The sequence below is a fragment of the Suncus etruscus genome, chromosome X (assembly GCF_024139225.1).
Source record: "Suncus etruscus isolate mSunEtr1 chromosome X, mSunEtr1.pri.cur, whole genome shotgun sequence".
Classification (NCBI taxonomy): domain Eukaryota; kingdom Metazoa; phylum Chordata; class Mammalia; order Eulipotyphla; family Soricidae; genus Suncus; species Suncus etruscus.
The window spans coordinates 118,180,968-118,253,056 of NC_064868.1; the positions used below are offsets into that span (position 1 = coordinate 118,180,968).

The 72,089-nt window shown below is 38.8% G+C and overlaps 1 protein-coding gene across 1 annotated transcript; it reads left to right on the top strand.

Moving 5' to 3' along the window:
• The first annotated feature begins 9,249 nt into the window (after positions 1–9,249).
• On the top strand, positions 9,250–42,778 carry KIAA1210 (KIAA1210 ortholog). Its single transcript, XM_049767016.1, has 11 exons — positions 9,250–9,310; positions 16,407–16,584; positions 19,888–20,011; positions 20,271–20,399; positions 22,690–22,836; positions 27,263–27,529; positions 29,843–29,948; positions 32,224–36,516; positions 37,726–37,868; positions 40,776–40,881; positions 42,615–42,778. Exons 1-11 carry the CDS (start codon positions 9,250–9,252, stop codon positions 42,776–42,778), a joined length of 5,718 nt encoding a protein of 1,905 aa, XP_049622973.1.
• The last annotated feature ends 29,311 nt before the right edge of the window (positions 42,779–72,089 follow it).

Sequence of the window (72,089 nt, forward strand, 5' to 3'; positions counted from 1 at the left end):
ATCTTCCTAGTCTCCACATTGCCTACAGACCTTGCTTTCTAATAGAATAGACAAAGGGATTGACAGAAAGTTAGACTAGGTATGTTGGACTTCAATGACAGCTCATTTCTATTTCAACCAATACCTTCCACTTTTATCTAGTGATTTTTGTGAACTTTTTTTGTTAACTCAAAAAGACATCATATTTAAACAGTGGTTCAGTGTGTGTTCTTTGTCAGTTCTGCTAAGACCCTCACTTCCATTACCTTATGCAGGCACACATTTCATGAAGAAGGTGCCATTATTCTTATTTTCCAGATGAGAAAATGGGGCTGAGAAGGTAATGTTTATGTTATTTCTGATTCACAGTGAGTGTTCTTTCCTTTCTTTCCTCTCTCTCTTTCTTTCCTTTTCCTTTTTTCCTTTATTTCTTTCCTTCTTTTATTTTTCTTTCTTTCCTTTTTTCTCAGTAATGCTCAGAATTTATTCTTGGCTCTGCACTCATGGATCACTCCCATTGTGGTTTGGGAACATATGAGTTGTGTGGATGGAACTAGGTACTATTTATTTGATTCCAAGATATTCCATTTTAAGTCTTACAACAGGCCACTGTGACTTTATACATGGAATAAACAGAAAATGTTGTCTTTGGGGGCCAGAACGGTATTATAGAAGACAGGCCTTGCAAGTGGCCAAACCAGTTTCAATTGCAGGCACCCTTCAACCTCCTCCAGGAGTGATCTCTGAGCACAGAGAAGGAGTAATTGATGAATACTGCCAGGTATGGCCCCCAAACACAAAACAAAAGAAAAAAGAAAGAATGCTGTCCTTTCAAAATAAAATGTGTTCAGAAAAGTAAGTAAAAATTGCCATACTTTAGAAAGATAGAAACTAGAACTGGCTTGACAGTTTCAAGAAGAAAAGTACATGCTATCCAGCTCTGTCCTTGACAGTCAACAATAGTGCTCTTTGTCCACAGAATGATCAAGACCTAACTTGCAAAAGAGTGCAGAGCATAACAGTGGTGTAAAAGGAGCTGGATACATTATTTTGTAAGTGGGAAAGCTACTCAAACCAGGTGAAGATGCAGGAACATCTTGCATATATAATATTTTAGCATGATCAAACCTGTTTGCCTAACAATATGCTAGAGAGTATAGCTACTTATATTCATTTTAAATAAGTGTTTGTGCAGAACAAGGGGATTAATAAACTGTTTAGAATGATGACAGACCGTTGGATTTAGATTCCAAAACCAAGATTACCAGGGAGTGGGGGTTATAGGAGGAGGAAGTTTCATTAAGACTTGCATGAGGGTCTTTGGTGGTAGAACTTTGGACCTAAAAGCATTACCATCAACACAATCAATACCATACTATCCCCTGCTATAACAAAAAGAAACTAATTAAAACAAAGGAGTAGTCAGTACCAAAGAAGGACAAACTTTTGACCAAGGTTCACAAAACTGAAATGACCAAGCAGTGGGAGGATGGGCCAAGAAAGAAAAGTGGGACTAGGGACTAGGGACCTAGGGACACTGGTGGAGAGTCTTGTGCACTTTGGTGTGTACAGGAATGTTGTACAGAAAAAAAAAACCCATGAAAATTATCACTATTAGAAACTCAGGTTACTTCAATATAATAATCAAAAAATGTAAATACATAAAATAATTTGTTTTTTTAAAAGTGTGGTGAGGGGAGGAAGAAGGGAAGCACCTTATATGTTTCAGTTAATGGTGTAATATCCTGGCTTCCAGGACCCCAAACTCATTTTAGTTTGGACTATTTCTTCACTTAAGAAATAGAGCTGGTTGTGCAGATACTGAGATCTCAAGACACAGAGGTCTGTTTGTACCACCCAGAACAGAACGGAAGTCTCCCAAACACGACAAAAGACCACTGGGAGAGTAAATGATCCTGAACAGAGTCTATAGTTGATCCCATGACAATATATTCCAAGGGCGGAGAAACCCATAACTCTTAGGCCAAGTGAATTCCTTTTCGAATGACCCCAACATTTACTGTGCCAGGGCAGGAGGAAAAAAAAAGCACAAAGCATTGTTTCTTATTATATATTATTTTGTACCTTCATTTATTATTATTACTATTATTTTTACTTACATAAAAAAAAAGAAATAGAGCTGGACCCTGAAAAATTTGCATTGATTTTTCTATTGCTGGACAAGCAACAACCAAACATGACATGTCCTTACAATGTCATCAAATTACTGCCTCTCAGTATCTGTGAGCAAGAACTCCCAGCAAGGCCTAATGGGACCCTCTGCACATGGTCTCACAAAGCTATAGGGACTGTGTCTGGTTAGGTCCCAGTCTTTCCTAAATCTATCTTCCCTACCAAGAGATTATATGCCAACATCAGGTTTTTGAGACTGTAGATTGCAATCATGGCTGTTTCTGTTCCATGGAAATCTAGGCTTGCTTTCTGCTTTGAGAGGCCATCCTTGTTCCCTGCTCTCTGTTTTTCTCACCCACATGGCAATTTATTACTTCAAGATCAACAAATGAATATTGCTGGTCAGCAGCATCAAATTGAACTGGAAAATGTGATCCTTTGACTCTTCTAAAACAATCCACCTGGAGGCTGCAGAGAGAATATAGCAGATAAGCTACATGCCTTACGGCCGACCCAGGTTGAATCCCCAGCATCCCTTATGGTCCCTCATGCACTGCCAGGAGTAATTCCTGAGCATGCCAACTGTGGCCCTAAACTCAAGCTCCTTCCACTAACAAGAACAATTCACTTGGGTCCAGAGAGGTAGCTTCAGTGCATGCATGAGTACATGAGTGCAACACCTGTACCACATAGTGCCCCTGTGCGTTTCTGGGTGCACCTCTTTCTTCAGAATCAGTAGGAATTGACTCTATTAAAACAAAAACTACATAAATAAAAATCTCAATTTATTAGGCCAGGCCCATCCACATTCAAGAGCTCAAGAGAACAAACAATCTTGGGGGCCATCTTAAGTTTCTGCCTAACACAGATGCTGTGGAAAATATTCTGTCTTGATGGATAATTGTTTTCTTAGTGAGGCCAACTGCTTTCCATTAACATTCTTTATTTTAAGAAGGCAGCATTGCTACCAGGCAGTCAGCAGAATCCATGAATCTGACCTAGATTAGGGTTGAATAATTTCAGTAGGTGGGCCAGAGAAAGTAAGAGGGTAAGCCACTTGCTTCGCACATGGCCAGTCATGGGTTGCCAAGAGTGACCCTTGAGCACAGTCAGTAAGTAGTAAGCCCATAGCATGGGTAACCAAGAGTGGCCTGACACCCACCCCAACTCTAATTTCAGCTGCCTTAGAAGACAGGCCACCTATCCTTGTTTTTCTTTCTCCCGCCCCCACAAATAGCCCTGGTTCAGCCCTTCTGTTCCACAGTTTGGAAAGAAAAAGACAAGATTTTTTTTTTGATTGAGACATCTGGGGCTGGAGAAATTGGACTAGAGACTAAGCTAAAATTTAAATAATAATGGTTATTGAGGATTTATAGTTTTGCTGGCCAGAATTCTTGATTACCACAACCAAGTATCTTGATACTCCTTAAAAGTGGTTCTGAAGGCCTCTCACATTTAGTGGATTTTCAACTTATAATCTTTCTATTTTTTTCTATTTTGGAATTTGAACCACAGTCGGTGGTGCTCAGGGCTTACTACTGGATCTGTGCTCAGGAATCACTCCTGACAGAACTCAGGAAATCACATGGAGTGCTGGAAATCGAACCCTAGTCGGCTGAGTACAAGGCAAGTGCCCTACCTGTTGTACTCTCTCTGGCCCACTTACACTCTTTCTTCTTTCCTTACACAGATCACCAGCTCTTTCACTGAGCTTTACACTATTCATCTTTTTTCTAACAATTGCCTCTAAATGTCCATGTTTATACAAAAAGGGGATCATCTTTGCCACTGATTTTCCACACTGACACCACTCCTGCCTTTCCCCATATAGTAAAAATGTGTTGTGAGCATTCTTTGTGGGGTAACTTGGATAGCTCTGGAGATACTAATAGATGCAAATTATGGTGTTTGTTATCAAGATCTTAGCTCTGAGAGGAGCATGTACAAAAGGTCAAAGGCTAGGGTAGAGGGGGTGGTGAGCCTTTGAAGAGGGTTTTGAAGACTGTAGGATTTAAAAGCTTCAGAATTTAAGGACACCGTGTTCCAGGTCAACCATATACGCTGTGCAGAACATGGAATATTGAAATAAATGTGCTGTTCCCAGGGTATGACTTATGATGCTTAAGTACATGAACTTGTGGTTGGGGTGCATTGCTATTGGAAGGTAGGGGGGCTGAGAACACATGATTTTGGAGGACCTTGAGTATGAAGAACTTGGCATGCATCTCACGGGCAGCAGAATGATGTTCAATAGGTCTGATGGAACTTTTAGCAAAATTCTTGTGACATTGTTTGAGATACCAGTAAAGTGAGGTTGCAAAATATCTGAAATAAAAGTGCCCTAGGAGAAAGTCGCAAAGCCACAGACTGCATCGCGAGTTATAAAATTCTGTTTAAATTGTGCAAGCCATAAGGCAATCTGGGAAAGAAACAAGAGAATCTTTTGTGAGGAGGTACCTTTGAAGCAACGCTCTGGGACTTCACACCTTGGGTTCTTGGAAATAAATGCTTCAGACTGAAGACATGAGAGCCCCTGAAGTGCTTGTTTTTAATCTGGGGATCAACATTGGTGTGGGTGCTACCTTGTTGAGAGGGAAGAAAGTTCTGCTCAGTTAGCAAACAAGTCTCACAGAATGAGTCTTCCAACATCTTCCAGAGTAACCTCTGTCTCTAAAAACATTTTGACCTCTAGGATGGTTCCTACATTTTTTGTTTTTTAGTATTTTATTAAGTTTATTTTTATTTTTTTATTGAAACCATTGTGATTTACAAAGTCCTTGAGTTTCAGACATACAATGCATCAGGGCCAGTCCTAACAGTGTCCACCTCCCTCCACCAATGTTCCCAAACTACATCCCTTTCCACTCCTTTACCCCTCAGCCTGCCAGTATAACAGGCCCATTTTAAGTTTAGATTGTTAGAGTTTGGGTCTCTTGATTCCATTATTTGATATTTAGTTCTTTTTTAACACTACCAATGCACCTGAGACTGCTTGGCCCCTGGCCCCTATCCTTTCATATTTGTGTTTTTCCTCTTCCACTAAGTTTCTTTCCTTCTTGCTGTATTCTGGGGCCAAAGGAGTTTGAGACAACTCCATTTAGACCATTGCATTTCCTCATGCAGTTATTGTAAATACCACATATAAGTGATATCATTTTGTATTTATCCTTCTGGTTTACTTCCTTTAACATAATATCTTCCAGTTTCAGCCATGTTGCTGCAAATCGCACCTACATTTCTTTTAGTAACCACTTAGGAATTCAGTCATCAAACATGTATGGAGAGCTTGGTACATGCCAGGTACCTTTTTAGGTGCTGTAACATATAGTGATGGGTAAAATAGACAAAACCCCTGTTGTCATGGACTTTATATTCTATAGTTTTTATTTGGGATCCACACCAGAAAGTGCTCAGAGATTACTCCTGACAGGGTTTAGAGAGCATCTGGGCTGCCAGGTTGGTAGAATCAGGATTGACTTGGTTGACTTGCTTTCCTATCACTACAGCATGGCTTTGACATTCTAGTAAAGGATTTCAACAGGAAACAAGTCATTAACTTCATTTTAAGTGGTGGCGAATGCTACAATGATGTTTGTGAGGGAGAATGAAAAAGAGAGAAAGGGATAATGGAAGGGTTTTCAGTGTATGTTCATGGAGATTGCTGCTCATGGTGGGCACACTGGAACTGACTTAAATACAACCTCAAAGTCAGCAGTACAACGAGCCAGTGAAAGAACTTCCAAGATGAAGGAGTAGCTAATGCAAAGATACAGGTAAAAATGGCTAAATTGCATGTTGGGAGGAAGAGTTACAGGATTTGCCATTGGATTAGCTGTTGTTTATGACAGAGAAGAATCAAAGACTCCTTGATTTTAGCTGAGCAACTGCTTCATGGCATTGCCTGTGATGGGGAAAAGGGCCAGGAGAGTGACTGTGAGGAGAAGTAAGAGTCGCATATGCACTCCTAGGTAGATATGTTGATTAGGCAGCAGGTCATGGGAATATGGAATTAAGGAAAGAGATCTGGCAAAAAGATAATTTTTGGAGTCCAGGATGTATCTAAAATCTGAAGATCTCTAGGATGTGGAAATTGCTAGCCACAGTGATGACTGAACACTTAAAATGTAGTTGGTGCAAACTGAGATGTTGGCACCAAATTTTGAAGGCATAGAATGAAGATGAAATAAAGCAAGCTGTCTCATTAATATTATTTCAAGATAATTACCTGCTGAAGTGATAACATGTTATTTCTTTCGAGTTACATAAAATAAATTAAAAGATAAAGTTGAGTTTTGGTTTTAGTTTTTTCCACATTAATGGCTTATACATTATGGCTCCTGTTTATGTATTAATTTAGTGACTCAGGTCTGAGAAATTATTGTACCCAAAGAGACTGACCAAGGACAGAAACTTCGAGTGCTACAACATTTCAAATTTAGGGAGAAGAAGAAACTTAGCAAAGTACATTGAGAAGGACTAGCCAATGAGGTAAGAAGACAAAAAGGAGGAGAATAGGATGATAGGAAGGCAGTGATAAAATTGTGCCCAATGGAAGGCGTGGGCCACTGTGTCAGATGATGTTAGCAGGCCTAGTACAGCCCTGCTGATTTTAATAAAAGTAGTTTTGTTGGCATTTCAGTTTGGAAGCCATTTTGTGAAAGCTTCACGAGAAGCCAAGACCTAAAGGAAGTAAGTAGAGATCTCTCTTTGGAATTTTGCTTATTTTAAAGAGAAGCAAAGAAATGGGACTGGTAACAAGAAAAAGACTTCAAATATAAGGGTGGTTTGTGTGTTTTGTGATGGTTGTGGGCTTGTTTGTATAAATAGGGAGATTTCTTAGCCGAGGCACAGTGCTTTCCTCTAGGCCCTGTTTTATATTCAATTGGGGAAGGCATGCAAGAATGTCAGAAAGCATTCAACACAGTCTAAGTTCAGGAGACTGTTAAGTAAAATAATGCTATTGGTGTTTTAGAGGTGCATATGGCACCCTGTAACCTCTTTCTTTGTTCTAATCTGACATTTATATTGGTTCCTCATTGGTTGTTGTTTCGATTTCTTTCTTTGGGACCACTTTTGGGGCTGTTTGAGGGACCATATGGGTTCCATATGGGGTCCTCCCGTAGAACTAAATTAGCACTATTTCATTTACTTCTGCTTTAGACTTCAAAGGATGCTGTTACAAGGACAGGCTCTGTGCAGCAATTGTCCTATGTATGGCAATTTTAGATCCTTTCTTTACCTGTTACATGCAAACTTTCATCAGTTATGTCATGCTGTTTTTATCATGGTTTATTTATCATCTGATGTGTCCCCAAACATGGTATACCTAGCTTTTGATAGAAGGCTAGATGGAATGTGAAATTTAGAATCAACTCTCAATTGATTATCTGCTCTAATGGAACAAAGCATACAAGTAGATAAATTTCCTGTGACATAAAATCAGAGCTGTGGGAGAATTATGATAGTTACCATGGTTATTTCTTATTTGGAACAAGTTAAAACAATGTTGTGTGAAACATTCTCTTTATTTCTTTACTTATTTATTATTTAGGTTTTTTGGCCACACTTGGGAATGGTCAGAGTTAATTCCTGGCTCTACACGTAAGACTTTCTCCTGGCAGTACTTGGGGGCCATATGGGATGCTAGAGATCAAACCTTGGTTGGCCTCGTGTAAAACAAATGCCCTACCTGCTGTTCTATCACTTTAGCCCTTGTGCTAAACATTCTTGCATGTATATTTTTGTGTACATGTGTGAACATATCTGTGTGGCAAAGTCAAGAGGTGACCCTACTCTCTCAAAAGGAATTGCCACTTAAAATGTTTGATACTACAAAATTTCTCCCTTTTTTGGTTTGGTTTTGGTTTGGTGGGGGCCATATTGTGGTGCTTGGTGGGTCTTTGGAAGTGCTGGGGACTCATACTAGCTTTGGTCACATGCAAAGAAAACAAACTCATCCCTATACCATCTTTCTAGTCCTGCCAAATTGCTCTTGGGAGAGATATTTACACTGCATAGTGAATGATAGTCGCTTTTATCCCATCCTTGTTAGCAAGGTAGTCATAAAATTAATTTTTTTATGATCTGGTAATTAAAAATGGTAGCTTTGTAGTTTGACATACTCTCTTTATAAATGAGGCCAACCTTTTTATGTAACTATTATCTAATTGTACTTTTCTGAAAGCAGTTTATTTTGGCCTTAGCACCCCCTTTTTTTATAAAGTTGTTTCTTTTAAAAATTAATTTATGTATAATCTTGATAAGAAGAGAAAATTGCTCTCTCCATCTGTTTCAAGTATTTACTAGTTTTGTTTTACTCTGACTCTTTTTATGCTGCCAAGTTTTTTAAAATGAAGGAGTAAATTAACTCAATATTTTTCTGTTATGTATCTTGATGTTTATGAAGAAAAATTTAATTTCTAGTGTATACCAATCAATAGTAATAGGCCTCCAAAATGAATAGTTTCCAATACAAAGCAGAAGATCAGAGATTTTACATTTGTCTTTTTAAAACAGCTTTTTTGAGATATAATTCACACATTTAATCAAACAATTTATGCAATTAATTTATTTAAAGTATATAAAGAAAGAAATCAAGGGGGGAGATAAGATGAGACAGATGAGATGTGAGGAGGGGTCAGGAGCCTCATATACATCAGTGGTATAGGCATGTGGAATATGTATATATCTAAACAGCAGAGCCAAAAACACTGTAAGTATGATATCCAAACTACAACCATCCAATTTAAAAATACTCCTCACAAATCAGCAGGTTAAGAGATTAGAGGAATCTTGGGGACATTGTTGGAAGAAAGTTGACAGTGGTGGTGAAATTGGTGTTGGACCATTTTATGCCTGAAATTATGAATAACTATGTAAATTATGGGGTTTTAATAAAATGTATATGCAAATATATGTGCAACTGCTACCTAGCTGATTTAATACTAATAAATATGAATAACTCCATAAAATTATTAATATTAATAACAAAAATACTATACATACAGCAATAAAATCCCATATGCCCTGTTCTTGTAGAGGCATTTCTGTATAGGGTAAAATTATTGTATTATATGCTGACTATCAAATGGCAACCTTTTGAGTTTAATCTCAATATTTTATGTTAGTGATCCCAAGATGGCGGAATCACCGACTGAACTTCCGGTGAATATGGAAGCCCTAGAGCCCAGTGATGATGGTAAGTAATTGAATCAAATTTTAAATAACTAGAATTAGATTTGTTTACTGTGCCTAATTCTTAGGAAGTAGAATCTAGTCACGTGAAAATAAATTTATAATAAATTTCTAGTAATAGTAGACTTTGTCCACAATTATTTTTCAGTTTTTAACTTCTTATATTTCATCTTTGACTCTGCCAGTTTTTTCAAGATTTTAGCTGAGGTTCTGCAATCTTCTTTGAGGAAGATTATTACTATTATTATTTATTATTATTGTTTTATTACTTTTACAAAATAAAAAGTGGAGAGTCAAAGCAGAAGATGCCACCTAAAGGATTCACTTTACACAATTTTTCTTTTTGTAAAACTAACCTATGATGTACCCATTTCCTGAACTATGGTTTCACCTATACATATAAGTGACCAGCTTGTAGTAAAATAATAGAAAGGGATAAAAAATTCACTAAATAATGTTGAGTTTTATGAGAGAAGATGTAAGATATAAAATACATTGAATTTAATGGCAGAACTGAATTTACTAGAAGTGTTCTCCATTTATTTCTGAATTTTCTTAGTGGTTTATGGTGATCTGGAAGGACACAGAGGGAAATTTCTTGGGGCTTCCTGAAGGCCATCACTGATGAGTTGGAGCAGGGCTGTGTAACCTGGTCAATAGACCCTTGAAAGTTGTACTTAGGCCCTCACCTCTGTTTCACCATTCTTTAATATTGGATCTCAGAGAACATGATTAGACACTCAAAGATATTCATGATTAAGTCGATTAATAAGTAAATAAGATGACTAGCTGGCAGATGCCCTTACCAAGCCAATGGACTTATTTTTATGGATGTCCAAAACATAAGTTATATTTTTAGAACAGACATGAATAAAATCAGGGGAGTCTTTTGGAGATTGAAGGGAAGTTAGGGAAGAAAGGCTAGTTAGAAATGTTTTTCCCAGTGGCTGGAGGATAACTCAATAAGCAGAAATGTAGATTTTCCATTAGGGTGTCTGTCTGGGTTTACTTGGTAGTGTGTGGTCCACCAAGCACTGATAATAGAGAATTTGAGCAGCAGGAGTACATCACCTCTGGGGATGGCTCAAAATCAATTTATAAATAAAAAGTAGTGGGCCTGGAAAAAGCAATTTCCTTGCAAGCAGCTGTCCTGGGTTCAATCCCCAGTATCCCATATAGTTCCCTGTGCACTGCTAGGTAATCCCTAAGTATAAAGCCAGCCAGGAGCAACCCCTGAGCACTGCCCAGTGTGTCTCCCCAAAATAAACCACAACAAAAGAAAGAGGGAATGGATAGATAGTACAGCAGCTAGGGTGATTACTTTGCATGTGATCAGCTATGTTAGATACCTGGCATCGCCTATGATCCCTGGAGCCTCATCAGGAGTAATCTCTGAGCTAGGTTAAAGCCCTGTGTATTGCTAAGTGTAGCCTTTTCTCCATAAAAAGAAAGTGAAAGCAAAGAAAGAAAAGTATTATTTTTTTGTTTTGTTTTTGGGTCACACCCGGCAGCGGTCAGGGTTTACTGCTGGCTCTATGATCAGAAATCGCTCCTGGCAGGCTCGGGGACCACACGGGATGCCGGGATTCAAACCACCATCCTTCTGTGTCTAAGGCATCGCCTTACAGCTGTGCTATCTCTCCGGCCCTGAAAAGTATTCTTTATAATCAGTAGCGCAAGCGATCAAGGTCACCATTGTGAGTTTAAAAAAACTCTGTGTGTGTGTGGGGGGGGGGGGGATAGCACAGCAGTAGGGTGTTTGCTTTGCACGCAGTCGATCCAGGATGGTTCGAATACCAGAATTCTGTATAGGTGGTCCCCTGTGCCTGCCAGGAGCCATTTCTGAGCGCAGAGCCAGGAGTAACCCCCTGAGCACTGCTGGGTAAGACCCAAAAATCAAAAAAACAAAAACAAACCAAAAAGAAGAAAAACAAACAAAAAAACAACAACTGAGGTTCAACCTAGATAGACTTTCTGTGCCCATAATAGATGAACAAATATACATAATACAGAGCAACAATCTCTGCATTGAATTTAGAAGCCTTTTTATCTGAGGCTTGAGGAATAGAGTTTTTAACATATGGTACACTGCAGGCTCTTATCAGATGGTACTGTAAAAAGATACTGGCTATTTGGGAATACATAGTCCCTGGGCTTAGATAGGAATATTAATGATTTTTATTACTGGGGAAGTTCAGATTTCTTTCGATTCACTAGCACTACTGCTGTACCCTGTGGGACATCAATTACTCAGCATATCAATGATCACTATCAGTCACCTAAGAAAGCATTTCTGATAACAAATGTAGGCTTTGATCCAAACATGGAACAGCTTTTGAAAATCAAGCCTGTTAGGGCTTAACTGCTGAAAGTGAAAAGTACTTCTTTAACAAAAAAGAGAGAGAGAAAAATAAAGAAACAGAGGTCACTTTCTACACCTGGATATTTAACAACCTGAGATTCCATTAGGATTTCTGTTGTTTGTTTTATGTTTTGGGGTCACACCTGGTCGTGCTCAGAGTTTACTCCTGGTTCTAAACACCAGGGATTATGCCTGGTGGGCTCCAGGGAACCTGGCTGGTTTTGGAGTCAAAATTGGGTTGATGCATGGAAGGCAAGTACTCTACTCACTATACTGTGGTCCTGGACCCTCCATTAGGATCCCCAAAATAATATAGCTTGTGGAGCATTCCCATTTTGGAATCTCATCCCTAGTGCTCATGTCCATATATGGTGTTGATGTGCTTGGGCACAGGAAGGCATTCTCTGCCAAATAAGCTGACGACTGGAGTTTTGTAGTTGACATTGAATGCCTGGCAACTGATTGATTGGCATGATATTTCTGTTTCATGTCACTGCCTTAGATCAATGATCAGCCAATCTACCACTTGTTCCTTTGTGTGCTTCTCAATGTGTCTACCAACAGAGCTCTGCCACCACTATACTCAGATCTACCCCAACAGGGATTAATGAATGGGAGTGTTCTTTCTATTATGGTGTCTATGGTTGAAAGAGATATTGAATTATATATTTTGATCATCATGGGAAAACAAGTTCTTTCTGCCTAGCAAAAATAAAACAAGGGAAAATTGGAACATATGAAGGTCTAATTTTTAGACTCTGCTACAGTTGTAAAGTCATTTGTTAAGCTAGGAAGATAAAATGTGTTAATGTGTGATTTTCTGTGTTCGTGTAATGATTGTTATGTCTGTTATATGTGGAGGCTTTTTTAAAATAATATTTCCCTATAATATACTTATCTCTGCCTGTTGTTCCACCTACAAGCTTCCAGTTGGGGGCGCTGTTGAGAGCCTAATAAATAGTTTTTGATTGAGTTGTTCAAGGTCTTTTGGGACAACTAACTGGCAGGCTCTAGGGTTTTGGAACTGCTGGCAGTCTGACAAAGGATTCTGCATCCGACCCTCTTGCCTTTTTACCCTCCTGTCTGCGTGGATTCCCCTTTCTAGGGGAGAGGGGGAATGGGAATCAATTTCTTATTCTGGGAGCTCTTTGAGGATTCATTGATAACCAGTCAAGGAGCAAATCTAAGCCAACAATGTCATTGGTTGATTGTATATTGTATGTCACTGACTGATTGCATGTTACATACAGGTTGTTTCTTATGGTTATTATAACAGCTTGAAACTTTATTAGATGTATTTTTACACATCTTGTATGCTATAGGTCATTGATTGATTATATAATGTATGCCGTTGATTTATTATGTTATTTAATCATTGTTTCTTATGATTGATTTTTATTACAGCCTAAAACTTTATTATATGTATTTTTATTCTGTGAAGTATTTTAAGCTTGTGACACAGGTGGAGGTATCAGCTGTTGAATTTCTCCTCTCTGCCTTTTCTTCTTTGCTGGCTAATGAGAAACTGGTTGGCAACTCCAAATCTGCAGGTTTGGTTCACACTTCTGTTCTGAAATCTTGAAGCAAAAGGGGGCATCACTGTATTTCCCAAAACTCTAAATATTAAGATGTTTCTTTTCAGAAGTCCAGAAGGAGATCTACCTACCAAGAATCCATAAACATATTCACTCTGCTCAAAAAATTATATATGCAAAAGCTAAGATATATTCTGTTCTTTCCTACTTGACAGAGGATCTAACTGATCAAGATAGTTTCACTGGATAGGGATCATTTAGTAGTTGTTAGAACTGATCATGTGGGCTTAGGGGACTGACTTTGTACACCCTTTCCAAATATTATACTTGTAGTTTAAAATTGCCCATGAAGTAGTACTTACATTGTTGACATAAGCAAATGCTAAAAATAAAGATATTCATGCAAGAGATTCAGTGGGTAAATTTTTTCCAGAAAGATATTGATTGTACTAACTAGTATAGTAATCAGAATTTAACTTTAAAATCTTACTATTTTCTAGCTATTCAAGGTGATTTGGGAGTAAAGAGATTGAAAAGGACAGAGAACAAAATATAGATTAGCTTAGAAACTGCTTACTCTGTCCTGTATACATTCAAGCACTTTTGTTAGATTGCAAAATTGAACATCTTGCAGTAGTTATATGACACCAACCATTCTTTAAATATTTAATTCGTTAGCATATAAATTAATATTTTCTAGAAAATATAAATAAGATAACTTGGGAGAACATTCCATATTTATTTTCATGATTTAGTTTTGCTTTTTTTGGAGAGTGAGTGGATGGGGTAGAGCATGTCTACTTGAGCTTGAGGCTTACTTTGGCTCTGTACACAGGAATCAATCTAGGTTATGCTTAGGGAGTCCATATAGGGTAACAGGGATTGAATCCTGGTCAGCATTGTGCAAGACAAGCTCCTTATCACCTATACTATATTTTCAACCCCTTTCCACATTTTATAAAATGTTTTTTAAATGAGCAGGGTCAAAAGAGGCAAATTACAATTCTATTTTTAATTTTTAATTTAATTTTCTATTTATGGAATAAGATTGAATTACGCCATCTAAGTTTTAGGTGTGTGGCATTAAAATCAATAAGTGTATAGACTACATTAAGTGCCCATTTAAATTCCAATTCTAGTAATTTAATTTCTTCTTTACTGGGCCAGGATCTAAACCCAGAGCCTCATTTATACAAAGCAGGTGCTCTACCACTGAGCTACATGCAGATCTCCAAAATTCCAGTTTTATTCATACAATTTACTTATACTATTGTCCTCTTAGTCTTCCTTTCTCGTGAATAAAGCTGATAATCCAAAAACATGTTGGTTGCCTCTGCATACTACAAGTGAGTTAGACTCAAGGGTGAACCATATCTGAGCTCATCATTATTTCAGAGTTTCCTAAGTATGTCCAAAGTATGTTTTGTCAGACATTTTGCACACATGCAATTGGGAGACAGTAAGAAGTGCCTGTCGAGCTTTAGGATCTGGGAAAGCAGGTTTCTAATTCAGTATTTCCTAGATTGTACTATAGATCCTCTTTTCAGACAGGAGGCCTAGGAGCTTACTTCTAAACACATTTTGGGAGATGCTAATTTGTGTGATTCCTCTCTTCTTCCAGGTGCATCCCAAAGAATAAATTGCCAAAGGTCTTGGGGCTAAGAAATGCTCCACCCCATTGATAACAGAACTAGAGTTTTCTAATTGTGGTAGTTCTTTCCAATATCATTCAAAGACTCTAAATGGTAGCTCCTTTGTTCACATCCTTGACTTAGCCTTAAGCTCCAGTGCAGGATTTCTATGCAGATCAGAGGTCTTCTAGAGAAGACCTCTTTAGAAGTAGACTGGGAGGATGGTGTTGCTAAAGTATTGTATGCAAATGGAGTAGGAGCTTCTTTCCCTCCCAGAACACAAGAAAATTCTTTTGCTGAGTCATAGGAAAGCTTTATGTGTTACTTGGAAACTGAAAAATGCTCAAACAGTGCTGGAAGATAATTTAGAACTCACTTTGTCATGGCTGACCCAAGGGTTATTATACATAGATCTAGTTTTTAATTAGCTACATCTACAGAGCTCAGAATACCTGTAGCTAATTCTACAACAATCATTGATGAAAACACACTGTGCACTTATCTATGCACACATTCACAAAACCCTTTGGTACCTGATTTCTGTCATGTCCTTTTCATTAGAAGATTGTTTACCTGGAAACCTTTCTTTCTCAGTCCTCTCATTGTTTATAAATTAATTATTTTTATTTTTTAATATATTTATTTAAATACCTTGATTACAAATATGATTGTAGTTGGGTTTCAGTCAGATAAAGAACACCCACCTTCACCAGTGCAACCTTCCCATCACCAATGTTCCAAATCTCCCTCCTCCCCACCCCACCTGTGCCTGTACTCTAGACAGGCTTTCTACTTCCCTCATTCATTCCTATTGTCATGATAGTTGTCAATGTAATTATTTATCTAACTGTACTTATCACTCTTTGTGGTGAGCTTCATATCATAACCTGGGCCTTCCAGCCCTCATTTCTTTTGTCTCAGAATTATTGCAAAAATGTCTTTTATTTTTCTTAAAACCCATAGATGAGTGACACTATTCTGTGTCTATCTCCCTCTGACTTATTTTACTCAGCATAATAGATTCCATGTACTTCTTGAGCAAGTCCACAATGGCTGCATTACCCACCCACACTCATTCATTGTGCCCATTGCTTCTCAGCATATAGGTTGCCTCATATAAACCTTCAGGGGTCCTGAAGTAGTTTACACATGTAAAAGCTTAACTACTCAACTGGAATATAATTCCTAACACCAGAGTGAAGGTGGGGAGTCAGTGGATCAGCTGTTTCTATTGGCTCAATAATCATGGCACTAGAATGAACATATTTGGGTTAGGAGGGATATGTAGGTTAACAGTTGACTAGTGGATGCTTGGTAAGGGCGACCTGAATGGAGGTTACCCCCAAATCACATGCTATATTCTGCCTCTCTTTGTATCAATCATTTTGTATCAGATTCTGTCACTGGGCTATTGATGCTGTTAGAGTAGACCAAGCCAAATAGTCTTGTTGGCACTGGGAAGTGAAGGCTGAGATATGTAGGGTCCCTGGGCTCCTAGTACTTCTTTCTGTACCCAAGGTCTTTCCTATCCTCCTTCCCACCATGACACTTACTGTTTGTTCTCACATGCAGGAAGAAGAAAATTCAAGTTTAAATCTATCAGAAACCTCTTTGGCAAAAGGAAGAAGAAAGACTCTGAAGACACCCCCTCACCTCAACGAGGGAGGAGACTACAACCAAGCCTGTCCAGCAGCAATATTAGCATCTCTTGTCTGAAGGCAGCTAATGAAGGTTCACCAAATGAGTTTAGGTAAGTCAGGGTGGAAGACAACAGCAGACAGCTTTCCCCCAAAGGCTTCCTTTTGGCAACCCAATTATCAATGGTATTTGCTCCTATGCGATTCTTGAACTGTGGGGGCTGTGTCTGCAAAAGTAGACATTTTAAATGACAGCTAGTTTTTCTTTCTTTTTTTTTTTTTTTTGGTTTTTGGGCCACACCCGGTAACGCTCAGGAGTTGCTCCTGGCTATGTGCTCAGAAGTTGCTCCTGGCTTGGGGGACCATTATGGGACATCGAACCGCGGTCCGTCCAAGGCTAGCGCAAGCAAGGCAGGCACCTTACCTTTAGCACCACCGCCCGGCCCCGACAGCTAGTTTTTCAATGAGATTGTCATTAAGTATATGTACCAACTTGTGGAGCAGAATTATTTTCTTGATAAAAATTTTAAACCACAACATTTTATCTTTATTTTTATCTGTTCAGGAATCATATGTTCTTAGTAACAAGCAGAGGTCCTGTGCATATAAAACGTGCCCCTAATCTCTGTGCTATCCTCAGTTCTAGAATAAATTTGTTTGATCACTGCACTTGGTCATACTAAAATGCTACTCCAAAGTTGGTGCTCTAGGAACCAGGCAGTAAGTACCAGGAATCAGATATGAGATCTCTGTATATAAAGCATGTGCTCCAACTCTTTAAGTTATCTCTAAGCTTCATATAAGTAATTTTTTTTTAATTTTGGGGCTACAGAGACAATAGAGATGAGGGCTGGAAAGACCAGCTCATGATATGAAGCTCACCACAAAGAGTGGTGAATGCAGAGATAACTACACTAACAACTATTATGACAATGTTAATGAGTGAAGGAAATAGAATGACTGTCTGGAATACAGGCAGGGGGTGGGGGAGAAGGGAGCTGGGGTGTTATTGGTAGTGGGAATGTTACACTGGTAAAGGGGGTGTTCTTTTTATGACTGAACCCCAACTATAATCACGTTTGTAATCATGGTGCTTAAATAAAGATACTATTTAAAAAGGAAAAAATAAAATTTTGTGCTACACCCTGGTGTACTCAGGATACCTGAGTGATACTCAGTGATACCTGGCTTTATATGCTCAGGTATCACTCCTTAAAGTGTTTGGGGGACTCTTGATAGTGTAAGGGGTCAAATTTGGATTGGCCAGATGCCAAGTAAGTGCCTTAACACCTGTATTATCTCTATAATCCATAGAATTAGTTATGATATATTGATCATCAACCCTTAAATTTTGTGGTCTAGTTTTTAACTAATATTTTAAATAAATTTTAAATATTTTATGCATAAGATATGCAATTTGTAAGCAGAGATCAATTTGCTTTTTCTAATCTTCTATGGAATATTTTTACTTCATTTTCTTACCTAGTTTCCATGGCTATAATCCACAGGACAATTATTTAACAGCAGTAGTATAGCAGATATATTTGTATTATTCATTATCTGAAGGATAAAACTTTGTTATTAAATACTTTGTTATTAAAGTATGACATTAACTCTGGGTTTTTATATATCCTCAATGTCTAGTATAATCATGATGTAATCATCATGTAATCATAATGTAATCATAATGAAAGTGCTTTCAATTTTACATATTATTTCTGTATCTGTTGAAAAACCTATGTGGGTTTTGATTATATTTTATTAAAACAGTATATTACATTAATGAATTTTCATAGATACCAGCATTTTTTAAGCCTGGAAATCTAATGTGTCCCTAGTATATAATTATTTTCCTATGTAGCTTTAAATTGTTAATACCATATTGAAGCTTTTTATATCTATAATATTAGAAATGTTGACATATATTTTTGTGTCCTTATGATGTCTTTGATTATAATTTCTCACATCTTGAGAGAAATCATCTGTATGCCTTTATCCTTTTAGTTGTTTATAAAATTCCCCTTAAGACATCATTGTAAACAACCTAACTTCATTTCCAATTAGAAGCTATCAGCAATTAGGGGAAATTAGATGCACAGTTAGTTCCTGCATAAGAAATAGGCTAGAGATTAGAGATACACTAAAAAAAATTAAAAAAAGATGTGTATGTGTCAGTTGCTGTTTGCTTAGACACAGCAAAATATGGAAGAAATTGGAAAGAAAGACCTTTGGCCTAAAAAACAGGAGATCTTATCCCCAAATTATTTTGGCATAAGACCAACTCCAGGCATATGCAGATTGTCCAACCCACTAGTCATTCTCAGTGGTCAGCTCTTCAACCTCACAGTTATTGCTGTCAGGTTTCTGTAGTTATAGATCCTGGTTTCTGTACAGGTCCTATGTCAAAGACCAGGTGTTGTGTATTGTCTTCTCGTTCTGTCTCACCATTAGTTTAGCATTGCAGAGAATCCTGAACTAAAAGCAGACTGTTGCTGTTGCCCGGTTGTCAGGGTAACATAAGAACTGTCTTTGGAGTAAGTCAGTGCCATGGTAGAAGTGGGGTCTTCCTCTAGTGGTGTGGGAAACCATGTTTGTTTCCATAGGTAGTATCCTTGGTTCAGAGGTGAAGAAAAAAAAAGGGAGCATACTAAACCTTTGGCTATTTTATTAACGACTTTATTGGTGATACAACAATTTTCACAAATATAACTGCTAATGAACTCTCCTTATTTTTCCACTTTATTTTTTAAATTCTCTATTCTCTTTCTATTTCTTGATAATTTTGCTTTCTGTCAGCCTGAAACAAATATATTATGATCAGTTATGTCAATTATGTGATACATTTTCTTTAAATAAATAAAAAAAGAAATAGGCTAGACATCTTGCAGAACACTTGTTTGAAAAATGAATTTTGAAAAAGATTCGGTGAATGAAAATATACAACATATGAAAAGACTTGAGGATATAAAACAAAGCAAAATAAAACCACTGCAGAGAACACTGTTTGAGTGAACTTTTATAACTCTCAGGGGCTACCCTTGCCATCCTGTAGTGCTGTATCGACAATTGCACACTAAATGTGCAAATTTTTGGTATATAAGCCACATCTCCATAAATTGCATAAAAGACTTGCTGATCATTTAAAAAGTCAAAATTATACATAAGTATGCCAAGTAAAAATAAAAATTCTCTTCCTTTGTCTTTAGTGTTATTTCTCAGAGTTTGGTGAACAGACTTCTAGACATGAAGTTCATATGTATGTAGTTTATATGTCTGTATAAAAGAGGAAAACACATGTTTGTGGATATCTTTCTGCACCAACATCCCCTCCTTCTGAACTCTTTCCTGAGTTGTATTTCAGACATTTCTTCAGTTCCTATGGACTACTTTCATAAGACTTTTTCCTTCTTACTCAGGGCCAAGACACATTTGGGAAGCAAAGCTTTGTCTCATGACAGCGTCTTTGTGGAGTCTGAGCCTGAAAGATCAGCTAGTACTAAATATGGCACTTCAGATATCCACGGAGGCAAACAACAGCAGGTAATAAATAGTGAAATTGAACATCAGCCCCTAATCAAATTATTCTTTTTTAATTCCCTAGTCTTACTCCACCAAAAAGAGAGAAATTGATTGACTCTGTTTTTTTTTACTTACTAGATGATTGTAACATTAGATGAGAGAATATAGAAGTACATAATGTGCTCACCTTGCACCTGACACAGTATTGACTGATATTATCATAATCATTACACTGATAATGGACAGAAATTTCTACCTTTATGATTTCTATTTTACGCAGAGAGTCCACATGTCCCAAACTTTGCCTAGAATTGGAACTGGTGGTGGTATTTATGCAGCTGAGTTTGACGCCATGCCCCCATATAAAACCAGAAGTGGAAGCCAAGCTCCAGGATCTCAGGCTCCTGAGGTATGGTTCAAAACATGACACATGAATCATCAACACAGTATTTTAATTATTTTTATTTGTGAGGGGGTCACCTCCAGGGTCATTCGTGGCTCTGAGCTCAGAAATCACTCCTGGCAGGCTTGGCGAACCATATGGGATGCCAGGGATCGAACCCAGATCAGCCACTTGCAAGGCAAATGCATTACCCACTGTATTGTCACTTCAGTCCCATTGAATTATTTTAAATCAGAAAGAATACGGCTAAATTCTTTCACTGCTACTTACTGTCTTCTTGACTTTATGATATTTAATCTTTCTGAGGTTTTCCTTTATCACCTCAAGGGGGTATAATATTTATATCTATTCCAAAACATTGCTTTGTTGATTGAACAAAGTCTCAGAAAGAAAATGAAATGATTCAATGATATAGCTCACTGTGAGGACACTTGCTTCAAATGAATAAAGCTCAAAATGTCATCCCTGGTACTGTATGATTATCCTAAGTTGCTCCAGTACATCCAGAGATTAAGTGTACACTTAATAGAAATCAAATCTGGATATATTTATCTCCAATTCCATGATATTTTATTGCCCCAGATTCTTCAACTGGGTTAATGTCCTTATATATGCATCAGAAGTATAATCTCAATAAAATATAGCATATACATTAGATAGACATTTAGCTCCAGTTAGTCATAACCATTGCTCAGTAAGACTCTTAGAGCTGTGATCTACAATGCTCCTGATATTGCTAGAGATATAGGTGGGAATAAACAGGTTTCTTTCTGCACTCTAACAGTAGAATATTTGGGGTCTGAGAGATAGCACAGTCATAGAGCGTTTGCCTTGTACACTGCCAACCCGGGACAGACCCGGTTTTGATTCCCGGCATCCTATATGGTCCCCGAAAGTGCCAGGAGCGATACCTGAGCATAGAGCTAGGAATAACTCCTGAGTGCCACCGGGTGTTACCATAAAAAAGTAGGATACTTATATTTAGTGTGATCTCTTAGGTAATTCTGGGTGTCTGGAACCTTAATGTTTGCCTCTATAAATTAAAGATAACCAGGGGAAAAAGGTTTTAAAAAGTGATTCAAGATTTAAATAAGATTAATCTATGGAAAACACTCTCTGGCAGATTAAGCTCTCTAACTAAAGATTTAGTTATCATTACTGTAGTCATTAGTATTAAAATTATGTTAAGAGATAGTGGATCCCCAAGGTTTCTTATCCCCAAAGTAATCAAAGCAGTAAAGATCCAAATCCACATGATTTCTGAAATGTTAGGAGCAAGGACTGCAATTTATATGACAAGTTCAGATCAAAATCTATATGGAGCCACCTTCAAAAGAATCAGACATTTGAAGATGGGGGGGCAAAATCAAAACAATGATCAGAATTAAATGAGATTTGTAAATAAGATAGATAATTTAGATAGCATCAGAATTTCTTTTTTGTTTGTTTTTGGGCCACACCCGGAGGTGCTCAGGGGTTACTCCTGGCTGTCTGCTCAGAAATAGCTCCTGGCAGGCACGGGGGACCATATGGGACACCGGGATTCGAACCAACCACCTTTGGTCCTGGATCGGCTGCTTGCAAGGCAAACGCCACTGTGCTATCTCTCCGGGCCCAGCATCAGAATTCTTATATATGTGTGTATATGTGAAAATGTGTGTGAATTTTGGAGTCACATCCCATAGTGCTCAGGGATTACTCCTGGTCTTGGTCAGAGATCATGTCTGACAGACTAAGGAGATTAAATGGTGCCCAAGATTAAACCTGGGGTTTCCACATGCAAAGCAAATGCCCTATTCATTGCACTATTATTCCTACCCCTCTACAATATATTTAAAATAAGATGTTTGTTCCTTTATCTTTGGTTTGCAATATCATACATAATTCAAGAGTCCAAGTTCACACCACAATGTGTATATAATTTCTAGCACCATTCATTCACACAATCAAATTCACACTTTTCAGTCTTAAAGTTATTTTTGTTATGTTTTGTTTGTTTTGGCAATTTATATCTCACCTAGAAGATAAAAACCTCTAGGATAGATTTCCAACTTTTAACAAACAAGCATTTTGAATCAATTACTGCCTAGTTTATGATCTGGCAAATACATGCTACAATCCATTGTGTGAACCAAGTCTATTGGCCTGGGCTTGAGTAGTTACTAGAAGTGAAGGCAGGGTAGCAGACCTCAACTTGTGTTTTCACTTTCAGTTAGGAATTCTTTCTTCTTTAAGAAACAAAAGAGGACCTACCACTAAGGTTTTTAACTATGTCCTTCACCTGCCTCCTGGACAGGCACTATCACCTCGCCCAGGCGAAGTCAGCCCCAGCCCAACTCTGATGAAATCTCATGTAATTTCCCAAGACTTGGAAACAATTTCTGCTGCTGATGAGTTACCTAAAGGCCTACCGAAGACTTCATTACGCAAGACCATAAAAAAGGTGAGTGCTAGCCATCTCTTCAGTGGCAGACTAGAGTGGAGAAGAGCACAAATCAGATGCAGGGTTTCTTGATGGAGGATCTCTTTTTTTTTCCCTTCATGGTGGTTTATATTTTCTACCCCATTCAGACACCAAATTATCAGCATGATAATTAAAATCAATGGAAGACATTATTTTAGGGAAAAATACAATACCCTGCAGATATTTCAAATTATTTTAGAAAGGGAACAACAATAAATTTTATGGAAGTGAAGTCTCTGTAGTTTCAAATAACCAGGTCTCAGAGACCGTAGTATGTCTGAAAAAATACTCATATGAAAAATCACTTAACCTATGAGAAGATATGTTTTATAGTTCATATATTTAGGTTTATGAGTCAAATAATTTTCATCAGCAAATTAATAGTTTCTGCCTTTATCAAAGGGTTCATTTATAAACTAATAGAGTTGGCTGTTATTAAACTTAAGAGGACTTTTGAAGTGACCCAAATTTTACAACAACTAATCTTGGAATTAAGAGCCACAAGAATGATTATATATAAAGCAGTTAGTCAGTAAAAAATTCTCTTATGATGTTTAAGGATTCTATTGAGGGAAGCAGTCGTCATATATGTTTAAAACAACAGGAAAAATGTTTAGGTTAGACTCAAAGTTGAGACATAAGTAGGAAAATAAAAGCTTGACAATTATGAATTTAAGTTACAACTTTGAGAATTTTCTGCAGAATACTCTTAAACTGATGAGTGGTCCCATATCAGTATTAATTTTTAGTTTGTAAAATTAAATACTTTTTGCCACACCTGACGTTAGGGTTTACTCCTAGCTCTGTGTTCAGAGATTACTCTTGGCAGGTTAAGTGGACTCTTTGAGATGCCAAGGATTGAATCTGGGTTGGCTCTGTGCATGACAAATACCCTACTTGCTGTATTATTACTCTGGACCTCATATTTAAATTTTTTATTTAATAAATTAATTCATGTTTTTATAGTGACAGGAATTGAATCCTGGTCCTTACACATGCAAGGCTTGAGCACTATCACTGAATCATAACCATGGCACTAATTCTTTGAAAAGTTTGGTAAATTTTATCATTGAAACCATGTGGTCCTTGCCTTTTCTTTATTAAGATTTATTTTTTCTTCTAGATATATTCAGATATTCTCTTCTTGAATCTTTTTGGTAATTTGGATATTAGATATTAAACCTTTCTATCTGATGCATCTTACAGAAATATTTTCTCCTATTCAGAAAGGGTAACTTTAACTTTAGCCTACATATTTAGTCATGCAGAAACTTTTAAATTTGATATAGTCCCTTTTTCAGTTGTTTTTTGCTAATAGAATCATATTATTAACAAAATTAAAAATATAACATAAGAAACCCTTAGGGGGACCACATATTAAAACATGCAAGTTGTTATTTTCCTTGGTATATTTTGTGGATTCCAGTGTAATGTTGAAGTCCTTGATCTAATTTGAGTTGACATTTGTGGTGAGAGATGCAATTCAGACATAGAAAACATGCGTTTGTAGGAGCTCTTAGATATTGAAATCCCTTCCCAAAAACCAAATCTGCATCACCTTAATGTATGAAATAATTTACGAACAATAAGAAAATATTTTCCCTTCTATACTGAGGATTAAATTTCTTTTTTTTTTTTTTTTTTTTTTTTTTTTTTTTTTTTTTTTTTGGGCCACACCCAGTGACGCTCAGGGGTTACTCCTGGCTATGCGCTCAGAAGTCGCTCCTGGCTTGGGGGACCATATGGGATGCCGGGGGATCGAACCGCGGTCCGTCCTAGGCTAGCGCAGGTAAGGCAGGCACCTTACCTTTAGCGCCACCGCCCGGCCCCGGATTAAATTTCTAATGCTAAGAGATAACACAATCAAATATTCAACATCAAGATGAGGTAATATATAAATTCATGTACAACAACTAAAACAAAAGATGTTAAGAATGACTTGGGATCACTCCAAATTTTGTGCTACTCAAAAGAAGAACTGTAGCATCTCTCCTTTTTTTCCTGGAATAAAAAATGAAAGATGATCTAGGAATAACATTAACCTGCATAATTAACATTGCTTAGTCTCTAGGCATTGGTATCCAGGTCACAAAAATCTTATTTGTAATCAAGATTGTAGCTAAGTTGTCACTGGATCAGTATACCATTATGGTGGAGAAAGAACACAAATGTGCAAAATACCAAAGGGGTCCTGGTGCTATGTGAATGTAGTTAAAAAGGACTAGTGAGTAAAAATAAATATAAACTACGACTACATACTAACTCACCTAATTTACCACTGATTTCCAGGATAGATATCTCTCTACCTTCACAAAGTCTTCTTTTTCTTAATATATAAAATTTTTATTTAAACGCCATGATTACAAACATGATTGTAGTTGGATTTCAGTCACAAACAGAACACCCTCCTTCACCAGTGCAACATTCCTAACACCAATGCCCCTCCTCCCTCATTCCCAACCCTAGCCTGTATTTGACAGAATAATTCTACTTCTCTCACTAATTAAATTGTCATGATAGTTGTTAGTGTAGTTTATTCCCTAACCACAACACTACTCTTTGTGGTGAGCTTCATATTGTGAGCCAGTCCTTCCGGCCCTCACCTCTATTATCTCTGGGGATTATTACAATAATGTCCTTAATTTTTCTTAAAACCCATAGATGAGTGAGACTATTCTGTATCTATCTCTCTCCCTCTGAATTATTTCACTCAGCATAATAGTTTCCATGTACTTCCACTCATTGGAAAATTTCATGACTTCATCTCTTCTGATGGCTGCATAATATTCCATTGTGCATATGTACCATAGTTTCTTTAGCCATCCATCTGTTGAAAGACATCTTGGTTGTTTCCAGAGTCTGGCTATTGTAAATAGCACTGCAATGAATATAGGTGTAAGAAAGGAATTTTTGAATTGTATTTAGGGTATATCCCAAGGATTGGTATGGCTTGATACTATGGGAGCTCAATTTTCAGTTTTTTGAGGAGTCTCCATATTGTTTTTTCATAAAGGCTGGACTAGACTAGCATTCCCACCAGAATTGAATGAGAGTATTTTCTCTCCACATCCCTGCCAACACTGATTGTTCTTGGTCTTTGTGGTGTGTGCCAGTCTTTGTGGTATGAGATGGTACCTCATTGTTATTTTGATTTGCATCTCCCTGGTGATGTGGAGCATTTTTTCATGTGTCTGTTGGCCATTTGTATTTCTTCCTTGAGGAAGTGTCTGTTCATTTTTTCTCCCCAATTTTTGATGGGGTTAGATTTCTTCTCGTTAAGTTCTGTTAGTTCCTTATATATTTTGTATGTTATCCCCTTATCTGATGGATATTGGGTGAATAGTTTTTCCATTCTGTGGGTGGCTTTTGCATCCTAGGCACTATTTACTTTAAGATGTTTTTTTTAAAAAAAATTAAATAAAACTTTATTTTTTTAATTCAGCAATTCTTTTTTATTTACTATTTTCTTTTCTTTATTTCACAGAGGCTTCTTTTTTGCTTGTTTGTTTTTCGTTTTTTTGGGGGGGGCTCCACACCTCATGACACTGAGAGGTTACTCTTGGCTATGTGCTCAGAAATCGCTCCTGGCTTGGGGGACCATATTGGGACACCTGGGGATCCAACCAAGGTCTGTCATAGGCTAGCACTGGCAAGGCAAATAGATGCCTTACCGCTTTGCTCCACCTTTCCAGCCCTTCACAGAGGCTTCTTAAGAGCAAAATAGAACACCTCTTAATAAGGAGAGGTGTTTGGGGGGTTACCTTGAATTGTGGGAAAATGCTACGTTACATATCTCAGAGGAAAATATTCTGATTCTCCTCTAGTGGAATTCAATTGGGAGCTACAGACTCAGGTAGTTTGGAGAGATGGGGACTTTCATAAAGATAAAGTTCCAGGATCTATCTCTATTATATTGAGGGCAAGAGTACTCGGTTTCTTGGAGTGCGCCTATCAACCAATTAATAGAAAATATGAATAAAGGACATGAATGGTCTGTGCAAATACAACTTACAGACAAGCCCTCATCCAACATAATTTTTCCACAGTGCTCCCTTTAGAGATAGTAGCACCCTTCTGCTAAAAAAATGAGATCCAGGACAAGAGTGCATGCAGTTTACAAGAGGGCCTCGTAAATGCCATTAAATGTTGGGTTCCTATCCTGAGGTCAATGAGGAGCTTCTGAATGTTTTCGAAGTAGTGAAGCAACTCAAAATTTTGATTGCACTACCTACAACAAAATCAGCAGAAAGCAGGTACTTTGCCACTAAAGAACCTATTGATCAGAAGTGTTAGTATTGCTATGGGAGAAATTCATGAAGACGACTTCAGCTAGAGGAATTTCCAACATTTGAAATCAGTGGTATTATACAAGGTTGACATTTTCCTTTTGTCCAACTCTTTCCAGAACTCTGCTGAACAACTCTCTGAACCAACTCACTTTACCACATGTGCATTGCTAACCTCTGCCAGCAGCACCCAGGCCGCTAGTTTTGGCACCCCAGCCACCACCCTTGGCTGTTTGGATTCTTCAGCTGCTCGACACAAGATAAATGTAAATCCCAGAAAACAGAAGAAAAATCAGTCAATTGCAAGTCCTTCAAGAGGCCAGGGAATCAACCCCTGTGATAAAGAACATGAATCTCAACTTTTGCAATGTGCTCCTGAGGAAGTGGTATGTTTGGGGGATTCACAACCTAAAGAGGGATGGTACATTTAGGACTTCTCTCTGCGGCTTATCAACCCCCCAGCGAGGACAGGATGGGTCTTACACAAAAGGAACTGAAGAAAACATAAATCGGAACGCACTCTAAACTGCTAGTTTCTTTATTTAGCAGCTGGAAATTCACTCCGTCCTCTTTAAAGAGGATAATGAGCCATGGCATCATAGATCAGGATTCTTTTAGGTTTTAATAAGATGATACCCATGAATTACAAATTAGAGCATTGTTCAGATTCATTGGAGGGGAGTGATCAGGCTTTCAATGACTCCATGCATTTAGAATTTAATTTCTCTCCAAACATCTCTTGGTGACACATAGGTGCCAAATTTTTTGACACATAGCTTTCAAGCAGGCAGAGGCATACTTATGACAAGACAATTTTATTATAAAATAAAAAACACCACAATAATGACTAAAAATCCTACTTGAAGATTTTTTTCAGCAAAAAGTAATGAGAGCTAGAAATAGAATGGGATGACATAAATGATTCAGGGCCTTTTAGGAAAGGAATCAATAACTTTGCACACTTCAATAGTACTCCCACTTTACATAGTCCAATATAATGTTCATTATTTGTCTAAGCCATCAAGTAAAGTTGAACTGTGTTCCTTCATCTCTAATTAGAAATAATGGGAAATAATAAATTAAAAATATTTTTACTAAGAGTTAAGAATTAAACTGTTTCTGTTTACAAGAATGTGTCCATGGGCCCGGAGAGATAGCACAGCGGCGTTTGCCTTGCTAGCAGCCGATCTAGGACCAAAGGTGGTTGGTTCGAATCCTGGTGTCCCATATGGTCCCCCGTGCCTGCCAGGAGCTATTTCTGAGCAGACAGCCAGGAGTAACCCCTGAGCACCGGCCAGGTGTGGCCCAAAAACCAAAAAAAAAAAAAAAAAAAAAGAATGTGTCCATAATCTGAAAATGTGAGTGAAAGGGTAGCAGGCCCAGACAAGCCCTTTGCTGGTCCTAAGAAGATCTCTTAGAATTGGTGTCAAGCAGAGAGTGACCAATTACTTTGCATTAAACTCTACACATATTTACACCTGGTCATCTCACTACAAATCTGGAAGATGGGCAGTCCAGTTTTGTTTGTTTGTTTGGGGGCCACACCTGGTGACACTAAGGGGTTATTTCTGGCTCTAGGGTCAGAAATCGCCCCTGGCTCAGGGGAGCATATGGGACGCTGGGCAATGGAACCGCGGTCCATCCTAGGTCAGCCATGTGCAAGGCAAATGCCCTACGGCTGCATCACCACTCCAGCCCCTGGGCAGTCCTGTTTAAGGGAAACAGTGTGCCCTCCCTAATTTCTTCCTTCTACATAGCCTAATTAAGAAAAGGCCCTGGGCAGTTCTCCTTAAGGCAGGACATCTGATTTTTCTTGTGACTCCTTTCTCTGACACATGGATGACAAAGATATTAGTGCCACTTGCTACCAGTTTTGGAATTTCTTAGGATGACCAGACACACAGAAGTTTCTCTTATTTCCCTAATTCGAGATTCGGGCACAGATATTTAAAGACTGATACACACAGATGTATGGAGCAGAGATTGGAACCCAAGTTTAATGAGTGAAAAACCCCTTCACTCACAGAGTATTTTGAGTTGAATCTATCTGAGGAGGTACTTAAAATGAGAGCATAGTAAATTGTCTATTCATCTTTATATGCATGTTTATAAAGACTTGAATTGAGACATTTCAGACACTGTTCTTTGCTACCTTGACATGCCCAAACTTGTATTGTAAAGACCCTAAAATTTTGTTTATAATAAATGCATTTCAAACCTTCAATGTAAGGATAGAACACTTTAATTTGTTCTCCTTTCCTTCCTGACAAATTCCAAATTTCTCTACTATTTTGAACTGAAAATGCATAACTCATGCTTCCATCAAGTTTCCTGAAAAGAAGCCAAAAAGTATTTAAATCTGACTTCATGGTCTGGCGAAGCAAATTTGAGAGTTGCATGAGTGTTCTCAAACAAATAAATCATTTTCAGATGATATTGTAGTGCAGTTGTTTGTTCAATGCTATTTTAAAGAAATCCTTTAAAGATGGTAAATTCCAAATTTGGCTGACTTTTTAAATAAGTAAAATGTTCAGAATATGAGAAATAATTGAGATCAATCATGATATTGTCACAATCCAAGCAGACCTATTTGAATATCGGTATGTCCATGATATTTTTCCTATGTTGCTATCTTTTGGAAATTTTGCAGGTGGGTAGAGAGTACATCAGTCTGACCTCACTTTGTTTTTCTATTTTAGGTAAAAAGAAAGCAGGAGAATCCAATCTATCAATTGCTTACTGAAGATGATATTAATCTAATGAAAGCAAGACAAGATGACCAAAAGACAACAGATGATGATACAGGTATACATTGGCCTCTCTTCCTTTTCACTCAGTTATATGTACAGGAGCTTCATTGCACAGCACTTTGTGATCGGAGCTATGTAATAAGAATGATTTGTACCTTTCTGATGTCCTTGATCATCACAAGTGTTTCCATTTACCATGCATTGCAATTTGTGTGGTCCTGGGTTTTCTAAACAGAGTTCCTAACAAATACAGTTGCCGTGGTGTGTGAGATTAAGGTAAAAAGATCACACCTGGAGGCCGGAGCGATAGCACAGTGGTAGGGTATTTGCTTTGCATGTGGCAGACCTAGGACCGACTCAGGTTCAATTCCCAGCATTCCACATGGTCCCCTGAGCCTGTCAGGAGCAATTTCTGAGCACAGAGCCAAGAGTAACCCTTGAGTGCCGCCGGGTGTTATTCCAAAACCAAAATAAATAAGTAAGTAAGTAAATAAATAAATATATGTAAAAAAAGATCACACACACCTGGATCCTTATTTTATTTAAATGAAGCTTCAATTTTAGAGATAACTTGTGATCATTTTAATCTTCTCTAAGGCTAATGTCTGGAATGAGTTTAAGGATGGCCAGTCAGTTCTTCAGTATTCCTCTTTTAACAGCACCAAATGATTTGAAATATTTTTACCCCAACTGGGTATTTTTTTGGTTGCTTTAAACCCGGGTAACAGTTTCCATATTCCTGAGCAAATAGGGTTTAAACAGCTGTAGACTTTGGATGCCAAAGCTCATCAAATCCCCAAACAATGAACACTACCAGAATAAATCTCTCTGGATATTTATTATTATTATTATTATTAACTATTTTTATTATTCATTATCTCTGGATATATATTCAGCTCATGGGAGCCCAACTTCAAGAAATAATTGATAAAACAAAATTCCAGTTCCACAAATTTAAAATGTTCAGTTACTTAATATTTTTGCTAGAAAGGATCTGATATGTTAAGTACAGCAAGTTCCTCAGTGCATTTTTCTCTGAAAATGAACAAAACCACTAAAATATTCAGCAAAAATATAGAAACAAAAAAGAGAGAGAAAAAGAAAGAAAGCAAAAAGAACGAAAGAGAAAGAAAGAAAGAAAGAAAGAAAGAAAGAAAGAAAGAAAGAAAGAAAGAAAGAAAGAAAGAAAGAAAGAAAGAAAGAAAGAAAGAAAGAAAGAAAGAAAGAAAGAAAGAAAGAAGGAAGGAAGGAAGAAAGAAAGAAAGAAAGTCAAAAGAGCAATCCTTAACTTTGTTTTTACCTTTTTTCAGTATTACTTTATTTTCTTTGGGGTCACTCAATGCCAAGAATCAAATCCAGGTTCCCATCATGCAAAACATGTGCAATAGCCCTTTAAGCCAGTATTTCTCCGTCTTTTCTAACCCTGTACCCATTCTGACCTTGTTTTAATCAAATGATTCCCCCCATCCTACTTGATAGTTCCTAGTCTTATGTTGTTGTCACCTATTGACGCAATTTTTACCTGTGACCACTTGAAATATCTTGGGGGAGCCCTTTGGGAAATGTGTTAGGCTATTTTTCCTGACTTTCAATATTTATTTTGATAGTTCTATCTTTTACACACAGAGGCTGGAATTAGTTTACTAGGGAAAATACTCTGATCCTTTTCTATAAATAAGAATGGTTTGGGGGTGCAGTCTGTTATGCTCAGACTTGAATTTCTGGATATGAAACCATTAAGTTGGATATGGATAGAATAGATGATGGTGAGGGAAAGAATAACTGAGGGAACTTCCCAAAATCTGGAGATCAAACTAAATTCCTTACTAAATGTACTAAGGAAGTAATATGTGTAATTGCTGCCTTTCCTTGACAAGAAGATGAGGACTGATGGCAGTTTCAGACTCTTTCCAAGAATTGCATTGCATGTATATATACAGTATTATTATTATTATTATTATTATTATTATTATTATCATTAATCTTTGGCAGTTCCAATAGTCAAACCCAGGGTCTCACATATCCAACACAACTAAATGATCTACTGATACAGCCCTAAAATCAGTTTTGGGGGGTTATTTAGGCCATAATTAATAGTGCTTGGAGGATAACCCTGGCTCTGTTCAGGGTGTGCTAGTCTCAGTGGTGCTCAGAAGAACATCTGAAGTTCCAAGGTTCAAACTGGGACTAGCAGCATGCAAGGCAAATGTTTTACTTATTGTACTATCTCTCTATCCCTACACAGGGTTATTCCAACCATAGAAGTCCATTGCACCATGGTAGAGTAATATTCTTTTAAGCAATAATTGTTCTCCTTTTATTGCTTCTAGTTATTACAGGTTCCTTAATCCAGGGACAGAACAACCAAGTGCAGCTTTATGAAAAGAAGACAACAAACCAAGGTGCTGCTGACAGTGATGAATACTCAGTGATAGTCACCGCTGAACACATGCAGGGAAGTAAAGCCTTTGGAACAACTGACAGTGGATCCATTGGAAGAAGTCTTCTAAAGTCTCATCTAAGAGTTAGCATCAGTGATGAAACTAGGTCCCTGCCTACTAAGTCTTCTAAGGAACAGTTTTGGCAACAGCTTATGGAGAAGTCAACTGTGGGCCCATACGTTACTGCAGCATCAGGTGCCATTACTCCTCAAGATAAAGTTAAAAAGAGAAAGTCTAATGTAGGGTTTGAATCCAGAAAAACATCACCATCACAGCTCATGTCTGGAGATAAGGAAGAGTTGATGATTGAGAGCTCACACGCATACTCTGAGGAGAAGGATTCTGGAGCTGACAAAACAAGAGCAAAATCCAATGTATCACTTTTAACGCTGCTAGACAACCTGTCTGCCGACCCAGAAGATGACTTTGTGTCTGTGGCAATGGACAGTCATGTGTCTGATGAGTCTTCTCACTTCCTGTCAGAAGAGATAAGTATTTCCAGTCTTGATTTTCAAAATCTCACATTTAAAATGGAATCAGTTCAAGATCTTCCATCTGCCTCCCAAGACAAATCTAGTGTGAGCATTTACCACTCCTTCACAACCAGTGAATCAAGCAAAGTCGGTGTGTTAGCTGAAGAAAATATTCCCACCAAGAATCTGTCTCAGAGAACCATTCCATGGACCTTGGAAAAGCATGAGGATGAATTGTTCATGGATTCCAGCTCTACTTCAAAGTCAGAGAGTGATAGTCTCTTTCCACTGACTACAGGATATTCCTTCTACTCCACAAAAATTACTGCAATTGAACAAGTCTCTCCAGGTTTAGAAGTATTTTCTGTTCCTCCAAACACTCCTGAGCAGAAGATAGCCCCCGGATTTTATACTGAATCCTCTGAAGATTCCAAGTTTGAGGAAATCCTGGTCAAATCAATAACCATTTCAGAGGAAGTGATCGATTCTGAGGAGATACTGACAGTTGGGTATACTTTCCCATACTTGAAGAAGTCAGAAGAGGACCCCGAAATCTTTGTAGAGGCCAAAGATTCTGATTCAATGAGCACTCCTGAGAAGCAGCTGTCTGCCAGAGGTGCCTCCCAGATATCGAAAAATCCTGAAGAAATTTTCACAGAAACAGATAGTTTTGTGGAAAAGTACAACAGTATTGAAGATTGGAGCAGCTCAGAAGAAGGGATCTCTTCCAAATCTGTTTCCAATGCCTCAGAAAAGCCTGAGGATGAATTAAAGGTTTCCCTTAATCCCAAGAGCTTGCCTGATGAAGAAAATGTCTCTGATGAACACAAATACATTGATGCTGAAGAACGGAAGATTCTTGGAGAACCTTCCAGTCACCCTGTCCAGCTCCAGGTGAGCCCTGAAAAGGGGAAACAAGTCTGCGCCTTTTCAGAGAGCATAACCTTTGAGTGGGACATTGCTGTAGAGCCACTCCCTCCAAGAACCATCTTTAAGCAACTCCTGAAGCCAAAAAGTGAGCAGAAAGTCATGGCAGATGTCGAAACAATGCCTCCAGAAGCTATTGCTTCTGTGGAGTTACAGACAGTGAAAGAACCTCCTCAAGCCTCTCTGCAAGAAGGATTTAAGTCAGAAATGTCCACAGTTACAGAGAGCACAACTGTTGAAGGAAGCATCTCTCTGAAAGTGATGCTGCCCAAAAGTTCACCCCAGTCACTGGTGGTACTGGAAGAGAAGCCAGAAGCAAAAAAGAATCCAGAGGCAAAAAGTACTCTGGGAGAGAAGACTCCTGCTCCAACTCAATCACTGGACAAATCTATTGTACAGCTTGAAGGCTTTGACGACTCAAAGGGCACAGTGAAAGATGACGGCATTTCTGGGAACTCACCGTCTCCTGTACTTCCTTTAAAGTCCTTGGTGAGCCCAAATGTTGAGCAGAAAGTTCCTCTTGAAGAAAAAACAGTGGTTGAAGGGAAGAGTTTTCTGGTGACATCACCTCCCAAAATTCTTATAAAGTCATCGATTACTCCTAAAACACAGCAGATTATGCTGTCCGATTTGGAGGGGGTGGCTACACAGAAGACCATTGCAATAGAGCCAGTGCTCTCCAAATATTCGCTCGTTGCACACAGCTCACAGAACCCAGTTGATGAAAAGGAAAAGTTAGTGGGAGAGCCGCTGCCCAAATGCCCAGCCTCCCCTTTGGGAAAATCAAAAGTTCAGTCACAGTCCGCCCCTCTTCGTGTGGTGGGATCTTCTGTGAAATCGAGCAAGTCTAAGGAGCCATTGTCTTCTAAAAACACTTTTCCAAGATGGAGGAATCCCAGTGTTAAACGGCAGGTCTCTACAATTTCCGAGATCAGGGTAAGAGAGGCAGAGAAGAGCAATCCTAAAGAAGCACCAATGTCCCAACAATATATGATGTCCTGGGACAACCCATCTCCTGAGCAAGTCTCTGTATCTTCAAAAAGAGCTGCTGAAGAGTGGGGCATCTCTGTGGAACCACTGCCACCCAGAACACGCTCTGTGGCCTCTGTAAGATCAGAATCTTCACTCAAAAAGCCTCCCAGGTCAAAGAGTGCTTCTTCAGTATGGCCTAAGTCTGAACAACCGATGCCGCCTATATCTAAGCAACCAATACCCTCTAAGTCTGAGCAACCAATGCCACCTAAGTCTGAGCAACCAATGCCACCTAAGTCTGAGCAACTCATGCCGCCTAAGTCTGAACAACCAATACCGCCTAAGTCTGAACAACACATGCCGCCTAAGTCTGAACAACCCATGCCTCCTGGCAACTCCTGGACAAGCACCAAAGCTGAGAAGAAAATATCTGCAACTCCAGAGAGAGCTGTGAAGGAACAGGATGAACCTGAGGAACAGATGACTTCCAGAAGCCCTCTCGATACCATCTTGAAAGTAATAAGCAAACAAACCATGGCAGCTGGTCCAGAGAGCATTACCACGGAGAAAGCAATGTCAACAGAGACACCTCGCAGACAGCTCCAGTCTGCAGTGAGAGCCAAAATCCAGCATGTTGAGAACATGTCCAAGGAGGAGGTGATTTCAGAAAAGCCAGCACTTCCCAAATATTCTGCCCCATTGTCAGTGAAGTCACAAGAGCAGAAAATGGCTACCCAACCCAGAAGTGCTGAAGTAGAAGGAGACACACTGCCCTCCAAACCGCCAAGTCAGTCATTTGTGAAGTACATAGCCCAACGGATCTTTTCAGAACCTGCCTCTGAGGAAGCAGCTCAAAAAAGCTCCTCAAATAAGCCTTCCAAACATGCATTGAGTTCAAAAGCAGAATACAAGGTTAGTTCAAGTTGGGATAATGTGCCTTTTGAGAAAAGAATTTCTACCAAGCCCAGGAGGAGACACCGTCCTTCCAAGTCCTTGGTGAAGCTAGAAGATCTGCATGATGCATATTCACAAATGGAAATTGCTTCTGCTAAGAAGGGCACTGAAAAAGAGCAACTGCCTCTCAAACACCTTCCCAAGGCCTTGGGAAAGGCTGAATATCCGCAAGATGAGAAATTGCCTAAATATCAAAAGAGTTCTGAAGATAAGCTGCCTACTGGACACCCTCTCCAAGCTGAGAAAAGAGCTGAATTCCAGTCACAGAAGTTCCCCAGAGGCTCAGTGAGTTCCTCTACTGTTGCTGAGGAGCGCCTGCTACCTAAACACCCATGGCAGACCTTAGCAAAACCTGAGTCTAACCAACCAGTTCAGACCAGTTCTGTGAGTGCTGCTGCTGAGGGAGCAAATTCCGAGGGCAATCTTAGCAGTTGCTATCAAGCAAAATCTACACTTTCTCCAAGCAAAACCAAGAAACATGATCACAGCTCTGAAGACATCGTTAAGAACATCCCTACTCCTAAGGAAGTTCTGAAGAAGGATAATGAACATACCACGTGTGAGTCAGATGTTCTCACCCATATGTCTAATGTTGAAAACATATTTGGAGTCCGACTGAGAAAAGTCTCAAAGAACTACAAGAGTGAAAATCAAGAAAGCCATTTTAAGTTTCCTGTGGTCTTCAAGGAGCACATTTCTTCCTCAGTGGCTGAAGAACAAAAAAACAAAAGTGCCTTGCAGAGCTCCCCGAGCAGCCCAGAGGATCTCACTAAAGTGGCTGGCTCTACAGAGATGCCACAGAGCATACCTAAACCTGAAAGCATGCTTAAGAAGGAAGACCAATACAAGATTTCAGGTGAGATATTTTTCTTTTCTGTTGGCTATTAGTGAAAAGAATTGAAATTGAAGTCTTAAATGGGAAGAAGTCTGTTGTAATTTGGAGCTTTGACTAGTAAGTTTGTAAATTTATGGCCAGAATATGCCTCATAGGTTAATGGGCTTAGAGATGGTTAATTTGATACTTCTACTTCCCAAAGTGGTCTTAAGCTGAACAACTGCCCACATTCAGTCGTGGACACAATTTCATCTCCCATTCTCTCATTTCTTAACATCTGTACATCTTACAAATGCATGGAATATGCATTTCACAATACTCCCACGTTTGTTAGGTTTTCCCAACACAATGTGAATTTTGTTTTATATCTTTTTTAATGTTTTTAAATTAATATCTTTATTTAAACACCTTGATCACAAATATGATTGTAGTTGGGTTTTCAGTCATGTAAAGAACACCCCCCCTTCACCAGTGCAACATTCCCATCACCAATACACCCCATCTCCCTCCACCCACACCCCCTGCCTGTACTCTAGCATGGCATTCTACCTCTCTCATTCATTAACATTGTCATGGTAGTTGTTAGTGTATCATTTCTCTAACAACACACCCTTCTTTGAGGTGAGCTTCATATCATGAATTTTAATGCCAAGTAATTTATATATATATATATATATATATATACCATCATTTTCATACGCTCAGCTCGAAATTTACAAATGTTTGTTAATGCCAAAACTTTTTTTAACTCATTTTAAATCTCTAAGATTACAAAGCAAGGTGAGTTTTAGAGCACTAATCTCTCCACAGAACATTTATTCTTTCAGACTCACTCTCATGTAGGTTTGTCTTCTTATAACCACAACAGTGCTACCTCACACTTTCTTAAGGAACTATGAAGTGACAAATATTACACAATTTTCCTTGGAGTTACAAGTGTAACATCAATAGATTAATTATTTGGCTTTTCCATTTTAGAATTTCCCCAGCACTTTTTGCAATCTTTTCCCTTTGTAGATTTCAGAATAGAAATATGGATGGGCAATGGAGGGAAAGGACTTCCTGAGTTTTCAGATTGTATAGGGCACACAAGAGGCAGGGTCTTCAATATGTGATAGGTTTATCCCAATGTTAGTTTTGGCAATTAACAAGAATTCTATTTGGGACATTTCTGTAGCTTTAGCCATTGTCGCCTTCCTTTAGTTTTAATACCTTTAATTTCTTTCTCAGCAAAGTCTTATAGTCGAAAAGCAGGTCATGCTGCCTCCCCCGAACCAGCTTGGGTAGCCATGGTAAAGCAGAAACAGAGAAGTTTCCAACAGGAACCAAAACTAAAGAGCAGAGTTGGAGCCAACATTGAGCCCAAACATGAGGTAAGAACTGATGCATCCCAGATACCATTCCAAACAGTTGCAAAGTTTGGTAACTAAAATGGCACTGAATGTGGTGTTGGAAAGGTTTTGTGTTTTTTAAATGAAACCTTGCCATAATTAATGTTGTAAATCATGAGGCTTAAAAAATAAAAACAACAAAACTGGCATTGGGAAAATGCCAGGCAGGCAACTCCCTCCTTTATTAACCAAGCAAATCAGAGGAAAGGCTTGCTTTTTTACTTGCATATATGCCATCTGCTTTAAATAACATGTTTTTGAGGCTGAAGCAATGGTGCAGTTGGTAAGCTGTTTGACTTGCACGTGGCTGACCTATGACGGACCTCAGTTTGATCCCCTGGTTCCCATATGATCCCCAAATCTGTACCGATTTCTGAGCACATAGACAGGAGTAACCCCTGAGCGTCACCAGTGTGACCCAAAAACCAATAAATAAAAGTAAATAAATAAATAACATGCTTTTAAAGAGTGTGAAGTTTTGTAAAATTGATGAATGTGAAAATATTCCAGAAGTCATAATCTGGGCTAAATGTTCTAGAGAAGGATTCGGTGAAATTTATTGAGATTAGTCATTATTTACTTATTTATTTTGTTTTGGGCCACACCCAGAGTTTCTCTTGACTCTTTACTTAGGAATTACTCCTGGTAGTGTTCGGGGAATCATAAGGGATGCAGGTAAGTTGCTTGCATGGCAAGTTCCCTATCAGCTCTACTATCCCTCTGCCCCCAATAAATTAGTCACTTTTATTTGTAATTGAGGTAAAATGTTTACAATAGTATTTACAGCTACGGTATACATTGTTCTTGTACCTCCATTAAGTGCCTAAATCCTCCACCATTGTTTTTATGTCACTTACAACTTAGGAGGATTTTATCATACTAAGAGTACTCAGGGGTTACTCTTGGCTCTGTGCTCAGGATTACTCCTGGCAGGGATTGGGGGAATCATATGAGGTGCCAGGAAATGAAACCAGTTCAACCACATGCAAGTCCAGTGCCCTATCCACTGTGCTATCTCTATGTCATTTCTAATCAACCACTTCCTCTCCTTTTCCCTCCACTTGGTAACATCATTTCTGTATTTGAGAGCCAAAAATTGTCATTAGTTCCCATCCATTCTCTTTTTGTTTCTTTATTTACCACATATGAAATTAACCAATGTTTGCCCCCTTTACCTAATTTATTTTAATTAACAAGGAACCTCTACAGAAGTTGTAGCAAAAAGTAAAATTTCATCTTTTTCTATAGTTAACTATGTAGAGATAACAACTTTGTCCATTCACCTGCTGGTGGAAAGTTAGGTTGTTTTCATATCTTTATCATTTTGAATGATGATCCAATTAACAGGTTTTATGATATTTATGATATTCTTGTACTCTTGGGACAGATGGCAAATACTGGAATTACTGTATTATGCAGGAACTCTAGTTTTAATTTCTGAGTTTAATTTCTGAGAAATATCCACAATGTTTTAAATAGAGCCTATCAATAGGTCATTTAAAATAATAAATAATAATTATTCTAAGAATGTGACTCATAGTAGAGAGCATGTATCACATATGTGGGAACTTGAGTTCAATGTCTGATAACAAGCACACACACATTCACAAACATCCATGCACAAAACAGCAAAGTTATCCCCTGAAGTGAACGGTGATTATCCTTTGATAAGCTTAGAAATATAGATATGAAAACATAAATAGAATCCAACTATTTTTCATTTAGCGTTTATGAACTTAAAGGTTTTGTGAACTTAAAATCTGAAGCAAGGGTCTTTTAGAACATATTTTTCTTTCTTTCTAACCCCATAACTGCTCTCCCTATTACCTCCTTTTTTTACTTTGATGTTTGTTGAACTCATAATACCCAGGACAAGACCTTCACTGTGTGGTCTTTTAAATCTATCATCTTGATGTCCTAAGGTCAGAGCTTTTTAATATTTAAAACTATTTTATTACCGTATTACCGTATTTTCTGGTGTATAAGATGACCCCCTAATTTTGCAGTTAAAACATAGGTTTAGGCCTATATTCGCTGTATCAGACAGAACGTTCCTGTGCTGCAACTGTATGTACCACAGTGAGCCAATCACAACAAGCAAAGGTTCAAAGATTCTACTGTAATATACTTCCTCTCTGACTCTGGCCAATCTGAGCAAGCTTTTTACAGTGTAGATTCCGTACAGAACATTGTCTAATTTGCATGCATAAAAGGCCTGCTTGGATTGGCTGAGTTAGAGAGGCGGTCTGAGAAGCCTTGCTGTGATTGGTCCCTTATCATAGGCACCTTTTCTGGCAATTCCCTGGTGGCGTCAGTTAATCTCCCCCACTACATGAACCAAACAACACCCCATCCTCGGACCCTAGCACTGAACCACCAACACGGTTAGCTGGGTTTTGCCAGAAGTGGCCCCCAGATCTCTTGAGTACTTTTTGGGAGCCCCCAAGAAAGAGATTTGGAAACTCTGCGGCCTGATTTTTTTGTTTCGTTTAGTGGCATATTGAAACATTTTGGGGGATATACTCGGCATATAAGACGACCCCGGATTTTTGGTTGACTTTTTTTGTTTCAAAAGTCATCTTATACGCCGGAAAATACAGTATGTAATTTACAATATTATCATCGATGGATTCCCAAGCACATAATTCAAATACCATATTCCTCCCCACTCTACCCATCTCTATTTTCAAGGCTCCTCCCTTTCAACCCCACCACCAAACTATGTGTGAGATCAGTTTTCCTGTTATGTTGTCTTTGGCACTTTGTTAATACCTTACTGTGTATCTTTAAGATCCACAAATAAGAATGGCCGTTCTGTATTCTGTATCTAACCCTCTTCTGTTTCAGGTCAGGCAGGACTTAAATTCTGTTTTTTTTTTTATGTTAAAGCAAGGTGACATTTCAAGTCCCCGACCAATGAAGATGTACACTCCTCCCGCTGGCACCACTGAACAGAAAATAGCATTGGTGAAGCAACTCAAGACTACCCTGGCAGGTAAACACACATAACCCAACCCTCCTTAAAATATAACCCTGGCTTAATGTTATGAAACTTTTGAAATTTCGAATTTAGGCAATGTGTTTATCTCCCTCCCTGTCAAATCAACTTTGTGATTTTTTCATGGCTCTTCCATTAGACTTATTCATATACTTATTTTTAAAAATGCAATTATTATGATAGATATAAATACTGTATGTAAATTTAAGAGAGGCTCTGGTCTTACCCTCTTGAGAACTTTATATAAACATAGAATTATGACCTCTCAAATATTACTATGCTAAGAGAGATGGTGAAAGAACTGAACTACTTTTTAGTTCATGCCAAATCAGCATTTCAACCCTTTCTACAGTCAAAACTGTAGCAAATAATTCACTTTAGAAAACAATAATATTGGGGCCGGGCGGTGGCGCTGGAGGTAAGGTGCCTGCCTTGCCTGCGCTAGCCTAGGACGGACCGCGGTTCGATCCCCTGGCGTCCCATATGATCCCCCAAGCCAGGAGCGACTTCTGAGCACATAGCCAGGAGTAACCCCTGAGCGTCACCGGGTGTGGCCCAAAAACAAACAAAAAAAAAACAAAAAAACAAAAAAACAAAAAAAAAAGAAAACAATAATATTAAATTTTTATGCATGAAAGGTTGGTCCAGTCTTCCTATATCATAAGTAGGGATATAACTGGTGGGGCAATATTGGAAGCTAAAAAGCCAATGTGCTAGCATAGGATACATTAGAATGTAATCTTATCAATAAGTGATATGTCAGAGGAAATTTGAGTAGGAATTTTGGAACCTATTGTCTGATCCTAAAATGGCAATAATGACCTACTTACAGCCATTAATGGCCTAATAGGCAGTGCACTCCTGCCAAGTGGAACTCATCTCTACACATTAGTGAGCTTTGAATTTTTGGGGGGATGATTTGGAAAATCATACCTGATAGTTCTCAGAAGCTACTCTTTACTCTAAGCTCAGAGGTCTCTTCTGACTGTGCTCAGGAACCATATGTGGTACACAAGCTCAAATGGGGTCAGTCACGTGCAAAGAAAGCACCTTAACCTCTGACTCATTTAATTGGCCAACTGGAGAGCTTTGCAAAAATTACAGATGATCCTCGTTCCATTGCTAGATATTCTAAATCAGTTCAAAAATTGATATGAATATTGGTATATTTAAAGAGTTCTTGGATGATTATAATAAGTAGGGAAGATTGAGATCCACTAGTTGAATCTAAGTTGTTGAGTAAATCAAATCTAAGGCATAGAGAGAAAAACAATAGAACTTAGGGGATAGGAAGGTAGTCAGCTTGGTCAGGGGACTCAGAACAATGCTACTCAGCATATAATTGTACTGGTTAGCTCTATTTAAAAATCAGTCGTTTCATCTGACAAATATTTGCCAAAATATTATTCCTTTTTGAAAATTTAAAAACTAAATGGTACCATATAATAAATCTCCAATCTGTTCTAAATTCAAAAACATCAGACAATCCAATAGCACTCAGTTACAGCTGTAGCTATTTATTTTCTTTCAAGTTTTACCTGTCCAGAGACTCTCTGTGGCTACAAGCCTATTGTTTGGCTCCTTTTGACAATTCCACAAGTGCCATTTCCCATGCACTAATTTTAGAATCAGAGTAAATCTGAAAGCAGACAATTTTTTATCACATAAACATAGTTCAGTATCTCTGGGACTTCTTTCTGCTTGTGTGTGATATACTGTCTTTTCAGCAGGAATTGAAGAAAAAAAGGGATTTCCAACAACTGAGTTGAAAAAACAACCAAGAATGCCTTCAACTTCAATAAAGCCCCGTAAGCCTAAGCCTCCTGAACCAGTCTGGTTCTCCATGGCCAAGAAGAAATCCGAAGCATGGAGCAATATAGCAGATAAGCAATAAATAGCTCCTGAGTAGAGGAACAGCATTTCAAATGATATAGTAGTGTTATGCAGTACTTTGCTTACTCTAATCAGTTTATTAAGTAAAACACTCTAGGATAAGGATTAAGGCTAAAATTGGTAAACACACATAATCACAGAAAACTACAACATGCTTCAGTCAAATCACTGCCAGAATTAAAAATTATAGGTTTTCTTATAATATACCTGAGAAATGTTTGCAGCACTATAGAAAACATTTTGACTTTAGACAATGTAATTTAGAAGAAATCATTTATTAATCATTTTGTTAAAACAACTATGATGTGATCATTTCCCATCATATTTTAAATGTAATGGAAATGTCTGATGATGGTTTTATGAAACTAGTGAAGTACTTCTGTCATTTCGTTGTTTCTCCCAGTATTGCCAAGTCTCCTAAGTGAGGTACTTGAAGTGCATATTCTGAATGCCCAAGAATATTTTTGCATAATTCTGTTCTTCAATCAGCATACTGTCCTTTGAAGTAAGCATCTTCTCTCTATCCTTGAGGTCCTCAATGTTCACAGAACTCTTCATTCACAAATGTCCTATGTCAACTTCTCACTTCTCTGGTAGCAGTGATTTGCCTGTCTGGCATCACCTCCCTATTATGAGGATATCTTTATGCCTCCATAATCTTGTAATTTGTTAGTCCATCAGTGTTTGACCTCTGGCCCCACTATGGACCTCTCCAGTTGCACATAGATGTACTGAAAATCATGCCAAATGCTGCTTTTTAAACACTTAAGTTCCCACTAAATTTCTAAAAGTGCCAAAACCTGTCCTGTCTACCAGGCAGAGAGCAAACTCAATACCAAAATTGAAACATGGTTCTCTGGCACTAGCTATAAAGTGGAGATGCTATTTTGGTCCAGTTTCTAGTCCCTTTTCCAAATTGGCTTGTTTCATAAGATTTTGACCCAAAGCTATATTGCATGCCATTCAAGCCTCAAGGATCCTTTCTGCAAACTATAAGCCTTGTCTGATTAAATTAACTTTGCCTTCACTTACATAAGCACACCCTGTAGTAGTAGACTATTGACAACATCAACTCCAAAATAATAAATCACTTATCATAGCTATAGAAGAGGGACAATGTCAAAAATGGCTTTGAGAGAAGCTAAGGTATGATGTATGATTGCTGTTAAGAAACCTGATCGTTTTACTACTCCTTTCTCATATACCCCATGATTTTTTCCTTTGATAGGATTTCCTTTGTTAAGTTCAGATAGAAGAGCAAAGATGTAGAATTAGTTGCCATAACAACTGGCTGATTAATATTCTGCCTCTCAAAGACACAAACCATCTAGAATTTCACCAATCTTCCTCTCTATGTTCTCCTCTATTTCATTCCTCAAATCCATCAATCAGAATAGGAGAGCTCCCCTGAATATCTAGACTATTCATGGCTCATTTCTTGAGATTGGAAAATATGTGCTCAGCATACTTTCCACTATCTTCTCCTCTTTATCTAAAAGCTACTTTTTTTCATAAACAGAAGTGCAAGAGTGGTCATCTGTTTTTTTCTGAATGGCATGACTGAAAGAATATGGTAGTTGCTTGGCTTTGTTGTTCATGATATAATATGATACTATATACACCATATGCTAGATTTTTTTAATTTTCTGTCACTCTATCTTTATCCTTTTCACTGAAGCATGTTTATGATTGGTTTGATATTATTTCCTTAGTACTTACACAGTTATTACTTTAATTTGATTATCTAATTTACCCAGGTAGTCCTGCTCTATGATAAGTTGTTAGTTTCTTTTTTTTTTTGGTTTTTGGGTCACACCTGGCTTTGATTAGGGGTTACTCCTGGCTCGGCGCTCAGAAATCACCCCTGGCAGGCACAGGGGACCATAAAGGATGCCGGGATTTGAACCACCATCCTTCTGCATGGAAGGCAAATGCCTTACCTCCATGCTATCTCTCCGGCCCCTATGATAAGTTGTTATAACTCTACTTCTTCTTTATTGGGGATAGACACTATTATCACTCTGACAACTATCCATTAACAATTTTTTTCTTTTTCCACAGTTAACAACAATTTAAATATTAAGTTTTACTATGTTTTAAGGTATTATCTGATAAGTTTTCAGCTATTTGTAGATTCCTGATTAATAAACGAAGCCAATAAATGAAATACTTCTTTATTGGGGATAAACACTATTATCACTCTGACAACTATCCATTAACAATTTTTTTCTTTTTCCACAGTTAACAACAATTTAAATATTAATTTTTACTATGTTATAAGGTATTATCTGATATGTTTTCAGTTATTTGTAGATTCCTGATTAATAAACGAAGCCAATAAATGAAATACTTCTTTATTGGGGATAAACACTATTATCACTCTGACAACTATCCATTAACAATTTTTTCCTTTTCCACAGTTAACAATTTAAATATTAAGTTTTACTACTATGTTTTAAGGTATTATCTGATAAGTTTTCAGTTATTTGTAGATTTCTGATTAATAAGCGAAGCCAATAAATGAAATAAAGCTTGTTTTGGTGTTTATGTCTCATTCTGTCAGTAACATGAGGAGATAAATCAAAGAGGGTGTCAGTAATTTAGTCCTGAGAGTTGGTTGCTAGAGATTTTAGTTGCCAAAATGTTCTTAAGATGTCCTTTGAGGGCCGGAGATAGTATAGCAAGTAAGGTCTTTGATTTACACACTGCTAATCTGGTTCAATCCCTATAATCCCATATCATCCTTGAGTTTGAGATGAGTGATCCCTGAGCATAGAGTCGGGAGTCAACACTGAGCACAGTTGGGTGTGTCCCTCCAATGAAAAAGAAAAACAGAGAGAAGTTTGTGGGGTATATAAAGAATCACTCCTTATTTATGATTTACCTATACAGGATACTGGCTTTTGGGTAGGTAGATTTTTTTATTGGAAAGAAGACTGTATGAAGAGAAATTTTTTGTGAAAATTTCTGGGAAGAACAAAGAAAGTGAGAGGGTAGTATAGGTGCGAGTACATTGATGATTATACTTCTGCTCAGTATGGGGACTGCATCTAAGTCCTACGGTAAGATGAGCTTTTAGAACAAGTCATTGTTAGGAACCTAGGCCCCCAGAAGCTCAGATAACAAAGAGTAATACAGAGTGAAGACTGTAAACAGCTGGTAGACCAAGTATTTAATTTAGCATGACTATAACATTTCTAACAGAAGAAATTAATTGATTAATGAATTGATGTGGCATTCACATATCATTTTCTAAATACTTGATATCTTAAGTTACCTTCTATGCATTCTTTAAGATGCTATGTCCATCTGGGTTGTTTAGCTACATATGTTGCCCAACAACAGATGAGTGGCTAAAGAAACTGTGGTACATATACACAGTGGAATACTATGCAGCCGTCAGTAAAATGAAGTCATGAAATTTTTTATACATGGATGGATGTGACACTATTATGTTTGGTGAAATAAGTCAGATGAAGAATGAGACACAGAGAAGTTTCACTTCTCTGTGAGATTTAAGACAAATAAAAGACATTATTACAATAATACAGAGACAACAGAGATGAGGGCTAGAAGGACTGGCCCACAATATGAAGGTTATCACAAAGAGTGGTGAGTGCAGTTAGAGAAATAACTACATCTACAACTACCATGACAATGTTAGTGAGTGAGAGAAGTAGAATGACTGTCTCAAATTGGAAGGGGGTAGGGGCAGAGGGAGATGGGGGAAATAGGTGGAGGGAAGGTTGTACCAGTGAAGGGGGGTGTTCTTATTTTATAACTGAATCCCAACCACAAACATGTTTATAATAATGGTGCTTAAATATATTATTAAAATAATGAAATAGTTGGTAAATAAAACAAATCAAAGTGAAACAATACTTAATGCCCTTGAATGTGTATCAGTGTAGATTTAATATGATTGACCTTATGTTAATTCCTTATATTAGCAACCAAATGAATTTTGTATGCAAAAATCACTAATATATAATATTTATAAGATATAACTTCAGCCAATTAAAATAAAAAGTTCAACTTTAAAAATAAGATGGTATGTCCCCTATGATAAACATTAAATATACATTTATATACATTCATAATGCCAAGAAAGGTGAGACAGTGAGATGTTTTCATCTTCAAACTCCTTTGCGTTCTAGTTCTCTGATGTTGGAAGAGCTATCTTCTTTTTTCTTCTCTGCTCCAAATCATGTTTTAAAGAGGGCCAGACCTGGCAATGCTCAAAAGTTACTCCACAGCAGTGCTCATGAAACACTATGGGATGCCACAGATCAAACCCATGTCAGCTGAGTGCAAAGCAAGCTCTGTCCCTTCTGTATCTTTCCAGCCCCATCTATCCCAAGTCCTTGAGCTGGCCTCATCCCCTCTTCTGAGCACATAACCGCCACTTACACATGGGAGCACATACCCAAGCAATGCAGTCATCCCATCCAAGGACAGTTCCTGGAGATACACATTGGCCCAGAGAATAGGTGTGAGCCTACTTGGTATAAAGGCTAGCAAATGACTTTACATTATTTCTATGGACTGGGTTCTTGCTTCTGTGGGGAATGGTATGGTTAGAATAAGACTAAAGTGAAGCAAGAAGGTAAAGACAGAGGACCATTTATGCTGCATCTGAAAGCAAAAAAATTAGTAAACTTGCTCTGAATAACTATTAATGTTGCATGAGTAATAATGAATCTGAAGCAGACTGAACATCTACACCAAATGTGAAATTAGCTGGGCATTCAGGAGCCTTTTGCTTTCTGTCTCACCATGATACTAGCTGTAAGAAATTGTGTGTCAATTTGAATCGTCAACATTAGTGATCACATAATTTTGTAGAAGTGTTGAAGGTATTAAACACTCATTTAGTTAAGTCCCCATGTGGGCTGGATAGATAGTATAATGAGTGGGGGTGTGCCTTGAACATGGCTGACCTCAGTTCCATCTCTGGCATCCCATATGGTTCCCCTCACCCTGCTCAGAGTAAATCCTGAGCACCTCTGTGTATGGCCCAAAACCCAAAAATAAATAATGAACATAATAAGTCCCCCTGTAGCTCAAAATGTTTCTCTCTATGTTAATATCATCACCTCACTTAATACCACAGCTAAGATATAAAAACAAAACCACCCCAAAATGGCCAGCTACTGATGGATGGATCAAGAACTTGTGGTATATATACATAATGGAATACTATGCAGCTTTAAGAGAGAATGCAATACTTCAATTTGTAGCAATATAGGTGGAACTAGAGGATATCACAGAGTAAAGTTAGTCGGAAAGAAAAAAGATATAGAATGTCTCTCATATGTGGTACTTGAAGATACACAGATAGTAGAAACAAATGTTTAAAGGCAAAATAATGGGAGTGTTATCCCTCCCCAAGGTCGAATTCTAATCTTACCTGGATGGTCAGACCCTCCCACAGCTGGGAGGGTTCTGTAGTTGGTAATTAAAGTGGCCTGGGCAGGAGGGGGAGTGAGAGAGACTCAGCAGGAAGATGCAGCAGGTAGAGAGGAGACAGGACAGAGATGGTGGATGCAGAGGAACAAGAAAGAGGATGTTTAGCTTAGAAGGCATGTGAAATATGCACATGGTGGTTAGGGCCTTGTAATAAAACTTTGTCCCCTGAAACTTCATCTGACTGCTGTGGATCATTTCCTCACTGTTATCCTGAACCCACAGACCCGCCAGAGCATAGGGCTGCAGGCCCCAGGCCAGGCTGTGAAAGGTCTCAGCATCCATCCACCATCCACCGCTAGGACTTTATAATTACTGTATTTTCAGACATATAAGATGACTGGGTGTATAACACGACCCCCTACTTTTCCTATAAAAATTTATGTTTGGACTATATTCTCCGTAAAGACTACCTCTCTTTTAATGAACACCATTGGAAATTAAAAATCATAAGAGAAGAAGAGTAGAATCCTCAACTGTATAACAGTATATGGCTAATAAAGCTAAACTTTGGAGTGCCAAAAATCACTTTACATTTGTCATTTGTAGTGAGTGACTGTGATTTTTTTAAATATATAAATATTTAAGCACCACGATTACAAGCAAGTTCGTAGCTGGGTTTCAGTCATAAACTGAATACCCCCCTTTACCAGTGCAACATTCCTACCACCAATGCCCCCCTCCTCCCCCACCCCTGCCTGTATTTGCAACAGGCATTTTACTTCTCTCATTCTTTAACATTGTCATGCTAGCTGTTAGTGTAGTTATTTCCCTAACAGCATTCACCACTCTTTGTGGTGAGCTTCAAATTGTGAGCCGGTCCTTCCAGCCATTCCAGCTCTTAACTCTATTGTCTCTGGGAAATATTACAGTAATTACTTTAATCTTTCTCAAAACCCATAGATGAGTGAGACTATTCTGTGTCTATCTCTCTCCCTCTGATTTATTTCAAACATTCACATTAGTGCCCCACAAACTCAGATATCTTGGGGTCAACTTAACTAAAGAGGTGAAGGACCTATACAAAAAATATACAAAACCCTGCTTCAAGAAATAAGAGAAATGGAGGAAATGGAGACACATACCCTGCTCATGCATTGGCAGGATTGATATAATTAAAATGGCAATACTCCCCAAAGCATTGTACAGATTTAATGCAATCCCTCTAAAGATGCCCATGATATTTTTCAAAGGAGTGAATCAAACACACCTAAAATTCATTTGGAACAATAAACACCCACGAATAGCTAAAGAAATACTTGGGAAAAAGAATATGGGAGGAATTACTTTCCCCAACTTTAAACTGTACTACATAGCAATAGTTATCAAAATAGCATGGTATTGGAATAAAGACAGATTCTCAGATCAGTGGGATAGACTTGAATATTCAGAGAAGGTTCCTCAGACATACAATCAACTAATCTTTGATAAAAGGGCAAGAAATACAAAATGGGCAAGGAAAACCTCTTCAACAGTGGTGTTGGCACAACTGGCTAGCCACTTGCAAAAAAGCAAACTCAGACTTGCATCTAACACCATGCACAAATATCAAATTGATATGGATTAAAGATCATGATATTATGCCTGAAACCATAAGATATATAGAACAACACATAGGTAAAACACTGTATGACATTGAGACTAAAGGCATCTTCAAGGAGGAAACATCATTCTCCAAACAACTGGAAGCAGAGATACACAGATGGGACGATATTAAGCTGAGAAGCTTCTGTACCTCAAAGGAAATAGTGCCTAAGAAACAAAAGCCACCCACAGAGAAACTATTCACCCAATAACCATAAGACAAGGGACTAATATAAAAAATATACAAGTTGCTGACAGAACTTAATAAGACTGTGAATTTTTAAGTGTGATCTACAATGACAGCAGGGAGAGGGAGCTCTTCCAAGAGCAGCTGGCTGGGTGCAGTGATTAATAGGACCACTAGAGGGAGACAAATTGCCTCCTCTGTGTCCCATCAAAACTGAACAGAGAGGACTGAGCATCAGAAATCCTCATACCAGCGATGAAAACCTGTTGGAAGATGGGATGCAGAGGTCAGTAACTCAGCTCCACTGTGTGCCCTGAAAGAGGAATCAGGACAAGAGTGATGACAGCTGGCAGCTGGATGGGATGCGGCAGTAAGAGGGGGCAGATCACTCATCCCTGAAGCTGGTAAATTTCAGCATGCTGTATACTAGCGTATAAGATGACCCCTGAATTTTAAGAAGTTTTTCATGAGTTAAAAAGTCATTTTATACCCTGGAAAATATGGTAATATTTAACACAACATGGGAGAAACACACAATTTAGTTGGAAAGAGGTTGAGAGAGATGAATATTGGGGTCCTTGGTAGAGAAGAGTTGGTACACTAGTGATAGATGTGATATTGGAATTATGTGCAAGAAAATACACAACTGTATTGTAGACCACAAAATCTCAATGTATAATGTATATTTGTTTGGGGGCAACACTGGATGATGTTTAGAGGTTATGCCTCTCTCTGAACTCAGGAATTAGTCCTAAGGCTATTCAGGGACCATATGAGATGCCAGAAAATGAACCCAGCTCAGCTGCATGCAATGTAAATATTCTACCTGCTGTACTACTTCTGCAACATGTGTATAATTAAAAACAAACAAACAAACCAGTCAGTGCTTCTCAAAGCTTATCTATGTCAAACTTCCCTGGGGGGCTTGTTAAAAGATTTCTGGGATGACTCTTAATTTCTGATCCAGTTACTACTTAGAAAGAGCTTGAAAATTCCTCAGTAATGACACTTGGGGGATTAAACTTGAGAACCACTCCCGAGTCTACACCTAGACTCAGCAATACCACCTGACCTCCATGAGGTTTCTTCGAAATATATGCCATTAGAGCAGTGATTGTCAACCTTTTCCCAACTGTGATATTCCGAGAGCCCTTGTTTCCTTCCTATAGGTTGGACTCCTAGTCTTATACCCCTCCCTTAAAATAATCCATAGAGGGGCCAGAGAGGTGACGCTAGAGTTAAGGTGGCTGCCTTGCAAGCACTAGCCTAGGACAGACCATGTTCTATCTCCCAGCATCCCATATGGTCCCCCCCCCCCAAACCAGGAGTGATTTCTAAGTGCATAGCCAGGAGTAAGCCCTGAGCGTCAAACAGGTGTGGCCCGAATAACCAAAAAAATATCCAGAGAAATATTGCTTTAGAGCACATACACTATATGTCCACTAGACATATAATTATTGGACATATAATGTAATTCATGGATAATTCTAAGTCTTTTAATATAGTGACGACATTAACATAATTGAAAGAATAATTTTGATACTTTTTTTTTTGTTTTTTGGGCCACATCCAGTGACGCTCAGGGGTTACTCCTGGCTATGTGCTCAGAAATCACTCCTGGCCTAGGGGAACATATGGGATGCCAGGGATCGAGCCCAGGTCTGTCCTAGGTTAGCATGTGCAAGGCAGACGCCCTACCCCTTGTGCTATCACTCCGACCCCAAATTTGATACTAGTTTGCTAGTGAATAAATAAAGGTTGCTAGTGAAATATGTGACTTTTTTGGTTTGGGGGGCACACCCTGATGTTTTCCCAGCTTACTCATCATTCTGTATTCAAGGAATATAACTGGTGGGGCCCCAGGGAACCATATGGGATGCTGAGGATCAAACTTGAGTCAGTGTGTACAAGGAGAAGTTGTATGCATTATACTACTCTCTGGACCCAATGACATTTATATTTATTTATTTATTTATTTATTTATTTATTTGGTTTTGTGGGCATACCCTGTGGCACTCAGGGGTTACTCCTGGATCTGTGCCTAGAAATAGCTCCTGGCAGGTTCAGGGAACCATATGGGATGCCGGGGATGGAACCTGGGCCTGTCGCTGGTTGGCTGCCTGCAAGGCAAACACCCTACTGCTGTGCTATCACTCTGCCCTCCCAATGATGTTTTTAGTATATTTAAAATACCTCTCACATTAGAGACTAGTCATATTTCAAAGGTTAATTGGCCATGCATAACTAGTGACTAATATAGCATACATCGCCGCTCCAATTGTTTGAACTCCACTTCCTCTCTGTCCCTTGAAAACCATTTTAAACTGACAAATCATTTACCCGGGGGCTTCATTCAAATAAGCAGGCTTATCAAATGATGACAAATGATAATCTATCAGTGAATAAATGGGTCAGACGAAAGCATTATTTCTTAGAGAGATCTAAATGAAGCTCATTTATCGAAACAAACTCTGTTTGAAATTTAGTTTATTCTTTTAAAACAAGCTATTTTAAAAGAACAAAAGCTGTCAAATAACATTAGCTGTCACTTTTGGGTGTTAAGATTTCCATCAACTTGAGAAAAATGAATAGTCGAGAAACTGAGCAACAGGTTCTTTTATCTTTCCCCGTCTTCGTGATATTTCACACTGCAAGAGGAAAGGATAAGAATGAAAAAAATGAACATCTGGATTGCCTTAGTGAGCATCAGACATTTTCTATAACCAAGAAAACAGCTCTTAGTAAATCTACTGCGTGTGTTCACTGACTAGAGTGAACATTTGTGACTTGTAACCTCACACCTGTAGATACTGTATCTGTGATAGTGTGGTCTATGATATCATCAATCATATGATCACAATCACCTTGTGTCTCTCATAACTTTCACCATAGGATTTTTCTTTTTCTAAGAAGGCAGTTCTGGCAAGTGAAGAACCTGCATTCCTACCATAAATGATAACCATAAATTCATACCATAAATGATAACTCTCTTACATCTCCTAGTCCCTCAAATTTCCCTGTATACTATAGATCTAGAAAGAAGCAGTAAGAAACGCACAGTGAGCACTCTCTCTTGTTAACTCTGGAACAACTGCATTTTTTGTTTGTTTTTTATCCACACCTGGCAGTGCTCAGGGGTTACTCCTGGTTCTGAGCTCAGAAATAGCCCCTGGCTTGGGGGACCATCCGGGTTTTGTTTGTTTTTGATCCACACCTGGCAGTGTTCAGGGGTTACTCCTGGTTCTGAGCTCAAAAATAGCCCCCGGCTTGGGGGACCATCCGGGGATGCCCGGGATTGAACCTGTATCCATCCTAGGTCAATTGTGTGCAAGGCAAATGACCTACCACTGTGCTACCACAGGGCACAAAAATTGCATTTTTGTGGGATAAAAGGAAGACCCAGCTAGTGCCTGGAACTGCCCTTTGGCACTGATCTATTTAGTGAAGGTCAAGTTCATAATTATAATAGAAGGGAAAATATAAGGGGACTCACTAGTACAAATGAGTGGCCATATGATGTGGCAACATACTGTATTGTATATTCCTATGTATGTAAGTCATCTGTTGATATCTAAATAGTTAAAAATAAAATTTGGGGTGTTTTGTTTGTTTTTGTTTTGGGGCCACACCCAGCAATGCTTACTCCTGGCTCTGAGCTTGTAGGTTATTCTGGCATGTCAGTGAATATCTGGGATCAAATACAGGTTGTCCGCATGCAAAGCAAATGCCCTACACACGTGCTATCACTCCTGATCCCAAGATTCAATTTTAAATTAATTTAAAACAAGTTTGTTCTTAAGTTACTGAAAGAATAAAAGGCGAGAATATCAGTAATATGCAAAGACTAGATGGTTGCGTGTGTTCAAAGTAATAAACACATACATACCTGGATTCTTAGTTCCCGTTCTCGGGTCCAGTGATGATGACGGGGCCATCCTCTTCCTCAGGCTCGTCCTCGGGTCCGCCTTTGGGCCCATTCACCTTCAGTTCCTGCTTGTTTTCCTCTTCATTTGCAGCATGAGCGAGCATCTCACTCATGTTTTCAGCCCAAGCTGCTCCTATAAAAACAATACGAACTTTGAAAGACCAGATGCATGCAGAGAAAAAAAAAGTCCCATTCTATGACATGTAAGCAACACGCTATTGTTCACTGTTTTCCTACTATTTATCCAGGAGCCATAGATGGGATCCATTTTCTAGGACACTTAACAGTTTTGAATCACAAAGAGAGCAATTGCTAGTTTTAATCCTGAAATAGAAGGTAGAGAAATGGTTAGTTCTTTTGTGCCTATTTCTCCCAAATTCTTCCTGTTACAACTGCCTGGAGGGTTTCCTAAAGAAAACTGTTAACCAGAAATCTCTTACCTGAAACCCAAAGGCAGTAAGTGTAGTCATTTTACACAACAGGTAAAACGTATTTAAGGAACTTGGCTGCTACTAGGGCTTTGCTTTTTTTCCCTGGGGATGGGGGGGTGTCACATCCAGAGGCTTTCAGGAGTTAGTCCTGGTTCTGTGCTCAGAAAATGCCCCCTGGCAGGTTGGGGGGTGGGAACCATGTGATGGGTTGACTGCTTGCAATGCAAATGCCCCTGCTCTCTCAATCTGGCCCAGGCTTTGCTTTTTGTAGAGGGCTGGATCCAGGAGGCAGCTCCAGGGGGTCCCAGGGAGTTCTTCAGGGAGTAGGTACCAGGTGGTCCACTGCCTGATACGTGGAGGGACCTCCCATTCCTCCTGGGTCCTTATTCCCCCTCCCACTTTGCAAGGGGGATCTATTACTCACCCTGGGGGTCAGCGGCATCCTCCTCCAACATAGCGTCCTCCAGCAAGGCAATGATGGCTTGATTGTCTTCAGTCTCTACATCAGCATCCAGCTCTGGGGCTACGTGGTGCTGAATCAGTTCCTCCAGGTTCTCCATCTCCTGGCCTTCCGACACAGTAATTGCCTGGGAACTTACAAGAGCAGGAGGATACAGCATAGGTGCTGTTAGGGCCAGCGACCCACCATATTTAGCCTCCACAGGCGTACAAGAGTATGTGATTATTCTATTAGATGCAGTGCAGCAGCGAATACACCACATAAAGAAATATGAACTCTCCTGATTCCTCCTTATCTTCCGTGGCTACAGTCTCCCCAACAATTCTGGCATATTCTGTATCCTCGACTTCTCCAATCTCCCTGGCCTCTCCGGCCTATCCTGTCCCCCCACAACCTTTGTTGTCTCCCCAGACTCTGCTGTCTTTTCTGTCTTTCCAACCTCTCCAACATTCCTGGCCACTTCAGACCCTTGGCATCTTTTCCAGCTTCACCAGTTGCTCCACTTTCTGGGATCTCTTCAGATTTCTCAACTTTGGGGAACCACTTAACTCCCTCTGCCGCACTGGATTCCCAGACAGGCTTGGCCTCTGGGTTCTCCCGAGATTTTCCCCAATGCCCACTAACCTATCCCATCTTACTATCATGTTCACAGGGCTTTCAAGCCTCTTGTGGTTTTTGGTCTTCCGTAGCTGACCTGGCCCTAGACGCAACTCAACCCTCTGAGCTCAATGGCTTCAATGGACAAGATGGCATCCTTGGGGGCTGCAGAGAATGGAACTAATGGGGTGGAAAAACCTACAAAATGGGAATGGAGGGCATTTGGCAAAGGACCCCATGCCCAGCAGACACGTAAAATCTCAGGATGATTTCGGGGGGGGGGGGGAATGGGGGAAAAAAAGGAGGCACTCACCACTAGTAGAACAGCTCTCCGCTCCGGACGAGAAGACAATGTTTCCAAACTGGTGGATTTGAAAAAGGCTACTGGCTTAGGACATACCCCTTCCTCCGATGCCCCGCGTTCATTCGCTGAAATTGAGTATTGGCCTGCCCTCTGGCCAATGAGCGACCCTCAACCTTGAGGTCGTAAAAGATCACCAATGATTCCCAACAATATTGGACCCCTTCCAGCGTTAATGGGTCAAGCCAAGCAGTTCAAGGAGAGGGAGGTTGTAATCAACACCTCTTGAGAACAGCTTGGTGTGGTCCAAAAACCGGGAAAAAAATCCAAACGGGAGTCAGAGAAACGGGAGCATGAAAGATAGTAGAGTGAGTAGGAGGGTGTTTGCCTTGACTGGGTGGGCTCTGCTTCCGAAGCACTATTATCAGTAATTTCTGCTAGCAAATTCAGGAATAACCCCTGAGCACCTCCTGATGTGACCCCAAAAGAAAAAAACATAATGCTGGCATTGTCCAGAAAAATTTTCACAGGTTTATTAATAATTGTTATAAACTTGATCTGCTGAAACTTGTCCACTGAAACATCTTTGACTTCCATTCATGCTATGTCCCTATTTGTATTAAAAATTACACACACATGAAAATGTTAAAACTTCTAATACCTGGGGCCGGAGACATAGCATGGAGGTAGGGCATTTGTTTTGCATGCAGAAGGACCGTGGTTCGAATCCCGGCATCTCATATGGTCCCCTGAGCCTGCCAGGAGTGATTTCTGAGCATATAGCCAGGAGTAACTCCTGAGCGCTGCTGGGTGTGATCCCAAAACAAACAAACAAACAAAGTACCAGCCCAATATAGAGACACCTTAATTTGGCAAATGTTCTATAGATGGCACCGAGTAAATACATTAAATTTGGGGGAATCCAGAAGTAAAATAGATACAAATGAGAAAAAAAAGACAGTTTCATAAATATTTATTTACAGTATGATTTAAAACCAGTCAATACAATCAATGCCTCCCATTTTCTCCCTTTGGTTATTTTAAGAAGTTGTATTATGCCATACAAACTTTAGCAGTAATTTTCCCATGTCCCTAAGAAATGCTATGGAAATTTTTGATGAGGACTGCATAGAATCTATATAGTGTTTGTGTAGGACTACCATTTGATCAATCCACAGATAAGAAATGGGTTTGCTATTTCTTTCTTTTGGTTTTTGGATTGCAGTGGGTGGTGCTTAGTCAGGGCTTACCCTTGGCTCTGTCTGAAAGGGTCACCCCTAGTGGGGCTTCGGAAACTGTATGGAATGCCAGTTATCTAACAGCAGTTTGGCTGCATGTAAGGCAAATGTGTTACCTACTCAATTGTTCCTGTCTTCTATTTATTTTAATAAGAGATTTACAGTTTTCTCTGTGTAAGTTGTCTATCTACCTCCTGAGTTAAGCTTTATTCCCAGGTATTTGATATTGGGGATGCATAATTAAAAATGGTTTTCTCTCACTGTTCTTCTTTATACATAAGTATATAAAACAAAAAACCCTGTGTATTTTATATATTATTTTCCACCTTATTATACCTGTAGCATTATTGTTTAGAGAAAATTTTGTGGAATCTCTAGGGATATATCTATAGCATATCCTCTGCAAATAATGATAGCTTGACTTCTTTTCTAATTTGAATTCCTTTAAAATCTCTTTCTTGTCAAATTGCTGTGGTAAGGACTTCCACAGTCTATGATGAATAATAATTTTGATGTCTCCTTGTCTTGTGTTTTGAGTTTCCTTGTCTTGTGTCTGATTTTAGAGAAAAGGTTTTTAGTTTTCTCTGTGAAATTGGATATTTTCTGTAGAGTTGTGCTATGTGACCTTAAAAAAATAAAGGTAACTAGTTGTCTTCATTTTGTTGAGAATTTTTATCAAAATGGATGTTGAGTCTTACAAAGTGCATTTTTTTCACTTATTGATATCATTGTATTTGTGAAAGTGGATTTATTCCTGAGCTTGTGGTTTCTTGAGTCTTGCATGAAAAATTTGCAGACAAACTTAGATGCTTAATAAGATAAAGTTTATTGTGTTTTAAGTAGATGGGCTTGGGTCCTTTCTTGATCTACCCTTTCACCCAGGTACAGCACATTATTTGTCTTATCTCTAGATGCCTATCCAGATTATCATGCTTTGGTTCTATCCCTTGATGTTTGGCCATCTCCAATATATGATGAATTCCAATATATGAAGACCTGATCTTCTTCCTACACCATATTCTATTTAGTATTTGCTTTCATAGTCTGAAATTTGCAACTAAAACCTGAGACCTGTGTTATGTTGTGTCATGTACGGATCTATAATTCATTGCTGGGCTTCTTTAGGATTGTACCCCAGTAGCTCACTATTCCATTAACTTTCTTTAGTTTTTCACCATGACCACAACATGTGGGTGAAATCCCTACTCTTCTGTCATCTTTCTGTGTGTAGGTGATGGGGAAAAAAATCAACTTGCTTGAATGGATCTTCTTTCTTTTAATCTTCTACACTATCAGCCATTTTAATTGGTATTATTTTTCGTGGGTGATATTTAAATAATCAATTATAGCGTAGAAGGAATAGTAAAGTGAATAGACAGGACACTTTCTTGCATACAGCCAACTGGGATTCAACCCACACATCCCATGTGGTCCCCCAAGCCTGCCAGGAGTCATTTCTGTATGCAGAACCAAGAATAACCCCTGAGAACCACTGGATGTGGCCCAATTCCCCCCCTAAATCAGTAAACTAAAATGATTAATTAAATTAAATGCTTAATAAATGATTAATTAAATTAACTCATTTACCTGGTGCTTCTCCTTTACACTCAAACCATACATAACAATCATAACACAATCATTCATATTTTACCTTTCCTTGTATTAATGCATTATTAACTTCACATATTAATAATTATTTTTCATAAGGGAATTTTTCATTATTTAAATACTGTGATTTTCATAGTTGCTCATAATACTTTTTTTCTGTCATTCCGTGTTCCAACACCAGTCTCACTACCAGTGTAAAATTTCCCCCACAATTGTCCGTGTAGTACCACCCACCCTCAAGCCTTCCTCCTTAGCAGGCATAAGATATTTGACTTTCTATTCTTTTTTGTTTTTGTTTTTGGGCCACACCCGGCGATGCTCAGGGGTTACTCCTGGCTGTCTGCTCAGAAATAGCTCCTGGCAGGCACGGGGGACCATATGGGGCACCGGGATTCGAACCAGCCACCTTTGGTTCTGGATCAGCTGTTTGCAAGGCAAACGCCGCTGTGCTATCTCTCCGGGCCCCGACTTTCTTTCTTTGCAACATAAAAAACTATAGCAGTATCAACTTTGTAATAATTATTATATCTTACAATGAACTCATTATGTTATTATCTGAAGGTTTACTAAGCTATTTGGTGCAAGTTGATCATTCTGTTACTAGATTTGTATGCTAACCTTGGGAAGCTTCTATGCTGCTTTGACTTCTTATTTAGTTTGTTCCAATTGGGGTGACTCTATTGAAAGAATTGAAAACAGAAAATTCCAAGTTCTGTGACTGACATGGTGGCAGCTGTGAGGTGTGTGTGTGTGTGTGTGTGTGTGTGTGTGTGTGTCTGTCTGTCTGTCTGTCAGGGCACCCAGAAGCATGATTGGCATGGAAAGGTTGCCTGCATTTACTCTGATAAAACCCTGGGGATCTCAGCCCAAATACTGGCATACCTGCAATTTTAGTCATCTAAGCACCTCTACATAGATCAGCGGTAAAAGAATGAAGTTGGATATGGCCATGGTGGTAATTGTATGTTTGAGGGCAACTGCTGATGCTTTGACAGTGAGGAGACTTGCCCTTTCTCCAGAGAATGCCCTAGTTTTCAGCTGTGAGTCCACTATACATCTCTTTCAATAATAAAATGAGTCTATGCAACGTTAAACTTGATGATGAGTGGAAAGGCCAGTGGCAATGTAGTGTGTCTGTGACTTCCGGGCATCTGGAAGTATGAAAAGTATGAAAAGGTGAAGAAATCTGCCTGAACTCCCTCCAAATACAACTTTTCTGGAGGTTGGGTCAGTTAGGTGAATCTGTAGAGATAGATCAGTGGAAAAGTGGTGAAGTGGGCCCAGAGAGATAGCACAGCGGTGTTTGCCTTGCAAGCAGCCGATCCAGGACCTAAGGTGGTTGGTTTAAATCCCGGTGTCCCATATGGTCCCCCGTGCCTGCCAGGAGCTATTTCTGAGCAGACAGCCAGGAGTAACCCCTGAGCACCACCGGGTGTGACCCAAAAACCAAAAAAAAAAAAAAAAGAAAAAGAAAAGTGGTGAAGTTGGGCCATTGGCATAGTGGTGACTGTAAGTTGTGGGTGCAACTACTGAGGCTTGAATGTTTCCTAAATCTCTAGGATAAATTCCACTTGATCACAATATATGATCAATAGAGTTCACTAAGATTTATTGAGAACGTGTGCGTCTCTATCTGGGATATTGATCTTTTTTAGTAATGTATCTGTGTGCTTTTGGTATTGGGTAATTCTGGCATGAGAAACTGTTCAGGAAATTCCCTGTTTTCTCTGACTTTTTGGAGGAACCTGCAAATAGGAAGAAGGTCTGGAAGAAGTCATTAGTGAAGCCTTCTGAGCTTGGGCTTTTGTTTTTGGGGGATTAAAAAAAGTGTATTGCTTTATTGGGATGGAGGAGGGAGTCTTTTGATCATTGTTTCAATTCAGGTTTCAGAAATTGTCAGATATTCTACTTCAGGTGTATTAATTTTGCCTGCTTAGTCTTGGAGGTCAAATAGTTGAACAAGTTTTGTTTTGTTTGTTTTTGTTTTGGGGCCACACCCAGTGATGCTCAGGGGTTACCATAGAGTCAGGTGGGGGGAGGGGGGAGGGAAATTGGAAACATTGGGTGGTGAGAAATGTGCATTGGGTGAAGAATGTTGTATATTGTATGACAATACAAAATAAAAACCACTATAAATTGTGAAGTCTTCACTCTAATAAGTGTCTGCCTGGAGTTTCTTCTCAGATTGAATACTTGGTTTTCTATAAAAAATCCTGTTGTCAAGAGTAAAGAACATTCTGGAAGAATTTATCCCTTTGTAGCTGCAACAAATTATCTTCCCAAGATAATTTCTGGCTCCAGAAAACAAAAGAAAGAGAAAAATGCTGAGCTAACATGACTATCAAAGAGTTGAAGCAACACTGAGACTCCTTAGAGCTCTGACATTAGGGATATTTTCACAGATATGTGTTCACTCAGTTGCCTGAGCATTCCTGGGCATAGAAATTCAGCAAGGAAATCACTCTTATTTTGAGATTGAAAAGTGTAGGAAAGTAGGCTCTATTCTAGATTTCAGATTCCCTTAAGAAAGGTGGACATTCTTTCCCACTTCACACCTCTCTTAGTCAATAGAAGTGGTCAAGTGCTTTGCTCCTTAGAGTCAGTGGAATGACAGACAGAGGAGACTCAAAGTCACAGAAACTTGAAGAATTTCCTATCTGATGGCAGGTGAGTCAAAGGTCCCTCTGGAAGCTTCCACAGAGAATGGCCCCAAGTTGATCAACTCTTTTTTATTTGTCAGCACTTGGTTTTAACACCAAGGGGTTAAAATTCACCATATGGGGTGAATTTCTGTAGTCATTCTGTAGTCAGGCCCTTGGGATCTGATCTTAAGCACAACTCGGGATTTATGTGCCTGTGCAGTGTTCCTAAAGTAGTTCCCCAAATACCTGCACACCTATCGGTCATTGTGAAGAGCTGAGAATAGAACATTGCTACTACCGTTTTGAGTGTCTAAGGCCAACTGGTTCACATGAGGTTCTGATCATGTGTCTTAAGGATGTGGCTCCAGGCAGATGCTCACAGCTGAACACACAAATTCCAATTGGATGCTCAGGGATCTTCACTTTGCAGCTAGTTCCTACAGCACATTTGGTACTTCTTCCACTTGAAAATTTCCCCCTCTAGAACATCCATGAGCCAGTCAGAGGTGGTAATTGGCTTAACTCAAAGGCAATCTTGTTCAAGCATCTTGGTAGAATATACACTGGATACTCTAGCCAGATCCTCGGACAACATGATAAACAAGTCTGATGTAATATCCTGGCCAATAGACAGACCCTGTTCATGGAAATGTCTGGTCCTTGTATGGATGTCAGTTCCCATGATGGCACCTCTTCCTCAGTACATTTGGGAGGAGAAAGACCCCCATTTTTTAGATTTGCATCTCATTTCCCCCTCACTCTCCATCCAAAGCTACAGAGAGAAGAATCACTCCTGGTAGCAGGGCTCAGAGGAAAATGCAAGGTGCTGGGGATCAAACTCTCATTGATCATGCGCAAGGCAAACACCCTATACACTATGCTATCACTCCTGCCCTACCATCTGAAATATTTGACTACATTTCTCTTTAACTCCCGTCTATATGACTGCTTATGCCTTTTCATCTTCCTTTACTCTTATCACCACCTAAGTCACTCATTTCCAGTACCATGTACACATTTTTCAACTTTTTTTTTAAAAGCTTGCTTTCTTGACCAAAATTCTTATTTTTCCCAGTTTGGTTTGCTTCTTATTATGGTATTCTGTGGCCACCCTCTGGTTAAATCCATTTGTCACTCTTTTTATCTTCCTCACACCTTAAACAGCACCTCTTCTTGAACAAGTCTCTTTAGGACTTATTTGGTTCCACATTTGCCTGAAATTTCTCCAACTTTTCTCACTCTCCATTGGATTCACTCAAACTAGAATGTCACTGGACAATGTATTAGGACCTCTCCTCTTTGTCTTCCCTTTCTCTTAGTGAGATGATCCCCTCTTGTAATCTTTTTTTTATTTTAATATCTTTATTTATACAATTTAATTACAAACATGATTGTAGTTGGGTTTCAGTCATATAAAGAACACCCCCCTTCACCAGTGCAACATTCCCATCACCAATGCCCCAAATCACTTTTCATTATTTTTTTTTGTGGTTTTTGGGTCACACCCGGCAGTGCTCAGGGGTTATTCCTGGCTCCAGGCTCAGAAATTGCTCCTGGCAGGCACGGGGGACCATATGGGACGCTGGGATTCAAACCGATGACCTCCTGCATGAAAGGCAAACGCCTTACCTCCATGCTATCTCTCCAGCCCCCACTTTTCATTATTTTTTTAAACACCTTGCTATCCTACTGCCACAATAATTTAAGGAAAGTTAAAATCAGGCCAAGTGGGTTCCCCCAGCACGGATGGCTGAGAAAAGACCTCAAAGAGAGGTCGCTTCCTTGAAAAGTGAGGGTGATATTTCTCAAGCTTAGTAATAGTTTCAAACAATAGTTGCAAACATATATATGGCCTAATAAGGATCTCCCTGCTGCGGTGCTAAGTATGTATATCGTTGATCATTTACTTCCAGATGACAAAATTAGTACATACAAATATGGCCTTGATTAAATATTACTTTACCTGGGGAATCAGCATTAAGAAACATAAAAATAACTTTGTAATTCTCAAAGTAAAGTTAGTCTTTTAAAAGATATTCTCCTCACTCGGATGAAAGGAGCCCTTTGTAGGGAGACCTAGCAAACTTGCAAATGTTTTCATTTACATCAGAATTGACACCCAAGGTCCATCCTAGGAGTAAAAGCTTTGAGATGTTAAAGTTTGCCCTTACATACCAGAGAAGCCCCGCTGTCTGTTTTTTTTAAATATCTGAATATTTTATTTTATTTATTTTTTTTGTGTTTTTTTTGGGGGGTCACACCCGGCAGTGCTCAGGGGTTATTCCTGGCTCCAGGGTCAGAAATTGCTCCTGGCAAGCACGGGGGACCATATGGGACACCGGGATTCAAACTGATGATCTCCTGCGTGAAAGGCAAATGCCTTACCTCCATGCTATCTCTCCGGCCCCAATATCTGAATATTTTAATATGTGTATGTTCCACCTATCATATAGTTGTCACAAGCCTAATTCACATTATATCATCATAATTACATAGTTTCTTGGTCCAGTCTTCTTTAAATATTTGTGTTATTATAAAGTTATTTTTATTTAAACAACTGTCAAATTTAGTAATGATACAGAATTTTTGATAGGTAACTGAGAAATTATAATATCATTAGTGTGTTACAAAATACAGCATTTAGCAGAGTCAATTAAGAGGAAGGATCTAGACATCTATGTTTCCCAATAGACTAAACAGTGCAGCCCAACATGATTCACGTCAAAGAAAGAAGGGAAGTGGAGGGGTCACAAAAGAACATTAAAGTTTCAATTCTAATGTATCCCAAACTGACTGGAAGTAAAAGATTTCTACATATAGAAGTTATACATAAATTACATGATTTGAAGTTTTTTTTTTTTTGGTTTTTTTTTTGTTTTTTTTGGGCCACACCCTGTGACGCTCAGGGGTTACTCCTGGCTATGCGCTCAGAAGTTGCTCCTGGCTTCTTGGGGGACCATATGGGACGCCGGGGAATCGAACCGCAGTCCGTCCTAGGCTAGCGAAGGCAAGGCAGGCACCTTACCTCCAGCGCCACCGCCCGGCCCGATTTGAAGTTTTTATTAAAAGTCAAAATAGATGTTCTGCATAGACAAAAGATATGCCTAAGCAACATATCCTATCTGCACAAGGCCACTAAATATCATGAATATCAGTTAACAAATGAAAAAGCTTGTCTAAAGTAGACTGAGAAGATTTCAGTTTGGTATTCTATAAGCTCAAGACTGTAAATAAATTGTTCTTAACATACTAGAGCTCTAATGACATACAGTTTCGTGTGGGAACTCTTGTGCTTTTGGTTGGCACATCATCTATGTTTTAATGTGCAATTATAGTTATTTGTGAGAGGTTGTGAAAAACCACTGCATTTATAAGAATGGCACAAAAGTAAATTCAACAGTCAATGCACATTCACTCTTCTTTCACATCTTTAACAACAAAAGGTGCCCTAGCCCTATGCAACTGAAGAATATGAACATCAATGCCAGCTGTGAAGCACTGAAATCATAAGTTACACCAGAGTGGGCAAATATTGTAAAATTCTATTGTTAAAGCTGAAACAGGTTTAAGGCCATTCAAGTTTATGCACAGATATATTTTAGAGCCCCATCTATCTATATTTGAAATGTGTGACATTTCTTCCAACTTGTGGTCTTAAACTTGCTTTTTCTTCTTTCTTCTCTTTACAAAATTCCAAAAGGAAGTTATAGATTAATGCCATAATGTTATAATAAATAAGAGTAACATATAAAGTTATCACTAAGATAAAGGAGAAAGCCAAAACAGTGCAACTGTAAAACTTGCTTTTTGTTGTTGTTGATATTGTTGGAACCATTCTTACTCTAGGAGTTAGGGAATATATAAAATTATTTTAAAGTAGATAACTTCATGTGCTAACATACTCTTTCCCATCAGTACACTGTTAAACTAATCAAAATTTGACACTTAGATCCCCTTACAATAGCAACACACATACTACCACTACCCATGAAGCCACTCTCAAATGACTTAGTGAATGAAAGAAAATAAAAAGAGAAGTAATATCAAAAAGAAACTCTAGGAAAAGAGGTTCATGCAGATCAGCTCTATCAATCAATCGGCCAGCCAGCTTGCTAGCAACAAGAGATGGTTTCCATTGAGGAAGGTCCTGTGCAGTGGGGATGCTTTATCCGGGCTGCAAAGCATTTTTGCCTTAGCTATGTTATAATCCACAGAATCAAAATATTTTTGCCCTTTCTGTAATCGTTTCCTTAAGAAATCTGAGGCTCAAAGAAAGGAGGGTTGGAATGTTCAGCTCATGACATGAAGCTCACCGCAAAGAATGGTGAGTGCAGTTAGAGAAAAAAACTACATTGAGAACTATCATAACAATGTGAATGAATGAGGGAAGTAGAAAGCTTGTTTAGAGTACAGCCGTGGGTGGGGTGTGGAGGGGGGAGATTTGGGACATTGGTGGCGAGAATGTTGCATTGGTGAAGGGGGGTGTTCTTTACATGATTGAAACCCAACTACAATCATGTTTGTAATCAAGGTGTTTAAATAAAGATATTTAAAAAAAGAAATCTGAGGCTCCAGGCTTTTGTCCCAAATGAGGATATCTTGCTTTCAATTTTGCTTCTTTAACTTTCTCTGTACTAGTCACTTTATCCTCCATTTCCATCTGCTTTTCCTCGGACACTGCCTTGGATACCTAGGTGGACATGATGCTCCTTCTGCACACCAGATGCCGGGGACACAGTCGATGACTGGGTGGCCGAGGCCACCTGAGGCCCAGACACCACCTGCCTGCCAGGACATTCTGCTCTGCGCACCTTTGCCCACCTGGGCTTCTGCCACTGCAAAAAAAAAAATCTCCCTGTCTTTTAATTGTAATTTATCATTCAGAAGATTTATAACCCACACTAAAGGCCTGTGAATTGTCTGTTGTGAAGAAACCTACAGATCAAACAGTATGTGCTGATAAGTTTGTTGATAATAAGAATGTACACTTTTTTAACCTTGCAGGAAAGAGATGTAGGCAGTCTCTCACATGTAAAATTCATGTTTAAATACACCCCTGTAGCATTCAAAAAACACAATTGTGGTGGATACACAATCATGATCCACCACAGAACTGAGTGTCTCCTTCCTTGCCAAACCCTGCACCCACTTTCCTGGGGATCCAGAGAACTCCCTGAAGTGTCTGGACAAAGAGCCATGGCATCTGGCGCCCAACATTTGGGAACATCAAGGAAAGTAAGTTATCTCTCTGTTCTTTTTTCTTCTTATTCTTAAATCAATATATCTCTGACACAACTCTTTCTCTCTTCACATTTCCATAAAAATGTTTACTCCACAAGTGAATAGAAAAAAGTCAATGAGTACAAACATTGAGATTTTACGAACAGAACAGAACATACCTATGGAAGTGGAAGAAGGTCAAATCGGAAGTGACTTAGGGTTATTGGAAGAAGGATATTAATACTTTGAGGATGAGTGTGGTGCAGCAACACTATAAACCTAAAAAATAGTACTAGCAGTAAATCATGAATTATTATTAGTAGATCATATTACCTAACAATAAAAAAACTCAATTAGCATGCATCTCTACCTCATTATCTTACAGATATTTCTACCCTGAAATAGCCCAAATGGAGTTCTTTATTTCCACTTCTTCAAAATTGCTTCTCTGTCTCCACTATCCATTCTAGAAAGTAGAACCACCCAGTTGATCTAGTCAGAAACCTGGTAGCCTCTATTCCTTCACTCACTCTAGCTTCAAACTTCATGCTAATTTCTCCATTTTCTTAACTCTTTATTTGGTGCCTTACAAATTCAAACCACTATCATCTCTGACATAATCCCTGGGCCCTGTGAATTTGTTTAGGTGACCTGCCAAAAGAAATTGTGGTTGTGTGATTATGGTTGCTAAGATAGGAAGGTTTTTGTCCTCTCCATAGATTCTTAAAATTTAATTTAGGATCACTGAGTTACAATATAAAGATTAAGTGACTTGTCTTTTATGAAGTCACCTGTGTTTGAATCCCCAAACCAGATAAAGTCCACCAAGCATGACTAGAAGTGACCTCTGAGTACAGAATTAGGTCCTGAACTTCTCTAGGTGTGCTCTCTCTACACCCCAAAATTATATCTGGATTTTATATACATATATTATAAGCACATATAGATTAATATTGGTTTGGGGCCCACACCCAGCGGTGCTCAAGGATTACTCCTGGATCTGCACTCAGAAATCGCCCCTGGCAGGCTGGGAAACCATATGGGATACTGGATACATATGTGAACTGGAGCCACAGAAATAGACCAGGTCCCTCCCAGGTTGGCCACATGCAAGGCAAATGCCCTACCACTGTGCTATCAATCGGCCCAGGCTTTGCTTTTTGTAGAGGGCTGAATCCAGGGTGTAGCTCTAGGGTCTCCTGGGAGTTCTTCGGGGATTAGGTGCCAGGTGGTCCATTGCAAGGAATGTGCTATCTCTCAGGCCCTTAAAACCATATTATCTGCTTATCTTGTACTGTAAGGTCCTTCCTCTGAGATGGCCTCTTTTTGTCACTTGTCTCATGGTTTCTGAGACACATGAACTTTTTCTTGTATGTTCAATTCAGCCTATTTAATTATGTACATGAGTAAATCTATACTTAGATTTGGCGGCTAGTTCTATGAAGGAAATTAAGATAATGCTGAGGTAGAAAATGATTGCATTGAGCTAACACCTCTTTGAAGAGGTGATGTTAAGTTCGTGTTAACAACCCAGCGATAGAACAGAGAGACCACTAGGCAATGGAAGTTACAAAGTGGGGTTCACTAAGCCAGCATATTATGACTGAAACCCAACTACAAACATGCTTGTAATCATATTGCTTAAATAAAGATTTTATTTAAAAAAAGCCAGTATATAGGGTCCAACCACTCCTGACCAGCAGGATACAGGTTAGGCCCAAGCTTGAAACCTGGGGTCAGTAGTTTATAGTTACTGACATTGTTTAGTTCAATTGCATATTGTTCAATTAACCTCCAGAAACAGATAGCAAAGGATACACATTTTGCATAACACAAGTAACATAATTCAAGTAGATCAAGGCCTTTCTAGACAAGGCATGTCCACATTCACGCCCAGATGTGGGAGAGTGGACATAGACAAGTGTTTATGGGGGCACCACAGGCTTCTATCAGTATCAGTTTCTGTGCCTTCCAGCTGCCTCTTTTCTTCTGGGAAGGTTGATAGGCTCTATTTCCCCAAATCAGCCTGACCTCTGGCAATGTATAGGAGCATTTAGGCATAGTTAAAGCATAGCCTAGGGACTAAAAGGCCAGGCATATAAGTCTGCGTTTGTGAATGTGAAGTTGGCATGAGCCCATCTGTCCTTACAGTGACAGTGAGGCTGAGACTTGAAGTTTGCTATTACAGCAATTGAAGCTATGCCTTATCTTTTACTGTTATGTAATCTTCAGATGGTCTTAGATATATAATGATATTTAGCTGAGATAAAGGTGTACTAAAATGTACCTCTCTGTTGTCAAACTGAGTCTGTTATCTGTGCTCTAATATAATTTTTTGGAAAGATTTTTCAAAAACACTTATTGATTAATTGTTGGTTTAAAATATTACAGAATTCCAGGGCATTAGTGTGACAACTTTATATGTACATAATTCCTACTCCTAACACCAAATTTCCAGAGGAAGAGCCTTGTGAATCTCTTGATCCCAACTATCAAGAGACCACTTGGTACAAGTCAACAGAACTTTCAGTTTGAAAGGGATGTTAATTTTCTTTCTAGAACATTCTATGAGCTGGGAGAAACCCTGCTCTTCCCATGAGTTTATTTTCCTCAGTCTTCAAGTCTGTTTCAATATCAGTTCCTCAAAGAAGTCTTCGCTGGATTCATTCAGTTTTTTTTATGCCAACACTGTGCCTATTTCCTTCATAGAACTTATTACTAACTGTCGATCTGAATTTGTTTTTCTGTCTTTCTTCTGATTCATAAGAACAGACACCGGAGCCAGAGAGATAGCACAGTGATAGGGTTTTTGCTTTGCATGCAACTGGCCCAGGACAGACCCGGGTTTAATCCCCAGCATCCCAAATGGTCCCCTGAACCTGCCAGGAGCAATTTCTGAGTGCAGAGCCAGGAGTAACCCCTGAGTGCTGCCAGGTAGGACACCCAAACAATCAAACAAACAAACAAAAAAGAACAGACATGATGCAATAAATGCTTTAACATTGCATTAATGCCCTAACATCTATTACATCATCACTGACTGGGAAGAGGCAGTTGAGAAGAAATGAAACTTCTGAGGAGGGATGCAAAGGCAAAAAAAAAGAAAGGTCAAGGTTAGAACCATGTGCAGGAGTCTCCTTCCATCATGACTGGGGTCACATAAAACTTTGATCATATAAAGTGTAAAAGGGACAGATCAATTTGACCACCAAGTCTCAAATATTTTTATTTTATTTTTTAAATAATATTTTATTTAAACACCTTGATTACAAACATGATTGTGGTTGGGTTTCAGTCATGTAAAGAACACCTCCCATCACCAATGCAACATTCACACCGCAATGTCCCAAATCTCCTTCTTTCCCACCCACCCTGCCTGTACTCTAGAAAGGCTTTCTATTTCCCTCATACATTCTCATTGTTAGCATAGTTCTTAATGTAGTTGTTTCTCTAACTAAACTCATCACTCTTTGTGGTGAGCTTCATGAAGTGGGTTGTAACTTCCAGCCCTCCTCTGTTTTGTCTCTGAAAAGTATTGCAAGAATTTCTTTCATTTTTCTTAAAACCCATAGATGAGTGAGACCATTCTGCGTCTTTCTCTCTCTCTCTCTCTCTGACTTATTTCACTCAGCATAAAAGTCTCAAATATTTTAACTCAGGGAATTCCCACTCCCCCTCATTTCAAGGTTCTGATTCAATCTGTATTTACAGCAAGCTCTGACAGTGCAGTACTGAGGCATCACCACTGGATGGAGGAATGGGACCGTGTTTGAGACTGGAACAGGACAAATTACATAATCTTGTAGATTGAGATATGATTTGTTTTTGCTTGGGCCATTTTTGGGGGACAACTTTAACATCAAATATTCTCTTCCTAGGGAACTTTCATAGGTTTGGGTCCAGGAATATTCTAGTCCCATTTTCTTTAACTTGTCTTTCCATTTGTCTTTCACGATTGTCCTTCACAATAAAGGGACTTCTAATTACAACTTCCCTTAGTCCTTTTGACCCAACCACCACAAAGTTTCACTATCACAGATTATCTTCCTCTTTGCCAGTTATATTTATATATAGAATTAATACAAACATTGTATAAATCTAAGGTGTAAATCTTGATGATTTGATATGTATTTATATAGTGAAAGGATTACTATAACATGTCAATACCTTTAGAGTTAACTATCTCCTTATATAATTTCTATATGCCATGGTAAAAATATTTAATATGTACTCTCTTAGCACTTTCAATTATATAATGCAATATTTTTAACTATGATCCTCACCTTTACATTTGATCACCTCAACTTACATATCTTGTAACTGGAAGTTCTACCAAAATAACCTAACTTGTCCCATCCCCAAGTCTCTACCAACACCCATTCTACAATATTTCTTTGACTTTGCATATTTTAGATTTTATGTGAGAGCATAAAGTATTTATCTCCCACTTACTGACTCATTTCACCAGGCAGAATGCACTCAAGTTTTATCCATGTGTCACAGATAGGTAGGAGTGACTTCTTTTGTATGGCCAAATAGTACTCCAGGGTATGGGATGCATGTGTGTATATTTGTATCTCATCTTTTTGGTTCATTCATCCATTGATGGGCACTTGAGTTGTTTTCATGTGTTGATTCTTATTAATTCTCTCCAGTGAAAATTGATTCTCTTCAATAAACATGAATTGACTTCAATGAACATGGAGGTGCAGATATTTCTTTGAGATAACGACTTCACTTCCTTTGGATAAATTCTCACAACTGGAATTTCAGTATCATATGGTGTAAAATAAAAATAAATCCACAAGTGGTAAGACCTCCCCAAGCACAGTGTTTCTAACCCTTAGGCAGATGGGGCTGATGAATCAGTGTAGCAGAAGAGAAATAATACCAAGCCAGTGAGTTAGAGTCATTGGAGTAAATTGGCTTTTACTTCATAGCCTCTCTGCCATGTTCTCTTCTCTCTTCTCTCTTCTTTCTCTCTCTGTCTCTTCTCTGTCTCTCTTTGTCTCTCAGTCTCTGTCTCTCTGTCCCTTTGTCTATCTCTCTCTCTCAAAGACAGACTCCTTCCTTTATTCAAACCAATTAACCAATTCCTCAAGCCCCTGAGGGGGGAGGTATAGTAATGCAGGTGAGTTTTTACATATCAATGGAAGAGGTTACCAGGAAGAAGTTGGGGGAAAACCTTTATTTATGGCTGTTAGGCTCATAGTAGTTCTATTTTTTTTTAATAATTTTAATTTTGACCAAAGTAGATTACAAATCTTTCACAGTAATATTTTAGGTACATAGTGACATTGAATCAGGAGCATTCCCACCACCAGTGTTGTCCTCCCTCCACCCCCTGATCCCAGTATGCATCCCACTTCTTTCTCCTTTACCCCCCAAGATGCTAGCATAACTGGTCCCCACTTGTACAACTTATTGTAGATTGAGTATCGATTCTGTTGTCATTGTCTTTGGGTTTGGTGTTCAAGCCTGATAATTTTTTTATTTCTTTTGTTTGTTTGTTTTTGGGTCACACTTGGCAGCGCTCAGGGGTTACTCCTGGCTCTATGCTCAGAAATCGCTCCTGGCAGGCTTGGGTGACCATATGGGATGCTGGGATTCAAACCACCGTCCTTCTGCAAGCAAGGCAAACTCCCAACCTCCA

Coding starts and splice junctions, on each gene's coding strand:
- KIAA1210 (XM_049767016.1), top strand. CDS start 9,250: ATGGCGGAATCACCGACTGAACTTCCGGTGAATATGGAAGCCCTAGAG. Junction 20,012..20,270: donor ACGGAGGCAAACAACAGCAG/GTAATAAATAGT, acceptor TATTTTACGCAG/AGAGTCCACATGTCCCAAAC. Junction 40,882..42,614: donor ACTCAAGACTACCCTGGCAG/GTAAACACACAT, acceptor TCTTTTCAGCAG/GAATTGAAGAAAAAAAGGGA.